Source organism: Aythya marila, assembly GCF_965140915.1.
Source record: "Aythya marila genome assembly, contig: HAP1_HAP1_SCAFFOLD_153, whole genome shotgun sequence".
NCBI lineage: Eukaryota > Metazoa > Chordata > Aves > Anseriformes > Anatidae > Aythya > Aythya marila.
In genome coordinates this window covers 2798475-2869401 of record NW_028137334.1, presented here as the reverse complement: position 1 = coordinate 2869401, position 70927 = coordinate 2798475, and the positions used below count along the sequence as shown (strand labels likewise).

Genomic DNA, 70927 nt, shown 5'->3' with positions numbered 1-70927 from the left:
TGATCACCCTGATCCCTGCCCTTAATACTAGCAGTAAAATGCTCTGCTTAACTCTACACAATTTCCTGACAGCCTTAAAAAAAAACCTAAACCAAAATACTTGCCCATACCTAAAAAAACAGACCTGCCACCACAAGCAGAAGACCAAACCCTCCCACTAAACCTTTGCTTAATCTTTAACCCAGAAAGCTGAGCTCTAGTCCCTAATCCCATACACGAACAACTAACACCCAAAGCCCCTATTCCTGTGCCCCTCTACATTCCTTCAACCCCTCTCCCAACCCTTAACTTGAGGTGCCTGGCCCCTTGGGTCAGGGCAGGAACTGTGAGGTTGCTGTGCAGTCACATGGCATTCAAAGATGAATGTGAGGGGCCATGGATCTGATCGGCTTGTGGGCCACAAAGAGGAGATGGGTGGGAATGCTCTGAAGAGCTCAGCTCTGCCTCAGGATATCTTGCCCCAGCAGGAGCAATGTGACTGTGGCAGTGACTGTGAGGTAACTTCTGTCCCTGCAGATGATAGGGCAGCAGCAGGAACATACCACGGAAAGGGACTGTGAGGTCACTTCTGTCTGAAGTAGCTGACAGTTCACCCTTGACTTTTCCCTGGGATCTGTACTTTTGGGCTGATATCTGGCAGTGGCCCTGCTAGGCCAGCAGAAGGCACCTGGCTGGCATGCTGACTGGGGGATCCCCTCTGCCTACATACCCAGGAGGACCCAGACAGAAAGAAGGCCCAGATATGTGTTCTCTTGTCCCTTCTGGTGCATCCTGGAAGGTTGGAAGTGGCCACAAGGAGGAAGAAATGTCCCCCACCATGATTTCATGTCCAAACTGATACTGGGGCATAAAGAAGTTATTGTTACAGCTAATTCATCCTCTGCTAGGAGAAACAACACTGCTGGTGAGAAGTGTAGGTGCCCAGGGGAGGGAGGGAAGCCCAGGGATCCCTTCAGGCTGTTTCCGAGCAGGTTTCCCTGCAGTCCCAGGGCCATGTGCAGGGAGCCTGGTGGGGGGCAGAGCAAGGGAGGCCTTGGGCTGGGCCTCTGCTGCTGAGCTGGGCCGGGCTCCTGGGCCCAAGGGGAGCTCCTGGCAAGCAGGCAGCGCTGCAGAGAGACAGCTCTGCCCAGGAGCAGCTCCTGTGCACAGCGCAGCAGGGCTGGGGGCACTGCCTGCAGAGACACAGTGCTTAAAGGCAGGCAGAAGTGGCAGGATGCACGGAGCTCCCTGGGGGAGAAGACTTCCCAGCCCCAAACCCAGTAAGTCTCTGGCTGGAGGGCAATGCAGCCACAGTTCCTGGAGGCAGGAGAAGCTGGGGGTGCAGGCAGGGGTGGCCAGGGCTGTGGTGCAGAGCAGGGTCCCTGCTGTGCCCCAGGGGCTGTGTGCTGGGCCAGGGCCTCTGCCGCCTGCCAGGCTCAGCACTCAGCCTGCTCAGGGAGCTGCCCAGGGCACTGCGGGGAGAAGCTGTGGGTGGAAGGAGCCCCCCCAGCAGGGCAGGGTCCTGCTGCTGGCGGTGGGCTGCTGCCTGGGCAGCCTGCTCACAGCTCCACAGCACAACCAGGGTGTATCCAAGGGGGCTTTGCAAGAACACAGAGAAGGTGGGGAATTCCTGCTTCAGGCTTAGGTTTCCAGACTCTCTGCTTTCAATTTTCTCTTCTTTGGCTCACTGGGAATAGAAATAGAGGTTATTATTTCAGAGTAGATATTGTGACACCTAAGCCTTCACAAGAGGCTTAAAAGGACCAGTCCCTTTCCTGCCCATCAGCCCCTAGAAAGCTCCACCACCACCCGTGCAGTGTCAGCAGGGTCTGTGTGACCTGGTCGCTAGGATGTGACCTCAGCAAGCTGCCCCTGGGCAGAGCCCTGCTGCCAGGAGGTGTCTGCAGGGCAGAGCTGAGCACCAAGTGTTTGGGATGGGACTGTGAGCTGCAGGCAGGAGGTGTGGGGACAGAGAGCCAGCTGCAGGCAGCAGAGCCATGAGCAGAGAGAAGGAAACCCAAGAAGCTCTAAGAAACTCTATGGCAGGGGGGATTTGTGTACTTCCCTCCCATCCCTGCACTTTAGATGCCTTCTCCGCAGTAACCCCTTGCTCTCTGTTCCCCCTACAGAATTGATCTCCATCCATAATTTCAGGGGAACTTGGTCATGAGCTCTGGATTCCCTTGTGCTGGGGGAGAATTCTGATATCTTTGTACTAGATTTGTCAAGGCAACATTCAAGGTAGGGGCTACTTTCAGGATAAGAACTGTCCTGAGTATCAGTTACCTTTTTCAGGCCCTGCTGGGGAGCCATTTCATTACTAACCAAGTAATGAAATTATAGTGTTTGTCAGAGATTGAGGCTCCAAGAACATTCCTCTGTAAAAGATGTACAGCTCAGTGACGCACTTTACAAAGACCTTTTAGATACCTCAGCCTACAGCCAGCAACAACATCAATTTTGTTGTTTCTTGAGGGATTATTTGACCTACACCTCCAGATCTGCAATGAGAAGGATGTCCCTGGACAGTGGGCATCTGATGTTGCACCCAGTTCATTTATGCCTTCTGGAAGCAGAGCAGGACTGATTCCCCCCAGTGACCAAGGGCTCTGCTCACAGACTCCTGCTGACAGACTGAGCCTTAGCCAACAGAGCTCAGTCAGAGTTCTGGCCAAGGAGCACTACAAATTTCTTCCAGAATCAAGCAGGAGGTAGTATGTCTTTGATGTGGTGTGGAGGGCACTTCCTACAAGATATGCAATAGGTGTTGTACATGTTTGACTTTTCACTTGTAATTCCTTCCATGAACAGGACCCATGTCCAGAGGCATCAGATGTCCAACAGCACCTCCATCACCAAGTTCCTCCTGCTGGCATTTGCAGACACGCGGGAGCTGCAGATCCTGCACTTTGGGCTCTTCCTGGGCATCTACCTGGCTGCCCTCCTGGGCAACGGCCTCATCCTCACCACCATAGCCTTCAACCACCGCCTCCACACCCCCATGTACTTCTTCCTCCTCAACCTCGCCCTCCTCGACCTGGGCTGCATCTCCACCACTGTCCCCAAAGCCATGGCCAATTCCCTCTGGGATACCAGGGCCATTTCCTATGATGGGTGTGTTGCACAGGTCTTTCTCTTTCTATTTTTCATCTCAGCAGAATATTCTCTTCTCACTGTCATGTCCTATGACCGCTACATTGCCATCTGCAAGCCCCTGCACTATGGGACCCTCCTGAGCAGCAGAGCTTGTGCCCAGATGGCAGCAGCTGCTTGGGGCAGTGGGGTTCTCAATGCTCTGCTGCACACTGCCAATACTTTTTCTCTGACATTCTGCAGAGGCAATGCTGTGGACCAATTCTTCTGTGAAATCCCCCAGATCTTCAAACTGTCCTGCTCAGATTTCTATCTCCGGGAAGTCGGGGTGTTTGCCAGCAGTTTTGTCCTTGCTCTGGGATGTTTTGTTTTCATTATCCTGTCTTACATTAAAATCTTCACTATTGTGTTGCAGATGCCCTCTGAGCAGGGACAGCACAAAGCCTTTTCCACGTGCCTCCCTCACTTGGCCGTGGTCTTTATGGTTATCAGCACCAGTATGTTTTCCTACCTGAAGCCCTCCTCCATCTCCTCTACACCTCTAGATCTGCTGGTGGCAGTTCTGTACTCAGTGATTCCTCCAGCAGTGAACCCCCTCATCTATAGCATGAGGAACCAGGAACTCAAATATGCCCTCAGGAAACTGATTCAATGGGTTCACAGTCAGGAGCAGGAAGATGCCCATGTTTCCTGACAGGTTTTTCCTTCTTTTACCCCAGGAAAGGTCTGTGCATTTTTTCTTTTAAAGTCTGATGATCATGTTAATACATAAATGTATTTATCCACCCCTCATCTCCAAAGGCATAATCCTGCTGTGCCTGCTAACCCAAAGGCCTTCTGTACAGTTGTCATCAAGGTGTTATTTCTGTCTTCCTGAAAAGCATCTCTAATAAAAGGGTGCCTCCTTATTGCAGGAACAGAAGGCTGGTCTCTTTTTCCTTATGAAAGCAGGAATTAGCTTCAGGAATTGCTGTCTCCATTGCGTTGGCTGTGCTTCATTTTCCATAGGTTCAGGGGTGGGGGTCACAGGGAGGAGTGTTGCAGAATGAGGACTGGACTCTTGTGCACTTGTGGGTGTTTCCTACTTTGACCATCTTAGCCGGTACAAAGTAACTCCAGCACCTTGGGCATCACAGTCCCCTCTCTCTGCGGAGCAGCACTCAGGGTCCTGTGAGGAGCGCTTGGAGGAGGCCAGGAGCACCAGGCCTGATCAGAGGAGGAATGGGGAGAGATCAGACAGGAGCTGACCTGGGCTGGAAATTTTCTGATAGACAAAAATGTGGATACTCTATTAGCTTGGGAAACTGTTGACCATCACTGTGCACATGGGACCCTCAGCCCAAGATCCCAATTGGCTTGTTGTTGCATGAACAGATAGGAGAAGCTGTCACAGGAGCCTTAGTCCAAGATCACACAATTTCACAGAATGCTTGAGGTATCGGTCATTTTATCATAGTTCGTTTTCAAGTTGTTCAAGCATGACTTCCCTTTGGTGAATCCAGCTTACTACTGCCAATGACTTTCATGTTCTTTCTTTGCCTGTATATGGTTGACAGGATGAGCTGCTCTGTTTTCTTCATAGGGAAGAAGGTGAGGCTGACCAGCCTATAAGTCTCATTGGTCCTTCTTCTTGCCCTTGAAAAAATGGAAAGAACAGCACTATTTAAGCTGCTGTAAGAATGTTAACTCAATCCCAGCCACACCTAATACAATTAGGCTTGAAGAAGGCAGAAAGAAATTTATAATGGTTTTAAGGAGAAAATAAATCACCACGATTGTGAATTAACACTTGGTCAGGAGAAAGTACTGACCAATCCGATCTCTTAGTTAAGTTATCCCTGCTCAGAGCAGACCATGGTGCGAGAGAGCTCCAGAGGTCTTTTGTGACCCTAAGTCTTGTCAGGGGAAGGGGCTGGACAGTGGAGGCAGGGGTAATGGGCACTTCTGTGTGTTATGACGTTGCTGGCTTTTGTAATCCCTGTCTGGCTCTGTCCTCAGCACTACCCAGTGACCATGTTCATCCTCAAAATGCAGCTCTGATCCATGGGCTGCAGGACTCATCGAGGATGAGGGTACAACAGAAAATTTCTCAGAAACACTGTTGGGCATTACAGCATCACAAAATAATGAGGGTTGGAAGAGGCCTATGGAGACTGTCTAGTTCAAGCGCTTCCTACTCAAGCATGGCCAGCTGGAGCAGGTTGGCCAGGACAGGGTCCAGCAGTGTTTAGAACAACCCCAAGGATGGAGGCTGCAGTATCTCTCTGGGCAATGTTCATCAGTCACCTACAGTAAAGAGAAGTTTTCTTAGGGTCAGTTAGTGGCCATAGCCTCTTGTCCTGCTGCTCAGCTGCCCTGAGAACATCCTGGTTCCCTTATCCTGTCCTTTTGTCAGACATGTATATACATTGACAAGAACACCCTTGGAATGGTCTCTTCTCCAAGCTGAATAGTACCAGCTCTCTCAGCCCATGTCCTTCTTGTACTTTGAAGCCCAGCAACAGACATAGGACTGCAAAAATGGCATTACCAGTGCTGAGCAGAGTGGAAGGACCGCCTCCTTTGACCTGCTGGCAATGCTCTGTCTAATGCAGTCCAGGAGGCTGTTGGCCACCCTTGACACAGAGGCAGCCTGCTGGCTCACAGTCAGCTTGCTGTCTACCAGTACCCCAAGGTCCTTGTCTCTTCATCAGTCCCTCCCTAGCCTGTACTGGTGCAGGACTTGTTTCTCACTATGGGAAGGACTTCCTTTTCCCTTTGTTAAAATTCCTGAGGTTCCAGTTCCCCAGCATGCTGAGGTCTATCTGGATGGAAGAACACCCTTCTTCTCTATCAACCACTTCTCCCAGTTTTGTGTCCTCAGCAATCTGCTGAGGGTGCCCTATGCCCCATTGACCATGCTCTCTATAGAATTATGGAATCATTTACGTTCATGAGGTCATACACACTCAGTGCTACACACACTGTGCTCTCTCCCTGCATCTCATGTGTTTCACTGTCCCCCTGCAATAAAGGGACATCACTCCAGGAGGTTCATGCATCCTCCAGGATTGTGGATGTTTCATGTGTCCATCCAAGTGTGGAGAGTGACAGAGGGGAAGAGAGCAAGGTCAACTCACAGGGTACAGCTGAGCACAGACGCCCCAGCACTGGGCATTCCCCACCTCCTAGGGCAAGGCACAAATGCCAGAAGGAAACTTCATCATCTCTGATTTTGTAAGGGCCTTCAGCACTGCCATGTTTACATAACATATGTCTTTCTCCTTCACTCACAAACATGAATTCTTTCCAATTCGTGATTTCAAAAATTTTCTACTCTATAGAAGATATCTTGAGCTTGCTGGATCTTCCTGGTGCTTGTTACAGTCTTCTGGGTTCCCTCCAGAGCTCACAGTGAAGCTTCGTGTCTGCAGCAGGGCCTTTATGAAAAGCTTTGATGAAATGTTTGTCTTTTTGTCATTCTGCTGTGCAGAAAGAGGAATCACAGAAAAGCACTTCTTCCTGGCAAAAATTCTCTCTTGAGAAGGGGACCCAGCCTTTTCCACATTAGAGAGGGAAACCAGCACTGTCCATGCCACTTGGGCACATAAGGGCGCGACTTCTGCAAGATCACTTCTCATTGGCTGCTTTTTGCTTTTGCTTTTGCTCTACTCCTGATCATTTGATTTTGCTGTGGTTGGACCAGATGGTCCTGGAGGTCTTTTGCAACTTTAATGATTCTATGATTCTGTAATGTGCTGAGGGGAACCTGAGTGAGCACTAATGTCTTCAGTCTGTGTCCATTCCTCATGCCATAGGGTATCTCAAACGAGTACCCAGAAGGGCAATGCATCACAGGGCTGAGATGCCTCCCAGACTCTAGGAGAGGCAGAAGGAGCCAGAGAGACACCACAACCATTGCAATGCCCTGCTTTTGGGTGTGCAAGGGAAGGACTTGTGTCTCTGAATACTGTTCTGTGTACGAGAAGTGCAGAAGGCCAGCTCAAATGTGGACGCCTCACAAAGCCCTGATGCTTCCATGTATGATGCCATGAACAATCCCCACCATCCCCATGAGATCCATCTCACCTGCCCTGCACAGGTTCATTGCAAATGCCCCTGTCTGTTGTATCACCCTCCTCTGCCTTTTTGGACTGTGTCAGGAAATGTGCCAGAGGGACCAGAGAGCTTTCTGGAGACTTGGAATGACATCAAACCTTTCTTCTGGAAGAGGACAGAGGAGGGTGGGGAGAATTCAGGCTGGTCAGCCTCACCTCAGTCCCTCAGAAGGTGATGGACCAAGCTACAGCCACCTCCAGGCACTTGGACAAAAACGGGATTGCTGAACCCATAGGTGAGGGGAAAGAAAGGGATGCTGTCTACGTGCACTTTAGGAAGGCTTTTGACATTGTCTTCCAGAGACTTCTTCTTGCCTGGTTGGTGCTATGTGGACTTAACAAATGGATGAGGCTGTGGGTGGGAAGCATGCTGGACAATCAGGTCCAGGTGTCATCTGTGGTGCAAAGTTCTCCTGTCAGACAGTTCCTAGTAGTATCCCTCAGTGATCAGCACTTGGGCCAATACTGTTGAATGTCTTTATTAAATCTTGGAATTAGGAGAGAGCAGAGGTAGAGATACATGTACATCATGTGTTACTATGAACACAGTAGATCCTCTGAAGAGTGTATATTTGAAGCAGCTTGTGATACATGGCGTAGTAATTCGTGTCAATTAGATGATTGGTATAGAACAATGGAAAACACTGAGTAAACTGTTAAAGATTGTTGTTTAATGTTATATGATAATCGTATTATTAGTGTAGTTTTAAGAGTTAACGAGACGCAGGAAAAGACGATCTTGCATAAGTTAGTATCAATCATATTTTGTTATTTTCAGGAGCCTTCTGGTTTGAAGATAAGGAGGACAGAACCTATGCAGAAGAAAAGGAGCTGGTTGAAGCCACTCCTGTGGTTTGAACGAGATCAAGGAAACCACGGAGCCTGCACAGGAACAAAAGGTTACTAGTGGTGATGAAAAAAAATCATTAGCCTTCATCCCCACAACCCTCAATGACCACCACCAAGAGACGCTGCGCAGGCACAAAAAGGAGGAGTTTATGGAAATGCTAATTATAATACAAAGCAGGGATAGGTCATACATATGTATAGATGTACTTGGGTTTCTTATGAATACATAAATGCAACATTCTTTATATAGAAAATCCCACAGTTGTGTGTGCATGTTGGTGGAGCGCAGACTTTCCACACACCCAGAGCTGTTTACTTGCCTTTTATAAATACTACTAAATTCAGATTGAGTTGTAACCTCATTTATAACAAGTTGTAGAAAATTTACTTGATAAGTTTAACTTTAAAAGTTTCCTATTTATTAGGTCAGGTTGTGTCCCACAAAGAGGGTGCTGGGTGGGTATGTTAGTATAAGGACTGTTGTGCCTCAGAAACTTCAAATGCAGTAGGAAGCCTCTGGTCACCTCAGCCTCTGGAGCTGACAGGCCAGCAGCAGTAACATGGCTGGGGACAGGGCCTATGAGGTGACTGCTTCCTGAAGCAGCTGATGTGTCAGCCCTTCCCTCCTGGCTGACATCTGTGCTTTTCAGCTCACACCTGCCAGCATCCCTGATAAGGCAGCAGAAGGCACCTGCTTGGCACACTGATTCTGAGATGCCCTCTGTCTGAGAGCCAGTGTAAAAGCATAGTGATCTTATGAGTATGATTGTGTTGTTTGGTCTGTAGGGGAAAAGCTTGTCACAGAATCACAGAATCACAGAATTTTCTAGGTTGGAAGAGACCTCAAGGTCATCGAGTCCAACCTCCAACCTAACGCTAACAGCCCTCCACTAAACCATATCCCTAAGCTCTACATCTAAACGTCTTTTGAAGACTTCCAGGGATGGTGACTCCACCACTTCCCTGGGCAGCCTGTTCCAGTGCCTCACAACCCTTTCAGTGAAGAAGTTCTTCCTAACATCTAACCTAAAACTCCCCTGGCTCAACTTAAACCCATTCCCCCTCGTCCTGTCACCAGGCACGTGGGAGAACAGGCCAACCCCCACCTCGCTACAGCCTCCCTTGAGGTACCTAAAAAGAGCGATAAGGTCGCCCCTGAGCCTCCTCTTCTCCAGGCTGAACAAGCCCAGCTCCCTCAGCCGCTCCTCGTAGGACTTGTTCTCCAGGCCCCTCACCAGCTTCGTCGCCCTTCTCTGCACCCGCTCAAGCACCTCCATGTCCTTCTTGTAGCGAGGGGCCCAAAACTGAACACAGTACTCGAGGTGCGGCCTCACCAGAGCTGAGTACAGGGGGACGATCACCTCCCTAGCCCTGCTGGTCACGCTGTTCCTAATACAAGCCAGGATGCCGTTGGCCTTCTTGGCCACCTGAGCACACTGCTGGCTCATATTCAGCCGACTGTCCACCATCACTCCCAGGTCCTTCTCTGCCTGGCAGCTTTCCAACCATTCCTCTCCCAGCCTGTAGCTCTGCTTGGGGTTATTGCGCCCCAGCTGGAGGACCCGGCACTTGGCCTTGTTAAACTTCATGCAGTTGACCTCAGCCCATCGGTGCAGCCTATCCAGATCATCCTGCAGAGCTTTCCTACCCTCAAGCAGATTGACACACGCACCTAACTTGGTGTCATCTGCGAACTTACTGAGGGTGCACTCGATGCCCTCGTCCAGATCATCGATGAAGATATTAAAGAGGACCGGCCCCAGCACCGAGCCCTGGGGGACGCCACTAGTGACTGGCCTCCAACTGGACTTGGCTCCATTCACCACGACTCTTTGGGCCCGGCTATCCAGCCAGTTTCTAACCCAACGAAGCGTGCGCCAGTCCAAGCCAAGAGCAGCCAGTTTCTTGAGGAGAATGCTGTGGGAGACGGTGTCAAAAGCCTTGCTGAAGTCAAGGTAGACCACATCCACAGCCTTTCCCTCATCCACCCAGCGCGTCACTCTGTCATAGAAGGAGATCAGGTTCGTCAGGCATGACCTGCCTTTCATAAAGCCATGCTGACTGGGCCTGATCGCCTGCTTCCCCTTCAAGTGCTGCATGATGACTCTCAGGAGGATCTGCTCCATGAGCTTTCCTGGCACTGAGGTCAAACTGACAGGCCTGTAGTTTCCTGGGTCTGCCCTCTGGCCCTTCTTGTAGATGGGCGTCACGTTCGCTAGCCGCCAGTCGATTGGGACCTCCCCCGATAGCCAGGACTGTTGATAAATGATGGACAGTGGCTTGGCCAGCTCCTCTGCCAGTTCCCTCAGTACCCTTGGGTGGATCCCATCCGGCCCCATCGACTTGTGCACATCTAAGTGCCGTAGCAGGTCACCAACCAGTTCTTCATGGATAATGAGGGCCACATCCTGCTCCCCATCCCCTTCCACCAGCTCAGGGTACTGGGTATCCAGAGAACATCCGGTATTGCCGCTAAAGACTGAGGCAAAGAAGGCATTGAGCACCTCCGCCTTTTCCTCATCTCTTGTAACTAAGTTTCCCCCCGCATCCAGTAAAGGATGGAGATTCTCCTTAGTCCTCCTTTTTGTGTTGATGTATTTATAGAAACGTTTTTTGTTATCTTTAACGGCAGTAGCCAGATTGAGCTCCAGATGAGCTTTGGCCTTCCTAATTTTGTCCCTGCACAGCCTCGCTACTTCTTTAAAGTCCTCCTTAGTGGCCTGCCCACTTTTCCAAAGCTTATAAACCCTCTTTTTCCTCCTAAGATCAAGCCACAATTCTCTGTTGAGCCAGGCCGGTCTTCTTCCCCGCCAGCTCGTCTTTGGGCACGTGGGAACAGACCGTTCCTGCGCCATTAAGACTTCCCTCTTGAAGAGCGCCCAGCCTTCCTGGACCCCTCTGCCCTTCAGAACCGCCTCCCAAGGGACTCCACCAACCAGTGTCCTGAGCAGTTCAAAGTCAGCCCTCCGAAAGTCCAATACAGTGGTTTTACTGGTCCCCTTCCTGGCCTCTCCAAGAATAGTGAACTCCACCATTGCGTGGTCACTCTGCCCGAGACAGCTCCCGACGATCACGTCCTCCACCAGTCCTTCTCTGTTTGTGAAGAGAAGGTCTAGCGGGGCACCTCCCCTGGTAGGTTCACTAACCAGCTGCATCAGGAAGCTATCTTCCACGCTCTCCAGAAACCTCCTAGACTGCTTTCTCAGGGCTGTGTTGTGCTTCCAGGATATGTCAGGGAAGTTGAAGTCCCCCACGAGTACAAGAGCTGATGATTTTGCAACCTCTGTCAGCTGCCTGTAGAATTCCTCATCCGTCTCCTCATCCTGGTTCGGCGGTCTATAGCAGATCCCGACCAGGACACTAGCCTTGTTGTCCCTGCCGATCCTAACCCAAAGGGACTCGACCTTGTCATTCCCAGCCTCGAGTTCTACAACCTCGAAAGACTCTCTAATATAGAGAGCCACACCACCACCCCTTCTATGCTGCCTGTCCCTTCTACAGAGCTTATAGCCAGGCATTGCAGCACTCCAGTCATGAGACTGGTCCCACCACGTCTCCGTGATGGCAACCAAGTCGTAGCCTGCCTGCCGCACGATGGCTTCCAGCTCCTCCTGTTTGTTACCCATGCTGCGTGCATTGGTGTAGATGCACTTCAGCTGGGCCATTGCTTTATCCTCCGGCCTTGCCATTGTTCCCCCTGGCACAGCCCCAACAAACCTAGCCTCAGCCCCATCCCCCTTCCTACCTAGTTTAAAGCCCTCTCAATGAGCCCTGCCAGTTCCTGGCCCAGGATCCTTTTTCCCCTAAAAGATAGGGACCCGTCTGCGGCCATCAGGCCAGGTGCTGAGTAAAGTGCCCCATGATCAAAAAACCCAAGATTTCTGCGTTGGCACCAGCCCCGGAGCCACGTGTTTAACAGGTGGGCTTTCCGTGTCCTCTCTGAACTCCTCCCTGCCACCATAGGGATGGACGAAAACACCACCTGCACTCCCGCTCCATCCACTAACCGACCCATTCCCCTAAAGTCCCTTTTGATAGCCTTGAGGCTTCTCTCTTCGATGTTATCACTGCCCGCCTGGACTATCAAAAGGGGGTAATAGTCAGAGGGGCGTACCAGGTTAGGAAGCTTCCTGGCAACGTCCCTGACCCTGGCCCCAGGGAGACAGCAGACTTCCCTACGGGTAGGGTCCGGCCGACAAATAGGGCCCTCTGTTCCCCTAAGAATCGAGTCACCAACAACAATAACCCTCCTGTCTTTTTTGGTGGAGGCAGTCCTGAGGCGCGGAGTCGACCTCCTCGCCCCAGGCATCCTCCTGGGAACATTTGCTACCTCTTCCTCACACACCGGCCTCTCAATCTCTAGGGCCTCAAACCTGTTGTGTAAGGGCACCTGGGAAGGTGGGGCCGGAAGGGGAGAGCATCGCCCGCGATGTCGAGCAGGGACCTGTTTCCATTCCTCCTCAGCTCCCAGATCCCCTCCCTCTGCCCGACGGGGACAGGGCAGGGGGTCTGCCCCCATTTGGGAAGTCTCACCTCGGCACCTCCCCTTGAGGCCCTGCAGGGAGTTACTCCAGAAGTCTATCTCCCGCTCACACTCCCTGATGGCCCTCAACCTCTCCACCTCCTCCTTGAGCTCCGCCACCATGCGGACCAGGTCATCCACCTGCTCGCACCTCACGCACGCAGTTTCTCTGCCTCCCGCCGATGGCAGCAACAGGCTCAGACACTCCATGCACCCGGTGACCTGAACTGCGGCATTTTTTAACGGGTAGTCAGTCTGCGTGTGTACCGACTTTCTGGAGAGCGCACCGTGCCTGGTGGCAACCATTATCGCCTAGTTACGGCTGTTGTTAACGAGGTGTTGTTTGTGTGTAGGGGGAGCGCTCTGCCCTTCCTGCGCGCCCTGCCTGCGCGAACTGCCGCGCTAACTGCCGCGCCACTCCCTCTGACGCGCCACGCCCTGTTTGCCCGCCCTGTTCGCCGCGCTCCTGGTCGCTCGCGCTCCCTAGGGGCTGCTTTTGAATGGCTGGGGAGGGGGCGCTGCTGGCTCCGCCTTCGCCTCGTCAGCCTCCCTCACGAGGGCTGCCGGGTCCTGGCGGCTCCCTCAAGTAGGCTCGATGCCGGACAAAATTAGCCCTGCCTGGCCCGATCCCCCGCTCCGCTGCAGAACGCGTCTGCCCCGGAGCCGATCGCCTCGGCAAATGGCAGTGAAATGGCGGTGGGTCCCGATTTAAATAGCCCGCCGCTGACGCTGCTGGCTCCGCCTTCGCCTCGTCAGCCTCCCTCACGAGGGCTGCCGGGTCCTGGCGGCTCCCTCAAGTAGGCTCGATGCCGGACAAAATTAGCCCTGCCTGGCCCGATCCCCCGCTCCGCTGCAGAACGCGTCTGCCCCGGAGCCGATCGCCTCGGCAAATGGCTTGCAGGGAGGCGTGTAAGTTGCTGAGTATGTGTGCAGGGGGAAAGAGAAAGAAAAATGCAGAACTAACCAAGATTTGAGACAATGATGGTGAGACTGTGGCAAGGCTAGAGAAAGTTTATGGCTTAGCTTGTACTCATGACACTTGCAGCTGGAAAAGCTGGCCAGAGGGCAGCAGGGGAAGATAATGATGGATGAAGTAACAACTTTCACGGAGCCAGTTCAATCCCAACTCAAATGGTGCACATGTGCATTTGTAGTCATGTTTATACAACACCAAGGAGGAGCATGATGGCTGTTGTGACATGTGTTGGCCCCACATATCAGAACAGCTACCGGATAGGAGGGGATAAAATGAGTACTCCACCAGAGGAGAGAGATGTGATGCATTATCAAGGACAACGTTGCCTCAATGGGGACAACCATTCAAGCAGTATGCCTACTGACTCCTTCCTCTAGTACATCATTGACTGGGAAAACCACCATGCTCATCAGTACCAGTGTCATCACCCTGGGGTCTGTATGTATGCAAATAGTTCATAATAAAGCTTGCTTAATTTATACAATATATATATATAAATGTAATTACATATATACATATAGTCTGCTCTTTGCTAAACTGAACCACTCTGCTTCAGCCTCTGGAATCTAACTACAACAGAGCCTGATAGTTCCCATACAGGAAGAGGCCTTGGGTGTGGGTTTTCAGGTCCCTTCTTGCCGATTATACAGTGGGACAGCAACAGGCACACCACTTGGTCACATCTCCCTGAGAAGCTGGAAGGCCAGCAGCAGGTATGTGGATTGGAAGATGCCGGTAAGGTTTCATCTGTCTGATCAGCTCACAGTGTACCAGAAGGCTGATGGGTTAGGACACCTGCTTGAAGGGTGATCTGGGGGCAGGGATAGGACAGTGCAGGACAGCCTGTGGTGGAGAAGACTGACTGCACTGGCAAGGCTGCAAGGCCCCAGCACAACCAAGGGCTTTGTCCCCTTGGCTATGGCAGTTGTCTCTGCTACTGAGGCTCATGAGGAGACATGCTGTGCTCATGACAATGGGGCCTTGTTGCCTCCTTGCAACCCAGTGGGGAGGCCAGCAGGTGTCATAGTGTTGTCCTTCACATAGCATCACACACCCCACATCCCACTGCCCCAGAAAGAGCCCTGAGTCATGGGTGAGGGACAGGACCTCCCTGCCCAGGGGCTGGGGGCCAGGGCTTGGCCTTTCTGCCTCACCAAACAAACCAAGGCCTTTACTCAGTATCAGAGTCTCCTGCCCAGTGCCTTTGTCTACCTGCAATCATGGCCTCCAATTGTGTGCTCTAACAAGTCCATGAGGAGGCTTTTTCAGTAATGACCCTCACTGGGGCCCATTAATGCTCCTAGACACTTCAAAGTCTCCTTCTGACTTTTACTTCTCCTGCAGTTACATCATTCTCCTCTCACTACCTGAGGTTCATGGACGCAGCACCAAATGCGCCATGGGGCTCATTACCATTCAGCCATTTTCATCCAGTCTCCCAGACTTGTACAGTTAATTAGTGAGGTTTCAAGAATGCAGTTTAAAGAGAAAGTTTTCAATGACCAGATTTCTAAGTGCATTTTCCTTATTTAAGATTATTTTCCATTAGTTTAGAGTTTTCAGAAGAACCGATAGCATCATTCTTTAGTTGTAATGGATCCAATCTGCTTCCTAAGGACGTCTGGAGAGGTGGAAAACAGTTCCTTGATGTTCTAGACTGTGTGGTCAGCCTTGTTGCTCACCTCCCCATCCCCACCACTTCTCTCATCAGCCACCTGAGAATTGCATCACTTTTCCTTACACCAGACTTCTACTCTGTATTCTGCAGGTTGTTGTTACAGCTCCTTTGCACCCATTCCCACCTCTGTTCCTCAGACAACTGGCTGCACACTGGCACAGTTTTTGTTGTTGGTTTTGTTGTTAACATCTAACACCAACCAAGCTAACAAACAAACCCTACAGTCCTCAACAGTGAGCCAAATCCAAGTTGCCTACAATGAGGTGTACCTTCCAAGGGTTGGCTATTGTAGTGGGTTTACGTGGCAAGGTTTTGGTAGCAGGGAGCCATAGGGGTGGTTTCTGTGAGAAAGATCTAGAAGCTGCCCCATGTTTGGGAAGGGCCCCATTGTTTTCCAGATCCGAGCCAATAAGCGATGTTGTTTTGCGCCTCTGTGAGAGCATATTTAAGACAGGGAAAAAACGCTGCGCCACACAGCAGCCGGGAGAGTCAAGGGAGTGAGAGAACAGCCTTGCACCAAGGGCAGTGTAGAAGGAGGGGGAGAGGTGCTCCAGGCGCCGGAGCAGAAGTCCCCTGCGACCTGTGGTGAGGACCATGGTGAAGCAGGATGTCCCCCTGCAGCCCATGGAGTACCACGGTGGAGCAGGGTTCCACGCTGCAGCCCGTGGAGGAGACCACGGTGGAGCAGGTGGCCCTGCACCGACGGAGGCTGCCGCCTGTAGAAGACCCCTGCCGGAGCAGATTCCGGGCCGGACCTGTAGCCCGTGGAGAGGAGCCCACGCAGGAGCAGGTGACCCGGCAGGAGCTGCTGCCCGTAGGGGAGCCAGGTTGGAGCAGTTTTCTCCTGAGGGATGGACCCCGTGGTACGGACCCATATCTGGAGCAGTTCTGGAAGAGCTGCTGCCTGTGGGAAGCCCACGCCGGATCAGTTCATCAAGGACTGCATCCCGTGGGTGGGACCCCACAGCACAGGGGACGAGAGTGATCGAGAAGGAGCGGCAGAGAAGAAGTGCTGTAGACTGACCGTAACCCTCATTCCCCCATTCCCCTGCGCCGCTCGGGGGGAGGAGATGGAAGAGGGTGGATGGGGGGAAGGTGCTTTTGTTTTTTTTTTTCCCTCTGTTTTCTCACTTCTCTCGCTTGTTAGTTGTAGGCAATAAATCTTACTATCTCCTTATGCCGAGTCTGTTTTTCCCGTTACAATAATTATTGCGTGATTTTCTCGTCCTTATCTCAATCCTTGAGCCCTTTTCACATATTTTCTCCCCATTCCTCTTTGAGGAGGGGGAGTGAGAGAGCGGCTGTGGTGGAGCTCGGCTGCCCACTCGAGCGGAACCACGACAGCTATACAAGAAAAGATTGACTTAGGTTAGAAATGATGAATAGAAGTGCAATTACACAGTTGGGCCTCACAAGGACAGAGTAGAGGTAGACAATCACCTCCCTCCACCTGCTGGCTGCTCATCTCTTGATACAGCCCAGGACACAGTTGGACTTCTGGCCCACAAGCACACACTGCCAACTCACATCAAGCTTTTCATCTAACAGAACCCCCAACTCCTTCTCTGCAGGGCTGCTCTCAATGAGTTCTTCTCCCAGCCTGTACTCATGCCCAGGATTGCCTCGGCCCAGGTGCAGCACCTTGCACTTAGATGTGTTGAACCTCATTAGGTTCACATGGGCCCACTTCTCAAGTGTGTCCAAGTCCCTTTGGATGTCATCCCTTCCTTCTGTCATATCAACAGCACCACTCAGTTTGATGTCATCTGCAAATTTGCTGAGGGTGCACTCGATCCCACTGTCTATGTCATTAATAAAGATACTGAACAGTACTGGTCCCAGGACAGACCCCTGAGGGACACCACTCATCACCAGCCTCCACTCAGACATAGAGCCATTGACCACCACTCTCTGGGTGCGAGTTTAAGCCAATTCCTTATCCACTGAACGGTGCACCCATCAAATCCATACCTCTCCTATTTGGAGAGCAGGATGTCATGTGCGATCACGTCAAAGGCCTTGCAGAAGTCCGGGAAGATGACATCGATCGATCTTCCTTTGTCAACTGATGCAATCACTCCATAGTAGAAAGCCACCAGATTGGTCAGGCACGATTTACCCTTGATGAAAATGTGCTGGCTCTCTTGGATCACCTCTTTGTCTTGCATGTACCTTGACATTGCTTCAAGGAGGATCTTTTCCATGGCCTGTCACTCTCTCCTGCATGTTACAGGAAACCAGAGTGAAAATGTTCCATGGAATGCTTCAGATGGCTAAAGTTGTTCCAATCATAACTGTATTATTTGCCTTTCTTGGTGGGAATATTCACATCTTTCTGTATGCATAGAAATATATATTTGTATAGCTACATCTGTAACTACAGATATATGTGCAAGTAAATGGAAATGTATATACAGAGTTACTGCGTACATATAGATAACTGGGAGACTCACAGGCAAGTGGCTGGGATTCTAGGATTTTACATTACCTGAACTATCAGGAAACCAACCCAGCAGTGCTGGGAGCTGGGGAGAGGAGACACGTGGAGAAAGGTCCCAGTGACACGGCTGGGAGGTGGGTTGTGATGCAATTCCTACTGCAGTGACCTGACTGCCAGGTGGCAGGCAGGCAGACACAGCGATGTCATCGAGTGCATCACAAACCCCATGGGACACAGGGGGCAGCTCTGACAGGGGACAACTCTGTCCACCATGGCTGGGCTGCTGCTGCTGAGGTCACCTTCTCACAACACTGCGATGGGCCAGGAGAAGGCAGGCCTCAGGAGGCCATCAAGAGCAGCAGCTGTGGAAGTTGCAGGCAGATGCCTGGGCCCTGGGGAGGGCTGCCCTGCAGTGGCACCAGCTGGACATGGGGTGGGAGCCTGTGGGAAAAGGCACAAGAAAGTGCTGGGTGTGACAAAGCACAGCACGAGAAAGGAGCAGAATACAGGCAGGGCTGTGAGGGACAGCAGCATCTCATGTGCCCTTGGTGGGCAGAGATGTGAGCGATGGGCAAACGGCACAGAGAGATGGAGGGGAGAAGTGGGGACCAGAGGTCTGGTCCTTGCTCTAGAGACTCCAGATGCCTTGTACCTGATCGCATCTCTCTGTCCTGCCTTCTTCCAGTTGCAGTTGGTCTGGGAGCACTCTGCCGTACCTGCCTGCGTGTGCACATCCATGTGTGTTTACAAGATTGTGTCTTTGTGTACACATGGCTGAATATTCTTGCAGACACCAACTCTAGGTGAGCTTTGCCTTTCCTAAAAGCGTATGTCCATCAAAAGTTAAGATATCTACGTTTCTTTTTTGGAGCCTGTCCTTGCTGTCACACCCTGGCAGATCCTTCATGGCCCCTCTCAGTGTCCTGTCCCTGCATCGTCCCAGCCCCACTGCCCCACTCCTGGACCCACAGCCGTGCTGCTAAGACACTGCACATGGCAGTGCACATTCAGGGTTGGGTCAAGCTCCTGCTATTATAATCCCAATGGCACACTTGGGGTCCCCCCCTGCCATGGCCCTCCTGCCTTTGCAGCCTCCTTAGCCCCCAGCCCCCGGTTTGTACCCTGACCCAGCCCCAGTCCCATGGGGGCTTCTGCAGACAGCCCTGCTCCAGTTCTTCAGGGCTCTGGGCCAGGACAGAGGCCAGCAGGGCTGGCTGTTCCCCTGACACAGGCCCTGAGCCTGGCACAAGGATGGAGATGGCCTGGCAGCCAAATGCACCCCTAAACCTGGGGGGAGCGGCCAGTGCTGGACATGGCTGATGAGAGAGTCTGTATGTGATGAAAGCCCTGGGCCACCTTCCTGCTCTGTCTGTGCCAGCAGGGCACCGCCTGGCCTCCTCCCTCCTGCACTGGCCTGTCTTCCATCCTTGCCACACAACCTGAAGCCAGCAGTGCGTATCCTTCCCTTGCATGGCCACACATCTCAGCTCAACACAGATGTTTCTCTCTGTTGGGCAGCTTTCAGCCTGGCCCAGGTAGTCCCCAGCTCTCCCACCTCCCTGTCCTCTGCCCAGACCAGCCCAGCAGCCTAGGCTGGGCTGGCCCCAAGACAATGCCCACCACAGGCTGCTGCAGGGCTCTGGGCACTGCCACCACAGCCCCAGTTCCCATTCACTCCTGATCTGCTGAGATTGGGTCTCAGACCAAGATTTATCTGGTTTAAATACACAGAGAGCCTGGCTCCTTGTTTCTGTTAACCCTCAGGCTCAAACTATATTTTGGTATTCAAGTACAAAGGGTTGAATAAGGGCATTTCCTTGTGGAAAACATAATCACAAGGGAAAATGAAACTAAGCAAAACTAATGAAACCAAATCTCTTCCCCTCTAGAATTAAAGGCAGCTTTGGCCTGTGATGTCATAAACTAAAATTAATCTGCAGAAAAAGCAGTTTAGAGCTGGTGAAAGGTCCAGTCAACTTCCTCTGAACATCTGGAAACATCTCCATGAAATCACTTTCTTGATGGACTTCTTGAGCTCCTGATTCCTCATGCTGTAGATGAGGGGGTTCAATACTGGAGGCAGCACCGAGTACAGAACTGCCATCACCAGGTTTAGGGATGGGGAGGAGAAGAACGAAGGGTTCAGGTAGGTCAACATGCTAATGCTGACAAACAGAGAGACCACTGCCAGGTGAGGGAGACACATGGAGAAGGCTCTGTGCTGTCCCTGCTCAGAGGGCATCCTCAGCACAGTTCTGAAGATCTGCACATACGAAAAAAGAATGAACACAAAACATACAATTCCCAAAAAGCAGCTAAATATGACAAGTCCAACTGCCCTAAGGTAGGAATTGGAGCAGGAGAGCTTAGAAATCTGAGGTATTTCACAGAAGAATTGGTCCACAGCGTTGTCTCTGCAGAATGTCAGAGAAAAAGTATTGGCAGTGTGCAGCAGAGCATGGAGAATCCCACTGCCCCAGGCAGCTGCTGCCATCTGGGCACAAACTCTGCTGTCCAGGAGGCTCCCATAGTGCAGGGGCTTGCAGATGGCAATGTAGCGGTCATAGGACATGACAGTGAGAAGATAATACTCTGCTGATACCAAAAAAACAAACAGAAAGACTTGTACAACACACCCTGCATAGGAAATGGCCCTGGTGTCCCAGAGGGAATTGGCCATGGCTTTGGGGACAGTGGTGGAGATGCAGCCTAGGTCAAGGAGGGCGAGGTTGAAGAGGAAGAAGTACATGGGGGTGTGGAGGCGGTGGTCGCAGGCTACAGCGGTGAGGATGAGGCCGTTGCCCAGGAGGGCAGCCAGGTAGATGCCCAGGAAGAGCCCAAAGTGCAGGATCTGCAGCTCCCACGTGTCTGCAAATGGCAGGAGAAGGAACTCGGTGATGGAGCTGGTGTTGGACATCTGATCCTCCTGGACAAACGGGTATACTCAAGAAAGAGAAGACAGTGATAATTAGGAGAGACATGTCTGAGAAAAACTGCTCCACTTCTCGTTGAAACGCCCCCCAGTGACTTTTCCCTTTCTGAGACCTTTCTGCTGCTCTCTTGCTTGAGTTCTGGTTAGTGCTAGCTGAGGGTGCCACTGGGACCAAGGGTTTCTGCTGTGGGCTCTTCAAGAACCTGCCCTGTAGCTCAAGGTAAATAAGAACCAGGAATGATCTCTGATTAAATCTACCTCTGATGTATGTGAACTTAACAGCATTACTACTCTCAACATTCCTGAGTGCAAAAAAGAATTTGTGGTTTACATTGTTCCCGCTGCCTGTGTAACACTCAGGAGCATTTTTAGATGGTAGAAACCCCTGGCATTTGTAATGTATTCCAGGTGAGACCTTGTGAACCCTGAGAGGCAAAGTGACTGTCCTTAGTGAAGTGAGGACAGCCAGCCTCTCCATCTGTCCTGGTCTCAGTCAGTATCATCTACCTCTCAATACAGTTCCCAAATTGAGCTGCCCAATTATTGTGGCCTCAGGAACTCTGTTGACAGAGATTCATCATGACTCATGCCCTGAATCCTGTGGGCTTAGGGGAAAGCAGGGAGGTGGCAGACTATGCTGTTAGCACTGTCCTGCTGTTCCCTGCCCATGGCTCTGCTGCCTGAAGCTGTCCCCGCCTGCAGCTGGATCTCTGTCCCCACGCCTCCTGCCTGCAGCTCACGGCCCTCATCCCAGCCGCTGGGTGCTCAGCTCTGCCCTGCAGACACCTCCTGGCAGCAGGGCTCTGCCCAGGGGCAGCTCGCTGGGGACATATCCTAGAAACCAGGTCACACAGACGCTGCTGACACTGCACGAGTGGTGGTGGAGCTTTCTAGGGGCTGAGGGGCAGGAAGGGGACTTGATGGGGGTCTTTCTAACCCTCAGTGGTACGGCTTAGAAGCGTCAGCCTCATCTTGGAAATAATGCTATCTCTTTTTATTCCCACCGAGCCAAAGAACACAGAACTGAAAGCTCAGGAGGCTCAGAAAAGCTGAGACTGAAGCTGAAATCCCTTGCCTTGACCCAGCTTTTGCAAAGTCCCTTGGATACATCCTGGTTGTGCTGTAGATCCGTGAGCAGGCTGCCCCAGGCAGCAGCCTCCCACCAGCAGCAGGACCCTGCCCTGCCAGGGGGGCTCCTTCCACCCGCAGCTTCTCCCCGCAGCACCCTGGGCAGCTACCCGGGCAGGCTGAGTGCTGAGCCTGGCAGGCGACAGAGGCCCTGGCCCGGCACACAGCCCCTGGAGCACAGCAGGGACCCTGCTCTGCACCACAGCCCTGGACACCCCTGCCTTCGCCCCCGGCTTCTCCTATGTCCAGGAACTGTGGCTGCATTGCCCTCCAGCCAGAGACTTACTGTGGTCAGGGCTGGGAAGTCTTCTCCAGCAAGGAGCTCTGGGCATCCTGCCACTTCTGCCTGCCTTTAAGCACTGTGTCCCTGCAGGCAGTGTCCCCAGGCCTGCTGCGCTGTGCAGAGGAGCTGCTCCTGGGCAGAGCTGTCTCTCTGCAGCACTGTCCACTTGCCATGAGCTCCCCTTGGGCCCAGGAGCCCGGCCCAGCTCAGCAGCAGAGGCCCAGCCCAAGGCCTCCCTTGCTCTGCCCCCCACCAGGCTCCCTGCACATGGCCCTGGGGCTGCAGGGGAACCTGCTGGGAAATAGTCTGAAGCTTCCCTGGGGCTCCAGCCCTCACCTGGCACACACACTTCTTCACACCAGGGTCATTTCTCCTTACAGAAAACCAATTAAATGTAACAATCACATCTTCTTGCCCCAGTATCAGTTTGGACATGATTTCGTGGTCAGGGACTGATCTCCTTCATCCCCACTTAAGGAAGGAATTCAGCAGAGTTAGTCAAAGCATCTCATGCTTGTTTTTATTCCTGGGGCTGGAAAGGGATCTCAGCTCCCTCCCATGCCTGCCAGAAACCCATTGAACCTGGGATTCCTCAGGCCTCAGTTCAGGTGTGCACAACATAGGCACTGTAATGTGAATTACTGAGCCACAGTAGCTCCTTAGTGGAGATGGAGGACAGGCAGGAGCTGTTCAGATGGAAATACCTGGTGAAATTTGAGGTTGATCCTCTGGTCTGATGGGGCATTCCTCAGGCCAACTGAAATGGCAGCAGATGCCACATGGAGGACAACTGAACCTGTCCCTACTCCTTACATGTAGGTCAGCCTGCAGAGGCTGTCAGCAGAGCAAAAGGAGTCATGTGTCACAGGGAGAGCTAAACCTATTCTGTTCTCTTTTAAATGTTCTCTTTTTTCCTTTCTGTTCTACACGACCCCTGGCTGTAATGGCTGTTGTGTCTCGGACATCTCCACAGGGCCTCAGCTCTCACCAGCAAGGTCTCCCTGCCCTTTGTGCCTTGAGGCAGGACTCTGCAGGGGTACAACAGGTGGTGGGTGGGGATAAAATCAGTGGTTACTTTGCAAACTACAACCTTAACAGTCCATGGGACCTAAGGGCATGCCTTCAAGCGTACAGGGAGAGTGTTCTGGACTGAAGGTACTGGCTCCTTATGATTCTGGGAAGGGATCAGACAACAGCATTCAGGTGCTGTAAGAGATCATTTAACTACTGTTATAAATGGCTCAGTCTTCAAAATAGGATTAAATAAAAAATATGATTTATTAAAAGAATAGAGGTAAGCAAACAGCGCTGTGTGCATCGGGAGTCTCCACTCCACCAGGACGCACCCAGCCACATCAAGTAGCTGATTTTTATACTCCTAGACTAATACATATTCATTACTACTTCTAAAAAAATAGGTTATTATAATTAGCTTCCGGGATCCAGTCCCTCCTACTGGAGCATGCGCATCAGTCTCCGGTGGTCCCTCTGGGGGTCTCCAGGGGTCTTTCATGCTGAAGGCTCGTAGTCTTCCTCTCCAAGTTTTTTTCTTGTCCTTCCCCTTTGTACTCCTTGGCAGTGTGTCAAGTTTACACAGCATCCCCTGCAGGTCTTGTCTCCTAGCCATCCTTCAGCTCCTTTTTTTTTCTTCTTAATTTCTTGGCCACCTGGCTAGATATCAGAGGCTTGCATAGTATCCCATAACAGTCACTAGTTGTTATCAGTTGTTCTGAAACCCCCAGACATCAAAGACTTCGTACAAACACAAATAGCTTTCTTATTGACACTTCACGAGTAATTAAAACATTCCTCACCAGCCATTCACAGGGACAGTCACACCTATAGCAGTGTTAAGTTAATCTCAAAGAAGACCAAAAAAAAAGGCTGTAACTGTTAGAAATAGGAGTTCGGAATAACAAAAGCAAACAGGTTCATAGATTTGAGGAGTACTTTCTGAAGACTTGATAAATTGACTAGAATGAGGGGGAGACTGGGACACACTGCATCTGTGGTTCAAGAATTAAACTGCCAGTGCAGGACCCAGAGGCAGACAGGACTGTTCTTTACGGACATGAATTGTTAAAACATTCCTAACTTTAGTTTACCGTGTAACACTGCCTTATGTTGTGATAAAATTACTGGCCATGAGACAAATCTGGTAGTTGTACTCAGCATTGCTGTCACTTCCATACTTGAGGACCCTTCTCTTGGAAACTTTTCATAGTGGCAGGGAGTGTGGGAGAATATGGGCAGGTTCCTAGAACAGTGAGCACCTGAACAGTGAGGTCCCTGCTCAACATCTCAGGTGATACCCACCCCCTACCGGCCCCGCCTTCCCAGGTACCCTTACACAACAGGTTTGATGCCCTGGAGCTTGAGAGACCAGTAGCTGAGGAAGAGGTAGAAAGTCTACCCAGGAGGATGCTTAGGGCGAGGAAGTCAACACAATGCCTCAGGACTGCCTCCACCAAGACAGAAAGAAGGGTGATTGTGGTGGGAGACTCCCTTCTCAGGGGAGCAGAGGGCCCTATTTGTCAGCCTGACCCTACCCGCAGGGAAGTCTGCTCCCTCCCTGGGGCCAGGGTCAGGGACATTGCCAGAAAGCTTCTCAACCTGGTTTTCCCCTCTGACTATTATCCTCTTTTGATAGTCCAGGCTGGCAGTGATGACATTAAAGAGAGAAGCCTGAAGACTATCAAACGGGACTTTAGGGGACTGGGATGGTTAGTGGATGGAGCGGGAGTACAGGTGGTGTTTTCGTCTATCCCTACGGTGGCAGGGAGGGGTACAGACAGGACATGGAAAGCCCACCTGGTAAACACGTGGCTCAGAGGCTGGTGCCAACACAGAAATTTTGTGTTTTTGACAATGGGGCACTTTACTCAGCACCCGGCCTGATGGCTGCAGATGGGTCCCTATCTCTAAGGGGAAAATGGATCCTAGGCCAGGAGCTGGCGGGGCTCATTGAGAGGGCTTTAGACTAGGTAAGAAAGGGGACAGGGCTGAAACAAGGCTTGTTAGAGCTGTGCCAGGGGTAGCAATGGCAAGGCTGGGAGAGAAGGCAATGGCCCAGCTGAAGTGCATCTACACTAATGCACTTAGCATGGCTAACAAACAGGAGCTGGAAGCCATCATGTGGTAGGCAGGCTATGACTTGGTTGCCATCACGGAAATGTGGTAGGACCACTCTCATGACTAGAGTGCTGCAATGTCTGGCTACAGGCTCTTCAGACGGGACAGGCAGCACAGAAGGGGTGGTGGTGTGGCTCAGGGGGTGTTTTGATGTTGTAGAACCAGGATGAGGAGACTGATGAGGAATTCTATAGGCAGCTGACAGAAGTTGCAAAATTGTCAGTGCTTTTTTTTGTGGGGGACTTCAACTTCCCAGATATATCCTGGAAAAACAACACAGCCCAGAGAAAGCAGTCTAGGAGGTTCCTGGAGAGCGTGGAAGATGGCTTCTTGATGCAGCTGGTTAGTGAGCATACCAGGGAAGGTGCCCCACTAGACCTTCTGTTCACAAACAGAGAAGGACTGGTGGGAGATGTGGTGGTTGTAAACTGTCTTGGGCAGAGTGACCATGAAATGGTAGAGTTCTCCATTCTTGGAGAAGCCAGGAAGGGGACCAGTAAAACTGCTGTATTGGACTTCTGTAGGGCTGACTTTGAGCTGTTCAGGACACTGGTTGGCAGAGTCCCTTGGGAGGTGGTTCCGAAAGGAAGAGGAGTCCAGGAAGGCTGGACACTCTTCAAGAAGGAAATCTTAATGGCCCAGGTGCGCTCTGTCCCCTCGTGCCCAAAGACGAGCTGGAGGGGAAGAAGACCGGCCTGGCTGAACAGAGAGTTGCAGTTTGAGCTTTGGAGAAAAAAAGAGGGTTTTTAATCTTTGGAAAAGAGGGCAGGCCACTTGGGAGGAATATAAGGATGGCAGAAGAGCTGGCCAAGCTGCTTTCTATCATTTATCAACAGTCCTGGCTATCAGGGGAGGTCCCAGTAGACTGGAGGCTAGCAAACGTGACGCCCATTTACACGAAGGGCTGGAGGGTAGACACGGGGAACTACAGGCCTGTCAGTTTGACCTCAGTGCCAGGGAAGCTTATGGAGCAGATTATCTTGAGAGTCATCACACAGCACTTGCAGGGCAAGCAAGTGATCAGGCCCAGTCAGCATGGGTTTATGAAAGGCAGGTCCTGCTTGACGAACCTGATCTCCTTCTATGACAAAGAGAAGCACTTGGTGGATGAGGGAAAGGCTGTGGGTGTGGTCTACCTTGACTTCAGCAAGGCTTTTGACACCATTTTCCACAGCATTCTCCTCAGGAAACTGACTACTCAGGGCTTGTACTGATGTACGCTTTGTTGGGTTAAAAACTGGCTGGATAGCCGGGCCCAAAGAGTCGTGGTGAATGGAGTCAAATCCAGTTGGAGGCTGGTCACTAGTGGCATTCTCGAGAGCTCGGTACTGGGGCCAGTCCTCTTTAATATCTTTATTTATGATCTGGAGTGCACCCTCAGTAAGGTCGCAGATGATGCCAAGTTAGGTACGTGTGTCAATCTGCTCAAGGGTAGGAAGGCTCTGCAGGAGGATCTGGATAGGCTGGACCAATGGGCTGAGGTCAACTGTATGAAGTTCAACAAGGCCAAGTGCCGGGTCCTGCACCTGGGGCACAACAACCCCAAGCAGAGCAACAGGCTGGGAGATGAGTGGTTGGAAAGCTGCCTGGCGGACAAGAACCTGGGAGTGATTGTTGACAGTTGGCTGAATATGAGCCAGCAGTGTGCTCAGGTGGCCAAGAAGGCCAACAGCATCCTGGCTTGTATAAGAAGCCGTGTGACCAGCAGGGCTAGGGAAGCGATTGTCCCCCTGTACTCGGCTCTGATGAGGCCGCACCTCAAGTACTGTGTTCAGTTTTGGGCCCCTTGCTACAAGAAGGACATCGAGGTGCTCAAGCAAGTCCAGAGAAGGGCGACAAAGCTGGTGAGGGGCCTGAAGAACAAGTCCTACGAGGAGAGGCTGAGGGAGCTGGGCTTGTTCAGCCTGGAGAAAAGGAGGCTCAGGGGTGACCTTATTGCTCTTTACAGATACCTTAAAGGAGGCTGTAGTGAGGTGGGGGTTGGTCTGTTCTCCCACGTGCCTGGTGACAGGACGAGGGGGAATGGGCTACAGTTGCACCAGGGGAGTTTTCGGTTGGATGTTAGGAAGAACTTCTTTACCGAAAGGGTTGTTAGGCATTGGAATGGGCTGCCCAGGGAAGTGGTGGAGTCACCATCCCTGGAGGTCTTTAAAAGACGTTTAGATGTAGGGCTTAGGGATTTGATTTAGTGGAGGACTTGTTAATGTTAGGTCTCAGGTTGGACTTAATGATCTTGAGGTCTCTTCCAACCTAGAAATTCTGTGATTCTGTGATTCTGTGATTCAGACAGAAGTATGCAGCTGGATGTTACAGCTCCTTTGCACCAGCTCCTATCTGCTTTCGTTAGAAACCTGTCTGCACTCAGGTGCAGAAGGGTTTTTCCTATTTCCATCCAAAGAACATGAAATCATGCATCAATTTTCCAAAAAACAGAGCAAGCTCCTCATTGTGTATGCCTCCTGTGAAGTTTACCTTCCCAAAAGGATGACTGCACAAGACCTATTTTATACTGATAGATAGGAAATCATAAATAGTAGTGTTAGTATTAACCCATATCATATAAATTCGATGATAAATAACAGGTTTCTTGCTAAGGAAACTATTAGACAGACTGCTGATAGATGGGCAAGCTGGGCTGCTTCTACCTGAAGCTCAAAGCAGCAACTGGGTTGGTGAAAGCGGTCTGAATGATTAAAGAGTAAGGGGAGGGCAAACCAGGAGAACTATAGGAAGTGCATAGGTCCAGACAGGCAGCTGGAATGGGGACTTTCAGCAGGGTCTCTTTAATCAAGATGTGGATATACCTGGAAGATGAGGGAGCACATCATGATAGACAAAGTGATGACAAGGCAAGTACAGGTGAACTTCGGAATTTGTTCTCCTGCGATGAACATACATCCTGAAAATTCAAATTTCTTCATGATAGAAATTACACTTTGCATGTGTAGTGGGTTTATGTGGCAAGGTTTTGGTAGAAGGGGGCCACAGGGGTGTCTTCTGTGAGAAGAATCTAGAAGCTGTCTCATGTTTGGTAGGGCCCCACTGCTAACCAGAGCTGAGCCAATAAGTGATGTTGTTTTGCACCTCTGTGAGAACATATATAAGTCAGGGGAAAAAAAACTGCTGCGCCACACAGCAGCTGGGAGAGAGAGAGGAGTGAGGAACAGCCTTGCAGGTGCCAAGGTTGGTGAAGAAGGAGGGGGAGAGGTGCTCCAGGAGCTGGAGCAGAAGTCCCCTGTGACCTGTGGTGAGGACCATGGTGAAGCAGGCTGTCCCCCTGCAGCACATGGAGTATCATGCTGGAGCAGGGTTCCACACTGCAGCCCATGGAGGAGACCACAGTGGATCAGGTTGACCTGCACTGACAGAGGCTGTGGCCTGTGGAAGACCCCTGCCGGAGAAGATTCCGGACCGGACGTGTAGCCCGTGGAGAGGAGACCATGCAAGAGTAGGTGACCTGGCAGGAGCTGCTGCCCGTGGGGGAGCCAGGTTGGAGCAGTTTTCTCCTGAGGGATGGTCCCCCGTGCCTATATCTGGAGCAGTTCTTGAAGAACTGCTGCCTGCGGGCAGCCCACAGCAGCAGATCAGTTCAGCAACGACTGCATCCCATGGGAGGGTCCCTGCAGCACAGGGATGAGAGTGACTGAGAAGGAGCGGTGGAGAAGAAGAGCTATAGACTGACCATAACCTCCGTTCCCCCATTCCCCTGCACCGCTCGGGGGGAGGAAGTGGAAGTGGGTGGATGGGGGGAAGGTGCTTCTGGTTTCTTTCTTTTGTCTCTCGCTTCTCTAGCTTGTTAGTAATAAACAATAAATCTTACTATGCTGAGTCTGTTTTGCCCGTCATGATAATTACTGTGCTATGTCCCTGTCCATATCTCAACCCTTGAGCCCTTTTCATCGTATTTTCTCCCTGTTCCTCTTTGAGGAGGGGGAGTGAGAGAGTGGTTGTGGTGGAGCTCGGCCACCCACCTGAGTAAAACCACCACAGCGTGTAACATTTTATAGAAAGTATTGAAACATTTGAAGTAATGAGTAGTTGCTCTTTTATTTAAGTACTAAATAAATTACTGGGTATTCAGACAGAGCTATGCTGTCAGACAATAAGCAAGCAGAACATGCAAGAGACCAGAGCCCTTTGGAGGATTCATATGGAGCCAGGTGGAGATACCAGAGCACCTCCACTGCCAGCAGTGGTATTTATCCCAATAACTCTAGCCCAGCCCTACACATGAAACCCCTTCAAAGAGAACACCCTAGTTCAGTGGGTTCTTCGGATTCACCTAAAGTTGAAATGGCCACTGGAAAACCCAAGATACTCTCCCTTATTCCTAGTTGACAGTTGTACATCCATTTACAATCATGGGTCATCTGTGGCAAACTCAGGCTGAAAGACTCAAGAGCACGACACTTCAAATGGCTGAGGCAGAACCTATCTGCGTATCCCAGTTTGGGAATCATCCCCTTCCATAAGGGACATGAAAATAAAAAATGTGAAATGACCCATCAGGTCAATGCACACAGTAAGGTAAACTCACTGGTATTATGCTGGAGTGGCAGAAGGCAAAAAGCATTGCATTGTGCCTCAGACTAATCAAGGAGACCTAATCCAGTTCATCTGTGAGATAAAGCAAACACTCTAAGAATTGTGAAGGATGTTCAGTTGCAGCCTAACATGAAGAGGGATGTAAATCATTGGTGAAGGAACTATCTTTTTGTGCCATAACCAATCTAGATTACACAAGCACCACAACACCTAAAGGTCATATGTCCCATGGCTTTCTCATCCCATGGGGCAGGGGAATGGAGCTGACATCCAAGGGACACATTTGGGTGTGAACAGTGGGGCCCAGCAGAGACAAGGAGTCAAGGCACTGCGGTGAGGGAGGCCAGGAGAAGCAGCCCAAGGGGTGGTGCTGCTTGTGAGGACACATTTGTGCCAGCAGCCTGAGTGGGCAGCAGCTGTGCGCAGGCAAGGGGAGGCCAGGAAGTGCATGCCAAGAGCGCTCCTGCCAGCAGAAACAAGGCCAGGGCCGAGGGCAAGGGGAGAGGCAGGCCTAGGGCAGGGGGCTGCAAGGGCCATGCTGAGCTCCCTGCCCCTGCAGCAGCCTTCTCTCCTGTTCTCCCAGGGCACACGACTGCCTTATTCCCAGCTCACTGCCCACCACGAATGTCCAACATGGGTGCTTCCCAAGCTGGGCCTTGCCCAGGGTTAGTCCCCCACAGGGGCAGAAAATGGCTCTTGTCCTGGTGGCTTTTCATGGCCTTCATCTCAGTACATGCTCGTCTCATCCTTTATCTCTTTTACTGAATGCAGAGGCCTAGGAGAACTTCTTGGTACAGACTACTGCAGAAAAACACATCAAGTTCCTCAACCACATCTCTGCTTTTCCTCCACATTGCAGCTGGCCTCTTCATCCCACAACCTCTGCTCTACCTGAAGAGAAATTCTGAGAAACAAGAGTCACGGAAAATGGTTACTTGGTTAATTTATTTGGTTAATTACAAAGAGCTTACCAGCACGTGTACATGAGGTCTTGGGGTTAAAAAAAAATAAACAAACCAAATAAAAGTGAGATTAAGAAAAAATATTTTTATTGGAGTAATATTGCAAATAATGAAAAGCAACTTTAAAATATGTGAACAAAGGCATTTCTGCCTTCCCGGGTATATGTGAGGAAGATGTACAGGTACCTCATTAATGGGGAAATACTGTATATTAGAACAACGCCCTCAGTACCTCCTTTAGCTCCTTGTTCCTCATGCTGTAGATAAGGGTTTTACTGCTGGAGGCAACACTGAGTACAGAACTGAAACTACCAGGCCCAGGGATGGGGAGGTGGTGGAGGAAGGCTTCAGGTAGGCAACCATGGTAGTGATACTATGCAGGGAGACCACGGCCAGGTGAGGGAGGCATGTGGAAAATATTTTGTGCTGGCTCTGCTCTTCAGCACTGCCCTGAAAATCTGCAGATAGGACAGCACAATGAAAACAAAACAGCCAAATGTTAAACAGACACTAAACACAAGCACCCCAATTTCCCTGAGGTAGGGATCTGAGAAGGAGAGTTTGAGTTGAGCTTTGAGGAGAGCCTGAGGAGAGCTTTGACTTGAAGCACAGCACTTTGACACAAAACACAGCACAATTTACACTTGCTGAGAGTGTACTCTATTCCATCTGCCAGGTCATTGACAAATAAGTTGAACAGGATTGGACCCAGTGTAGATCCCTGGGGGACACTGCTGGCTACAGGCCTCCAGCTAGACTCTGTTCCACTAAGCACAACCCTCTGAACTCTGCCATCCAGCTAGTTCACAGTCCACCTCACTGACCACTCATCCAACCCACACTTCCTGAGCTTGTCTGTGAGGGTGTTATGGGAGACAGTGTTGAAAACCTTGCTGAAGTCAAAGTAGACAACATCCACTGCTTTCCCCTCCCCCACTCAGCTAGTCATTCCATCATAGAAGGCTATCAAGTTGGTAAAGCATGGTTTCCCTTGGTGAACCTATGCTGACTACTCCTGATGACATTCTTCTCCTCCATGTACTTAGAGATTGTGAGGAATGTTTTAACAATTCGTGTCCATAAAGAACAATTCTGTTTGAAATGTCTGAATCCTGTCTGCCTCTGGGCCCTGCACTGGCAATTCAATGCTTGAACCACAGCTGCAGTGTGTCCCAGTCTCCCCCTCATTCCTCATTCTAGCCAATTTATCACTTCTTAAATTTATGAACCTGTTTGCTTTTGTTATTCCGGACTTCTATTTCTAACACTGCTATAGATGTGTCTGTGAATGGCTGGGGAAGAATGTTTTAATTACCCGTGTGTCTGGGAGTTTCAGAACAACTGATAACAACTAGTGACTGTTATGGGATACTATGTGGATCTTTGGTATCTGGTTGGGGGGGGGGGGCGAGAAAGAAGCTGAAAGGCGGCTGGGAGACAAGATTTGAAGAAGGTGTTTTGAAGAAGGTGTTCCGTAAACTTGGGATGGTGCCCAGTAAGTACAAAGGGGAAGAGGAAGACTGCGAGCCTTCAGCATGGAAGACCCCTAGAGACCCCCAGAAGAGACCCCAGAGGAGACTGCGCATGCTCCAGTAGGAGGGACTGCACCCCGGAAGCTAATTTTAATAATCTATTTTTTTTAGAAGTAGTAATGAATATGTATTAGTCTAGGAGCATAAAAATCAGTTGCTTGATGTAATTGGTGTGCATCCTGGTGGAGCGGAGACTCCCGGTGCACCCAGCGCTGTTTGCTTACCTCTATTCCTTTATATCCTTTAATAAATCCTATTTTTCATTTAATTCTAATTTGAATCCTGAGCCATTTATAACAGAGATGATCACCAGGATGAGCTGTTCCATTGCCTTTCCAGGGATGGAGGTGATGCTGACTGGCCTGTGTGGAAAAGGAATTCGCAGGTGGCTTTGTACTGTTTCACATGTCCCTGAATCAGAGATAATGAGGAAACAAGCAGTAGAAACAAAAACTTGAGCAAGGTCGAGATAAAGTAAATTGGCTACAGTGTTAAAGATGAGCTTTGGGCAGTGGGTAATTGCTGGCTGGCTTGAGGTGTGTGTCTGAAGGTCTCTAACCAATTGTATGACAGATTTGGGTGCGTGGGCTAAGGAGAGTGTATATATTCATTATATATATATATAATATATAATATATAATATATTATATATTATATATTATATATATTATATATATCATATATGATATAATATATTATATATATAATAATATATAATATATATTATATAATATATAATATATAATATATATCATATATATCATATATATCATATATATCATATATATTATATATATTATATATATTCAGTGCTTGGGGCTACGGGAAAAGTATATATTGTAGTGAAAAAGGACAATAAATGTCTCCTGTTAAAGAGCCATCAGGAGTCTGTGTCTTTCATCCCTTCAGCCTTGTAGTTGCCTGGGTCTTCCTTCTTGCCCTTGTTGAAGACCGGCATGACATGAGGTTTCTTCCAGGCACCTCTTCTGTTCTCTGTGACCTTACAAACATGATGGAGAGTGGGCTAGCAGTAACATCCACCAGCTCCCTCAGTGCTTATGGACGTACGCATCAGGGTCCATGGATTTGTGGGTATCACGTTTGCATAAGAGATCTCTGACCTGATCATCTTCAACCAAGGGAAAGTCCTCATTTCTCCAGATTTCCTCCCTTGTCCTGAAGGTCAGAGATTCCAGAGGGCTGGTCTTAGCAGTGAAGACTGAAGCAAAGAAGGCATTCAGTAATTCTGCCTTCTCTGTATCCTTTGTCACCAGGGCACCCACCTCATTAAGCAGTGGGACCACATTTTCCTTCATCTTCCTTCTGTTCTTGATATATTTGAAAAAGGCCTTTTTGTTGTCCTTGACACCCCTTGCAAGATTTAACTCCAAATGGGCCTTGGATTTCCCTGTCACTTCCCTACATCCTTGGACAATGTCCCTATATTCTTCCCAAGTGGCTTGTCCCCTTTTCCACATTATGTACAGGTCCTTCTTCCATTTCAGTCATTCCAGGATCTCCTTGATCATCCAAGCAGGTCTCCTGGTCCCTTTGTCTGACTTTTTGCTCACAGGAATACATAGCTCTTGAGCCTGGAGGACTTGGAGGTCAGTGTGCTATTGCTGCCGGTGCACCGTTGTGGCAGCCGTTGACACCTGCTCTTCTTTGGCTCTCAGCAACCCCACAACAGAAGGGTCCTGTGCGAGACCAGGCAAGGTAGACAACTATTTGACGTTCTCTGTATTCAAGGCCATTATGCCAACAGCCCACTCGTACCCATTTGTTCAATTGTTTGCCCTTGGAAAAACCCAGAAACACAGTCTCGAGGCATGTCATTAGGGTTACCCCATGATGTTCAAATTACTCAAGAGCTATCATGACTGGCCCGGAATGGGGCCAGAAAGAAAGAGAGGGAGAAGTGCCATGCCTTGTTCCCTCCACCAGGTGGATTCATGAGTGTTGTACCAATAGCACCTCAAATAATGTTAATTGTGCAGATTTAGGGAAAGCATCAAAAGCCCATATTTGCTTTCCTAGTGGCAATTTTTTATTTTTTTTTTTTTCAATATGTAGTTGCTTTACAGGTAGGAATTTGTAGCAATTTGTAATGAAGACATTTATTAAAACAAAGCAATGAGGTACCCATGTCCTTGTGTACTATGGAATCCTACCAACCTACTGCTGCGATCCATGCATGGGCGGATCCCCATAGGTCCTCACCATTGATACTGTGATGCCGCTTGGAGTGGCCCTCAGAGCTGCAGGAGCAACCACAGACCTGGGGCTTGGTGATGGCCCTTTGCTGCAGAGAACAGACCCAACCACAGGGGCTGAACCATTCAGATGCCCGAGTGACATGAAACTGGTTTTTTTTTTTTTTTCTGCTCAGTTCTGCTGCTCCCTCGCACACAGCTAGGCCTGTGGCTCATCTCCCCGTAGAGGAGTAGGAGGCAAATCTCTGCTGGTGCCCAAGTAAGGGAGAAATACTCCACCTGTGGAAGGGCAAGGCTGTTGGGGAGGTGGCACAGGACAGGCACTGGCCTCTTTCTCCTATTCCCCACCCAAAGAGTATTCAGACCACAGGTTAGTGTCTGTACTGCCCACAGGTGCCTGCAGTCCTGTATCCTGAGATCCATCTTTTCTCCTTCTGTACGTAACACTTCTACTTTACTTCTCACAGTTTGGGGCCAGCATTGGTTGACCTGGTACCTGGCACTGAAAGGTTGTGTCTCACAACGCGTTTTTTTGGTGAGCTTTTTGCATTGCAGCAGCAGAGTAGCAGCTAATTGCTTCTGGAAGACAACCAAAAGAGCTTCTTCAGTGCATGCTTGAGCTCCTGGTTCCTCATGCTGTAGATGAGGGGGTTCACTGCTGGAGGCAACACCGAGTACAGAACTGCCATCATCAGGTCCAGGGATGGCGAGGAAAGGGAGAGGGGCTTCAGGTAGGCAAACAGAACAGTGCTAACAAACAAGGAGACCACGGCCAGGTGAGGGAGGCACATGGAAAAGGCTTTGTGTTGCCCCTGCTCAGAGGGCATCCTCAGCACAGCCCTGAAGATCCGCATGTAGGAGAAAACAATGAAAACAAAACAACCAATACCTAAACAGAAGCTGATTGCAGTAAGCCCAACTTCCCTGAGGTAGGCATCTGAGCAGGAGAGCTTGAGGATCTGGGGGATTTCACAGAAGAACTGGTCCACAGCATTGCCTTGGCAGAGGGGCAGGGAAAATGTACTGGCAGTGTGCAGGACAGCATTGAGAAAACCACTGCCCCAGGCAGCTGATGCCATCTGGGCACAAGCTCTGCTGTCCAGGAGGCTCCCATAGTGCAGGGGCTTGCAGATGGCAACGTAGCGGTCATAGGCCATGATGGTGAGAACATAAAATTCTGATGCAATCAAGAAGACAAATAGAAAGACCTGAGCAGCACACCCTTGATAGGAGATGGCCCTGGTGTCCCAGAGGGAATTGGCCATGGCTTTGGGGACAGTGGTGGAGATGCAGCCCAGGTCGAGGAGGGCGAGGTTGAAGAGGAAGAAGTACATGGGGGTGTGGAGGCGGTGGTCGCAGGCTACAGTGGTGAGGATGAGGCCGTTGCCCAGGAGGGCAGCCAGGTAGATGCCCAGGAAGAGCGCGAAGTGCAGGAGCTGCAGCTCACACTTGTCTGCGAATGGCAGGAGGAGGAACTCAGTGATGGAGCTGATGTTGGACATCTGCTTTTTTGGGGGATGTGGTCCTGCACATAGAAGAGAAAGAACAGTAATAATTTACAACAGACTTATCAGAGAAAAAATCATCCCATTTCTCATTTAAAATCACCAAATAGTTGTCTACTCCCAGGAAGACATTTGACAGGTCCCTTTCATAAATGCTTCCTGATGCTGCCTGTGGGTATCCCTGTGGGCAATGAAAGAGTTATGCCCTATAGCCAGAGGTAAAGAGGAACATTGGGTAATCTCAGACTCACTTCACTCCTGATATCAAAGAACTTTGCCTCAGTGTTGCTCCCAGGTGACCCAACTTCAGGGCAGATATACATATGCGTATTTTTCTTTTATGGAGTCACATTTTTTGTTGTTGCTAGCCTACCACACTTGATGAGTTTTTCTAAAACAGAAATCCTGGGCATTTCTTCTGCAGCTGAAGGGAAACTTTGTGGATCATTAGAGAAAAAGGGACTGTCCCTACTGTGCAGTGTCCTTTAGTGAAGACAAATAATCTGTCCATCAGTGCTGATCTCAGCTGCCCTGTGAAAGCTGCAAGAAAGTTATACTCAGTTGCTCATCTGAAAAGAACCTGAACACTGATGAGAGCAGAGGAATCCAGGCTCAAAGTGCACATCTCCAGACCCCTCACCCTGTCCCTGTACTCCCCTTCACCCAAGCACACCGAGGGCTCATTCCATGGACATGTGAAACCCCCATCCCCAGCCATCCTGGAAACAAGAACAGCAGCAGCACGGCCAGGTGGAGAAGCCAGGAGGAATGGCATCATGCTGCTGCCAGGGGAGGCAAGGCCAGGGAGGGACAGACGGATACTCAGCAGAGCCTCCTCTGCTGCAATCCTGCCTCATTTCAAATACTGTATGCTCTGCTCTGGCCTGCAGACACCTCCCAAAGACAGGGCACAGAGTATTTGCAGCTTCTAAAGATCTGCTTGGATAAAACCTGATGGGACCACAAATCTGATGTTGGTGCAGTCCATGGGCTGAGTTGTGGGAAGGTACTTCACAAACTTAATCACTGACATATTGATCTCTCAGTACAATGTTCTAGGAGGCTCAGTCTCCTGTACAACTCTGACAATCAGTTACCACGAAAACTGCCTCCTCTCCACAGCAGGAATCTGAAAGCACAGACTGCAGAAAAAGCCCTTCGGGTAAACCAAGCCTTGGTCTTCCTTTGAGAACTCCAATCGCAAATGCCATTCTCTAAAGCATCTTCTATATTTTGCTGGAGAAAGAGAGACCCATCCTGACAGATTCTGTAAGACATTGGATGTGCCAGCTGTAGAAGACCCCTCTGGCAACTCCACCTGCATTACCCTGCTGCCAGAGACTCACGGTGTCAAGAGTCTGCAGATGTGTCCTGTCACACACTGCCCTCTATTGTTGCGTTCCTCGCTGCCTCCAAGCCCTCTCTCCTTCTCTCCTCTCCCTGTGCCACCTGCGGTCAGAGCCCCCAGACCTGCTGTGCTGTGCAGAGGAGCTGCTTTTGGGCAGAGCTGTCTCTCTGCAGCGCTGCCTGCTTGCCAGGAGCTCCCCTTGGGCCCAGGAGCCCGGCCAGCTCAGCAGCACAGCACCCGACCACGGCATCACTTGCTCTGTGCCCTTGGGCTCCCTCGAGGTATCCCCAAGGCTTCAGGGCTGACAGCTCCTGAAGGGAGCAGGGTCTCTCCTGGGGTGTGGTGTTTGAAGCAGACTGAAGTCATCGCTGACTGCCCCTCTCTGAACACGGGAGAGACTGATTTTAGAAGTGTGATTTGTGTTGTTAGATTGTGGTTGCCAAACATGATGTTGTGGTTTAACCCAGCAGGCAGCTCAGCACCACACAGCTGTTAGCTCACTGCCCTTGCAACCCCACACCTGTAAAGGTCATGGGTTGAGAAAAAGACAGTTTACAATAGAAAACATAGAGATAGTAATAACAACAACAACAGCAATAAAGAAGCTATGCACAATGCAATTGCTCACCACCCAATGACCGATACACAGCCCATCCCCACGCAGCGGTTCCCCCTACCCTGGCCAGCCTGCATCAGGCTCCAACGTTTTGGACCCTTGAGAATTGTTATACAGTAAAACCAGCTTTCAGAATGATTTGGATTATTTCCTTCCCTTTCTCAAATACTTCTGCTCTGTTGCCCCACATGATGATATCATCAAGAAATTGCAGGTGTTCAGGAGCTTCTCCCATTCTAGGGCAGTCTGGGTCAGTCCATGGTAAATGGTAGGGCCGAGTTCCCACCCTGGGTCAGTAAATTCCAGGTGGACTGGATGCTCCTGCAGCTATGGTGTGCACGCTGCTGCCGAAGTGATGGAGGTAAATGCATTAGTGATATCAGTTGTGGCAGAGCACTTGGCTGCCTTTGACTCCACTTCGTATGGAAGTTCTAGAATGCCCAGCACAGCTGCCCTCAGATGTGGCGTGACTTCATTTAGGCCACCATAGGTCACCGTTAGCCTCTACTTTCACATTAGACTTTTACACTGGCTATTTGGGTCTCTAAAAGATTGAGCGATTCTTGCTGATCACTTCTTGGCAATGAACCAGCTCATGGATGGGAATCGGGGAGTCTCTGTTAGAGTGATACTGTGCGGCACCAGCTTTACTTCAGCCTTCATCAGTTCTGCAACAGAAGGGTCCTGTGAGAGACCAGACAAGGTAGGCAACCGTATAATGTCCTCTGCCTCCAAGGCAGCTATGCCAAAAGCCCACTGATACCCTTTTGGGTCCTTGAAGTACCCTCTCCTGAGGTAGTCTATGCCAAGGATTAACAGAGACTCCAGGCCAGTCCCAGTGAGGTGCTTTTGCCAATCCTTCCCAGTTAGACTCACTGCAGCCTCCAATGCAGTTAACTGTCGGGATCCCCATCATTCCAGAAATACAAATGGGTTCTGCCTCTTTATAGCTTCATGGCATTAGGGTATGCTGTGCACTGGTATCCACTAGAGCTTATATCTTCTGTGGATCTGATGTGCCAGGCCATGGAATCCTCAAAGAATATCAATCCTGATTGTCCCTTTTCTCCCTCTGGCTAGAGGCCGGGTGCCTCTAGTCCTGCTCATAGTATTTATTACTGTTGCCCGCTGGAAACTGGAGCAGCAATTTTTCTCAGAAGAACCCGTTTTTGTGATTATATTTCCTTGTAATTCATGTATCCGTGCCTCTAGGATTGGGGTAGATTTTCCAACCCATTTTCTCATGGCCTCTCCATGGTAAAACAACAGGTCTGCACATGGTGTGTATCCACTATATTTCAGTTCTTGAGCAGAAGGACACTCAGACCTGGTAGCTTAGGTATTGGGTTTAACAGGTAGGGAGGAAGATGCATTCTCTTGAAGTTCTTGGACCTCTTGAGAAAGTTTCTCCACAGTTTAGATACAGGCCCATAAAGAAGAAGAGATACTTTCTTCACACTGACGGAGTTTTTTTTGCAGAATTCATCACTGACTGCCCTTCTCTGAACACAGGAGAGATGACTTTTACAAGTGTGATTTGTGCTGTTAGTGTGGTTGTCAAACATGTCCTTTAACCTGGCAAGTAGCTCAGCACCACACAGCAGATAGCCCACACCAACCCCCCCCCCAAAAAAAAAAAAAAAGCTTATGCGTTGAGATAATGGCAGTTTAAAGGACTGAAAGGGAAGAGAAATAATAATAATAATAACAATTATTATTATTGTTATTGTTATGTACAAAGCAAGTTATGCACGGAGCAATTGATCAGCACTGACTGATGTCAGCCTGTCCCCAAGCTGGTAGAACATTGTGGTAACCATCTGCACCTGCTCTTCTTTGACCTTCAACCACTCCACAAATGGAAGGGTTCACCCAGAGACTGGGCAAGGTATACAACTCTTTAATATCCTCCAAGGCAGCTCTCCCAAAACCCCAGCTGTACCCTTTTGGATCTTTGAGTACCCTCTCGTGGGGAAGTCTATGTCAAGGTTTCATAGATCAACATTCTTCTCCTTCCTTTCTTTTCTGGGTAGTAATTCTTTTCCATTTTTTCCTGATTTTCACATCCATTGCTTTCTCCTACAGATAGAGGCAACATATACTGGCACAGGTTGGTGCTCTGGCCTAGCAAGACCAGACCGGGGTTTTGGGTCTAGTCCCCAGACTGGACCTGGGGATAGAGTGGCTGCAGGACATGTCAGAGGTGTTGGAGTGGCTGCAGGGCCTGTCACGAGGGTTGGAGTGGCACTGATTGAGGCTCAGTAACCACAGACCAAGTCCCAGCATATTCCAGTGATTTGTGTCCCTTTGGAATTGCCAAGGTGATAACACCTCCATTTCAAGCATTTCACCATTTTTTAAGGATTCTGCACTTGTTCGGGGGTGAAGTTCAAAAGCCCTGGAGGTGCCCACTGCTCTAGGTGCCTGCCCATGTCCTCCCATGTTCCCTGCCACTCCTAACTTTCCTGCCTTGGGGCAGGTCTCTGGAGGGCATTCTTAAATAGTTGTTTATCCTTAAACAAAAGTTGAAACACATTCAGGAGACATAACAATAGGACCATCCCAAGGATATTCAAAGCTTTGTAGAGCTAGTGTAATTAGCCTGGAGGAGAAGGGGGAGGCGAAGGAGAAAGGGAGAGTGAATAAGTTTTCTCCCCTTGGATTGGCTCCCTAAAGCAAAAAGGTCAAGAGTGTAAATCTTAAGTTTCTGAGTGATGGTTCCTGAGGTATGGAGGTGATGGCAACGCTCAGTACAAATAACAGATTTGTAACATGACCAGTAATTTTATATAATCATAAGCCAGTGCTACCCAACATAGCAAAATAACTTTAAACCAGCCACAGAAATGATAAACAGCACAACAAGAACACATGCAGTAAGTAATGTGCTATACAACGCATTTCTGAAAACAAGCACAACAGACCTGAGATCCAAAAAGTCAACATTGTGATCAGCAACTACTAAACTGGTCTAATGCTTATAACAATTTAATTTTAGCACTCTGTGGTAAGATCTGTCATTATCTCAACCCTTTGTACCCCAGACTGTGTGCCAAAAAGACTGCTGTATTTTAACGCGGCAGTTCAAGTACATGGAATTATTGGAACGAGTCCAGAGGAGGGCCACAAAGATGATCAAGGGGCTGGAGCATGTCTGCTATGAAGGCATGCTGGGCGAGCTGGTACTGTTAAGCCTGGAGAAGACAAGGCACCAGGGAAACCTCAGAGCAACCTTACTGTTTTTAAAGAGGACCTATAGGAAAGCTGGGGAGTCCTTTGCAGGGAGTGTAGTGATTGGACAAGGAGTAATTACTTTAAACTAAAAGAATGAAGGTTTAAATTCGATATATGGTAGAAATTCTGTACTCTGAGGATGGTGAGGCACTGGAACAGGTTGTCTGGAAAAGCTGTGAGTATCTGGAAGTGTTCAAGGACAGGTTGGAACGAGCTTTGAGCAATCAGGTCTAGTAGGAAGTGTCCCTGCCCATGGCTGGGTGCTTTGAATAAGATGATCTTTAAGGTCTCTTCTAACCCAAGCCTTTCTATGATTCTATGACCCCATGTTTCTATGATTATCTATGACACTGCCACCATTGACCATGTGAAGCCCATAAAGGCTCTCCTCAGAGATGTTAACCAAGCGCTTTCCCAAACCTTCATCATCCTCCTGGTCGATCCTCAGGTTGCTTAGAGGTGATTTTGGAAGGGTGAGAGAGGTGCTGGTGGCGCCGCAGACATCGTCATAAGACCTATCTCAAAGACCTTGGAAAGGACAAATTGACCAAAACGTTCCTCAGGACTTGGAAAAGGTAGATGTCAAACCCATCTTCTACTAGAAGGGTGAGCAGAAGGATGATTAAGCCTCACAAGGGCAGAGCACAGGGGGACAATCACAACACTTGCTCTGCTGGCCACTCTTCTTTTAATGCAGCCCAGGGTACAATTGGTCTTGTGGGCTACAAGGACGCACTGCTGGCTCATGCTGAGCTTTTCACCCAGCAGAATCTCCAAGTCCATCTCTGCAGGGCTGCTCTCAATGAATTCTTCTCCCAGCCTATCCTCATATCTAGTTTCATCAGGTATTCCCAAAACTGCTCTTAATCACAGCGGGTGGGACTTTGCCCCCCCCAGCCTCCATCTATGGGTTCAGGGAAATGAAAGACTTGAGAAGCCTTACTGGCAGTGAAGACTGAGGCAAAGACGTTATTGAGTACCTCAGCCTTTCCCATGTCTGTCATTACTAGTTCACCCTTCTCATCCGTCAGAGGGAGTACACTCTCCTTGGCCTTTCTTTTCTGAGCAATGTATCTATAGAATCTCTTCCTGTTATTCTTTGTATCCCTTGCCAAACTCAGTTCCATCCATGCCTTGGCTTTCCTTATCCCATCCCCACACATCCAAAACTGAAACGTGTGAGGGCCTGGGAAAAGGAACCCTGGATCCATAGAAGCCATTTGAGAAACAAAACCTATAGGTAGGAAGCACAATTTTGTGGAGATGCAGAGCTGATGGGCATATTGGGTAGGATCCTTCTAAAGACCTCTGTGCCCTTTTCCCTCCTGACTACAACACCACTTCCTTCTTAGGAATGGAGTAGCTAACAGAGGTGAGAAAGATACTCTGTGATCATGAATGTCATCAGAAAGCTGATCACAATTAGATATGGGGACATCAGGAGCAGCCTGAAAAAGAGAGATGGGAGCTTTTGGGGTGGGAAGAGGAGGATGGCCAGCAGAAATTAATGATTTCATAGAGGTAAGAGGGTTCGTGTAATGTCAATGCTGTGCTAACACTGACTTAAAACTGTCATGTATGGCCCTTACCTTATTGAACCAGTAATTTTAATCCTAAGTGCTACTCCAACACTCTGACGGGAGTCCACTACTCTAATGCTTGAATGCAAAGTATCCCTTGAAGCAAAACTCAGGCCATAGCCTCTTTCCCTTACCTTTACTCTCTTGCTCACCCTAATCCCTTCCCTTAATGCTAGCTTTAAAATGGTATATTGAACCTTAGACAAGTTCTTGGCAGACCTAAAAAGAACTTAAACCACAGAGCTTGACCATACCCTAATCACAGAAAGAGACTAAAGCTTCTCATTAAACCTCTGTTTACTGTCTAACCCAGAAAGGTGAGCCCTAGTCCCTAAAAGACTAGAGAGGTCAGCTCAGCCTCAGGATCTCTTGCCCCAGCAGGAGAAATGTGACTGTGGCAGTGACTGTGAAGTCACTTCTGTCCCTGCACTTGATAGGGCAGCAGCAGGAACATGTCACACATAGGCACCGTGACGTCACTTCTGTCTGTAGCTGACAGGTCACCCTTGACTTAGACCTAGGATCTGTACTTTCTGGCTGACATCTGGCAGTGGCCCTGCTAGGCCAGCTGAAGGCACCTGGTTGGCATGCTGACTGTGAGATCCCCTCTGCCTACATACCCAGGAGGACCCATATAAGAAAGAAGGCCCGAATATGGGTTGTCATGTCCCTTCTGCTTGACTACTTGACTGGACAGCAAGAGGCATGTGGCTTGGTTGTGTCTAGCCACGAAGCTGCAAGGCCAGCAACTGCCTCATGGCTTGGAAGATGCTGGTGAGGTGACTTCTGTCTGGTTGGCTGACATGCCGCAAGAAGGCTGATGGGTTGGCATGTCTACTTTGGAAATGGGTTCCACCCTGATGGAGCTTTCTTTGGTAGTAGAAAAGAGAAGGAGAGAAAAAAATGCCACAAAGTGTACATTGCAAGGCTGGCAGTGGCCATGAGGAGGAAGAAATGTCCAGGGGAAGAACTGGTCTTGCTGCTACAGACTGAGGCAAAGAAGGTGTTAAGTACCTCAGCCTTTACCTCATCTCTTGTCACCAGGTTTCCTCCCACATCCAGTAAAGGATGATGATTCTCCTTAATCCCCCTTTATTAAAGTATTTATATAAACTGTTTTTATTGTCTTTGACAATAGACGGATAGAGCTCCAGCTGGGCTTTGGCCCTTCTAATTTTGACCTGCACAGCCCAATAACATGTAGAATACAGCTCCAAACAAACTGACAGCATGCATGAGAAGGAAGCACAGAAGAGGTGAAACCTGGCATCCTTCCATCCCCTATCCTTCTGTGAATCTGTGCTGCAATTCCACTCAACTGATTACTCCTGTATTATCCATACTTTTCTGCAACTCCTGATGCTGCTATCTTGTCAGATTACATGAAGGTTGAGCCTTCTGCCCGCAGATATGAACAGTTGACAGAATGGAGCATCAGTGTGGGGCAACCTTCAGAAACTGCAGGATTTTGCCTATGGGAGCTTCTTGACATTTACAAGGAGAAGATTGTAATCCTGCACCAGAGTAACCCCACACATCAGGGCAGACGGGGACCCTGATGAGTGAGCAGTGCCAAGGAGGAGGAGGGCCTGGGAATTACAAGGGATGCCATACAAGCAGTGTTGCCTGCTCACCAGGAACCAGGCCAGCTTCCTAAAGAGCTGCCTTACAAGGAACACGGCCACCAAAAAAATCTGAGTTATCAGACTCAGCTCAGATCCAGTGTGACACCAAATGCACAAGGGTCTGCAGCCAGCAGGGAAAGAGGTGCAGGTCTGGGAGTCCTTAGGACAGCCTAGTGTGGAGAGGAGTAAGAGATGTGGCAAGACTGAAAGTCCCAACAGGATTGAGGTCTTTGTCTCCATTGCTATAGCTGTGTTCTCTGCCAATGAGGCCTATGAGGAGACAGCTTATCCTTAAAGCACCAGAGGCCTTATTTCCTGCTTGCCCCCACCCATGAACCAGGCAGAGGTCGTACCATTCTCCTTCACTTGGCCATTCACATCCCCATCTCCTACTGCCCCAGGAAGAGCCCTGAGCAAGGTGTGAAGGGAAAGGATCTCCCTTGTCCAGGGGCCAGGGGTCAAGGCTCAGCCCTTGTGCTTGGTGAAACACATCCACTTTGTCTATATGTCAGTGTCACCTTCACGTTGCCTTTGTCTCCTTGTCCACAGTGCCTCCAGTGTTCTGCTCTAACAAGCTCTGAGGGAGGCTGTGTCAGTGCTGGCCCTCAGGGGGACACTCCAGGAAAGTTGCATCTGACTTCGACTTCCTGAAAGATTTCTTCAATTTGCTCTCCATGACTGAGGTTCATGAGCTCATCACAAAAGCCACCAGAGGGGTGATTCCAATGCCTTGGGCTGGGCCTCTGCTGCTGAGCTGGGCCAGGCTCCTGGGACAGAGAGAGCTCCTGGCAAGAGGGCCCTGGTGCAGAGAGACAGCTCTGCCCAGGAGCAGCTCCTCTGCACAGCGCAGCAGGGCAGGGGGCTCTGACTGCAGCACCCAGGCAGAAAGGGATTCCAGGCAGCCTGGATGGTGTGGGCAGAGGAGAGCTCAGTGCAGGAGAAACCTTCACAGCTCTGCCCACGGTAAGTCTGACTGCAGGACAGTGCAGGGGAGGTTCCTAAAAGGGGCTGCTCAATCTGGGATGTCTCTGCCTGGCCAGGAGCTGCCAGGATGTCTCTCGTGGCTTGTGCGGTGTGGAGGAGAAGGTGCTGCAGGACAGCTGCAGGGGTGTCCAGGGCTGTGGTGCAGAGCAGGGTCCCTGCTGTGCCCCAGGGGCTGTGTGCCGGAGCAGGGCCTCTGCCGCCTGCCAGGCTCAGCACTCAGCCTGCCCGGGGAGCTGACCAGGGCACTGCAGGGAGAAGCTGCGGGTGGAAGGAGCCCCCCCGGCAACGCAGGGTCCTGCTGCTGGCGGGAGGCTGCTGCCTGGGCAGCCTGCTCACAGCTCCACAGCACACCAAAGGCATTGCACAGGGGACTAGGTCCAAGGAAGGGCAGGGCAGGGGCTGCCTTCAAAGAGAAGGCACTTTCTGCAGTCTCTGCCTGAACTTTTATAGTCTGATCATGGGGTAGGCTCTGTGTTAACAGAATGGTTGGATTTGCACAGGTGACTGAGCTTCCAATTGCATTTAATTGAGACATAAAAAGGTTAGTGATGAACCTCAGAATATCCCTTTCTTTCTCTCTGCTTGTAGACTGCACCAGGGCTTTTCTGAGCTGTTCTTTTAGGACCTGAAGACAGGGAGTTTTTCCCAGAGCTGTCTCCATCCCCAGGAGGTGTCTGCAGGGCAGAGCTGGGCACCCGGTGGGTGGGATGGGGTCTGTGAGCATGAATGGGAGGAGACATGGGGACAGAGAAAGAGGGGCTGGCAGGGACAGCTGCAGGCAGCAGGGACATGGGCAGGCAGTGAGAGGGAGCTGCTGCAGAGCATACATTAGAGTCTTTGTTATACCCGAGATCCCTTGATCTGCCCTTGTGAATCAGCACCCTTGCCACGTACTTGTCATTGAATTCTGCACAAGCATGCTAAAAAGGAGGCATTTCCATCTGCACTTGGAGCTGGTGCCCTCTTCTCCCAGTACAGCCCAGGTGATTTTTCAGCACAACATTTAAGTGCAACCATCCCCCAGCTGAGAGTGCTGCAAGCACCCAGCCTCTGGGCACCAGGGGATGGACAGAGCAGCCCTCCTGGATCTGACATCTGGCTGAGGTTTATATGCAAAACAGCTACTACTGCAGTGCAGCCAATCAGGGTCTGACGGGCAGAGGCAGCTGCTATGTAGGTGACACTGAACCAGCACAAAGCAGGGCCCCAGCCAGGAATATAGACAAAGGTCACCTGGCAAGAAAGGCAATGTGAAGGCTTAAATGAAGAATTAAATTAGTATTGCTCAGGGAAAATTTCCCTAAGAGCCTGTATTTTTTCTTCTTTGCAGTCTCCCCGATGAAGGGCAGCAAATGCCCAACAGCAGCTCTGTGAGCGAGTTCCTCCTCCTGCTGGCATTCGCAGACACGCGGGAGCTGCAGATCCTGCACTTCGCGCTCTTCCTGGGCATCTACCTGGCTGCCTTCCTGGGCAACGGCCTCATCCTCACCACCGTAGCCTGTGACCACAGCCTGCACACCCCCATGTATTTCTTCCTCCTCAACCTCGCCCTCCTCGACCTGGGCTGCATCTCCACCACTGTCCCCAAAGCCATGGCCAATTCCCTCTGGGACACCAGGGCCATTTCCTATGCAGGGTGTGTTGCTCAGGTCTTCTTTTTTGTTTTCTTGATTGGAGCAGAGTATTTCCTTCTCACTGTCATGGCCTACGACCGCTACGTTGCCATCTGCAAGCCCCTGCACTACGGGAGCCTCCTGGGCAACAGAGCTTGTGCCCAGATGGCAGCAGCTGCCTGGGGCAGTGGGGTTCTCTATGCTGTCCTGCACACAGCTAATACATTTTCACTGCCCCTTTGCCAAGGCAATGCTGTGGACCAGTTCTTCTGTGAAATCCCCCAGATCCTCAAGCTCTCCTGCTCAGAGGCATGTCTCAGGGAGGTTGTCCTTCTTGCAGCTAGTCTCTGTTTAGCATCTGCATGTTTTGTTTTCATTTCATTTTCTTATTTGCAGATCATCTTGGCTGTGTTGAGGATGCCCTCTGAGCAGGGCCGGCACAAAGCCTTTTCCACATGCCTCCCTCACCTGGTTGTGGTCTCTCTGACTCTCAGCACTGCCATGGTTGCCTACCTGAAGCCCTCCAACTTCTCCTCATCCTTGGACCTGGCAGTGTCATTTCTGTACTCGGTTGTGCCTCCAGCAGTGAACCCCCTCATCTACAGCATGAGGAACCAGGAGCTCAAGGATGCTTTGTGGAAACTATTTGGATACATGCTTCTTCAGCATCGATAATGAGCCTGTAATACTAATGGGACACACAGGTTACCTGGAAAAATCTCTTAATACAATAACTTGATATTCTTTTCTTCTTATTATTTCCTAGAACTTGTGATTTTGATTTAATTCTATTTGTGGCATCCTGTCTATTCATTGTTTTGTTTACTTTCACCCATTTATCTTATATTCTTACAGAACTAGTCTTCCTGTGTGGATAAAAGAATAAAGAAGCCATGAGAACTTCACTGGTCTCAGCTGCCATCTCTTGCCATCTTCTCTGGAGCTGGGGGAGCAGTGCCAGCATGCAGGAGGGGCTCACGGCCAAGAGCCCAGCTGCCACATGGAGGAGTGGCCAGGTAGCAGCAGCACAGAGCCCACTCTTTGCCCAGAGGGAATCACACAGTGTGAGCTCCCTTGACTGACAGGGAAAACAGCCTGAATAATACAATCTCCTCTGAAACAGCCACGTTTTCACTAACAGCAATGTGTCTGAGTTACAGAACCTTCTTCAAGTGGTCTCACATACAACCCCATTGCGTTTTCGTTCCCTCCAATGTGAATTGCATATGACTTCATATTCCGGTTTCAGCTAGGATAGACTTAAGCACTCCTCCAAGCACTCCTGCTCAGACACCTACTTCAGGGAAGCTAGGGTTCTTCTGGTTAGCGTTTGTTTAGGTGTTGGATGCTTTGTTTTCATTGTGGTGGCCTATGTGCAGATCTTCAGGGCCGTGCTGAGGATGCCTTCTGAGCAAGGGCGGCACAAATCCTCTTCCATGTGCCTCCCTCACCTGGCCATTGTTTTCCTGTGTCTTAGTACCATCATGTTTGCCTATCTGAAGCCCCCCTCCATCTCCTCCGCACACCTGAACCTGGTGGTGTCATTTCTGTACTTGGTGGTGCCTCTAGCAGGGAATCCCTTCGCCTATAGCATGACTAAGAAGGAGATCAAGAATGCAGTGAGGAAACTATTTCAGTGCCTACTTCTTCATCATTAATAATGGATGCACAATCCTAACAGGACACAGAGGTGGTTGTTTTTTTTTTTTTTCTTTGTTTGTTTGTTTTTAATTTAGGACAATCATTTTTTATTATTGTTCTTTATGCTATTTTCTGAAACTTTTAAAAAATTATTTTTATTTTTGTGGTGGTTTTACCTTGCCAGGTACCTGAACTCCACCAGAACTGCTCTCTCACCCCTTCCCCCTCATCAGAAGAGGAGGGGAAGAAGAAAATAAAAAATAATTAATGAGCTGAGATAAGGATAATTTATTTAAAGGAAAAATAGTGTTAAGGTACAGTTATTTTTAAGGGAAAATTAATAATTTAACTACAGGAAAAAAAAAAAAAAAAAAAAAAAAAAACACCAATCAAAAGCCATGTGGAAGTACAGAGAGAAAGGAAAGAAATTACTTTCTGCTTGCCACCAACAAGCGATGCTTGAATACATCCCTGAAGCAAGGCTTCAATATGTGTAGCAATTGTTCAGGAGGACAGACGTTTTCGTAACGAGCCCACCCCTCCCATCTCCTTCCCTTTTTCCACCTTTTATTGCTGAGTATGACATCATATGGCATGGACTGTCCCTTTGGTTGGTTTAGGTCAGCTGCCCTGGTGATGTCTCCTCCCCACCTCTTACCCACCCCCAGCCTGCTGGTTCTTAGGGGTTGGAGGGAGTCCTGATGCAGTGCCAGCACTGCTCAGCAGTAGACATAACAGTGGTGTGATACCACTGCTGTTCTACCTACAAGTGCAGAGCACAGCACTGTGTGGGCTGCTGTAGGGAAAGGTAACTCCAACTCAGCCAGACCCAGAACAACCTCTACCCCTTATTCCATAACACTAGTGTCACACTTAGGTCCCACATACTTTAGTATATAAGTATTCTCATCACCATTGTTCCTTGTCCTTTAACAGATTGATAGGTAGGTACATCTTTTCATTCTATAGGTCTTTCTCAAAAAGTGTTCATGAGAACTGGTGATGATTTAGTCTTCATCATCCAAAGTGGTCACTCAGGGCAGGCAGAGTCGGATAGCTGGACGCCAGCACCAGCTTAGCTTGAGTCATTGCTGCACTGACTGGTTCCTTGCAAAGTTTACCTGCCGTTGATCCTGCAGCGTCATCCTACAACATGTAACTTAGATTACAGATTAGTTTTCTCCCAAGGTTATATCTCCTTGAGGTACGCACCTGATATCCCCATCCTTTTGCATCATTCACCAGGCATACCCCGATCCTTGGGCAAAGACAATCCCACGAGTAGGTTTGCTTTTCCTGAGGCAGATGCAACCCACACCACCTTCCCTATCCACTTCCCTACATTCACTATGGGGACTTTAGCTCCTCTCGCCATGTGGAGGTTTTGTTTCAGCAGGACCAGATAGTTGTTGGACCCTTTGTTGTTAACTAGCCAAGTGGCCTCTGATAAATTTATGTCCCATTGTTTCCATGTCGCAGCACCCAATGTGTTTCCATGACGCAGCACCCAACTTTAACAGTCCATTGTACCTCTCAACCTTCTCAGAGTCTTGTGAGTGATAAGGGATGTGATATACCCACTCAGTGCCATGCGTCTTGGCCTAGGAGGTGACAAGATTGTTTTGGAAATGACCCCCACTCTCAGACTCAATTCTCTCTGGTGTACCATGAAACTACAGCACTTGCCTTTCCAGGCCCAAGATGGTGTTTCAGGCCATGACATAGTTTATGGGGTATGTTTCCAGCCACCCAGTAGTGAGTATGGTAGTGAGTATGTACCGTTTGCCTTGGTGGGTTTGTGGGAGTGGTCCAATGTAGTCAATTTACCAGGCCTTACCATATCAAAACCATAGCCACCTCCCCCTATTCCAGGAAGATATTACCCTCATGACTCTCTTGATCGCAGCACACATTTCACACTCATGGTTAACCTGTATGATGGCCTCAGTGCACTCTTCCACCCCTCAATCATGAGCCCATCTGTATGTGGCATCCCTCCCCAGATGTCCTGATATTTCATGGGCCCATTGAGCCACAAACAGATCACTCTTACTTCCCCAGTCCAGGTCCACCTGAGCCACCAATTTTTGAAGCTCAATCCACCTCTTTGTTGTTCTGATGTTCTTCAGTAACACGACTCTTGGGCATGTGGGCATCTACATGATGTACCTTTACAGCCAGGTTTTCTACCCAGGCTGAAATATCTTGCCACAGGGTAGCAGCCCAGGTAAGTTTACCTCTGCACTGCCAGATGCTCTGTTTCCACTGCTGCAACCACTCCCACAGGGCATTTGCCACCATCCATTAGTCAATGTAGATAGACAGTACTGGCCATTTTTCTCTTTCAGCAATTCCTAATGCCAGTTGTATGACTTTCACTTCTGCATACCTACTCAACTTGCCTTCCCCTTCCATGCTCTCCACAACTTGTCGTGTGGGACTCCACACAGCAGCTTTCCGTTTCTAATGGCTCCCTATCACATGGCAGGATCCATCAGTGAAGTATACTGCTTTCTGTTCTGTATACTGTTTTCTGTCTTCTGGCCACTCATTGTATGGTGGTGCCTCTTCAGCACAACTTAACTCTTCTGTTGGTACTCTGAAATTCCTGCCCCCTGATCTCTTCCAGGTTCCTGGGTGGTTAGGTTTCCCCATTTGATCCCACTGTGTAGTTAACACAGTGATAAATTAGTAGGAGGTTTGTTCATTGTCCTTGGGAATTTAAAGAATCTACTGAGGAGGTAAGGTTTCATGACTCACAGCATGGGGACAAATGGGGAAAGGGGGTTGGGTAAACATCCTTGTTAAAACAAAGATTCTGTAAGATACCACCCATCCACCGCAAGACATCTTGTTTTGCCCCCACCTGAACACAAGCACAACGTGTGATCACCGGGGGAAGAATAACGACCCCCAACAACAGACTGCGCAGCCTCAGAACAAGTCTCGACAAGTCAACAAGTCGACAGGTCTCGACAAGTCAACAAGTCTCGCCAAGCCGGAACTTCAATGCTATAAAACAGCAACACTGGAAAGGGGAAGTTGCGTGCCGTGGCGGAGCGGAGACTCCCCAGCCGCCCAGCGCTGTTTTGCTTGTGTCTGCTTACTTGATTAATAAAATAATTTCAATAGACCAGAAAATTGTGTGGTCTAATTTATAACAACACTACCCACCTAATCCATGTAGAGTCAGATGCATGGTGTGTAGTGGGAATTTTCCCATTGAACATGCAATGCAACACAGGTAGCCGTGGTGCCAAGAGGAGCTGTGCTTCTGCAGCCACAACTTCTGAAGCAGCTTGAACTCCCTCATATGCTGTTAGTAGTCCCCTTTTCAGATGGGGTGTAATTGGCTTCTGATCCTCGATAGCCCCGGCTCCACAAACCCAGAGATCGGCCTTGAGTTTCTCCTGGGGTTTTCTTCCAGAGGCTCCAGGTGAGCCCATGCTCCCCAGCTGCAATGTAACGTATGTTTTGCACAGCTGGTCCAGTACAGACAGGCCGAAGGGCTACTGAATGGGCTATTTCTTGTTTGATTTGTTCAAAGGCCTGTTGTTGCTTGGGGCCCCACCCATCTGAGGCCCACGTGAGTGACCCCACTTTTTTGAGTCACTCCATATAGAGGACTCACAAGCTGACTGTAGCCTGGAACATGCATCCTCCAGAATCCCACGAGGCCTAGGAAAGCTTGCATTTCTATTTTGGTAGTTGGCAGAGACATAGCCGTTATTTTGTTGATAACATCCGTCAGAATAAGGCAACATCCATCCTGCCATTTTACCCCCAAGAACTGGATTTCCTGTGCAGGTCCCTTGACCTTACTCTGTTTAATGGCAAAACCAGCCTTCAGGAGAACTTAGATTATTCTCTTCCCTTTCTCAACAAATTCTTCTGCTGTGTTGCCCCACACGAGGATATCATCAATGTACTGCAGGTGTTCGGGAGCTCCCCCATGTTCCAGTGCAGACTGGATCAGTCCTTGGCCAAAGGTAGGGCTGCGTTTCCACCCCAGGGCTGTCAATTCCAGGTGTATTGGACACTCCTCCAAGTGAAAGCAAAGTGCAGTCAGCATGCTGCTGCCAAAGAGATGGAGAAAAATGCATTAGCGATATCAATTGTGGCATACCACTTGTCTGCCTTTGATTCTAGTTTGTACTGAAGTTCTAGCATGTTTGGCACTGCAGCACTCAGTGGTGGCGTGACTTTGTTCAGGCTGCGATAGTCCACCGTTAGCCTCCACTCTCCATTAGACTTTCGCACTGGCCATATGGGACTATTAAAGGGTGAGCAAGTCTTGCTCATCACCATTGTGGTAATGACTGCTACCTAGTGTTCTTCAACCTTCAACAATCCTACAACAGAAGGGTCTTCTGAAAGGCCAGGCAGGGTAGACAACTGTCTAATCTTCTCTTTGCTCAAAGCAGCTATGCCAAAAGCTCACTGGTACCCTTTTGGATCCTTGAAGTACTCTCTCTTGAGGTAGTCTATGCCAAGGATGCATGGAGCCTCTGGGCCAGTCACAATGGGATGCTTTAGCCACTCATTCCCAGTTAAACTCACTTCAGCTTCCAATACAGTTAGTTGTTGGGATCCCCTTGTCACTCCAGAGATAAAGATGAGTTCTGTCCCTTGGTAGCCTGATGACATTAAGGTACACTGTGGTTCCAATGTGCCAGGCCATTGGATCCACACAGTCCAATAAATCTGGCTATCCCTCTCCTCTACCTGGCCAGAGGCAGGGCCTCTCCAGTCCTGGCTGGAGTGTCTGCCACTAAATTCTTGCAAATGAGAAGCAGAGGTCTCTTCATCAGGGTCAAGAATAACATCAGCCCTTCTACTGCCTCTGGGGAACTACCCAACAGAAACCAAAGCAGTATTTTTCCTAGGAGACCCTCTCCTTGCTGCTGTATTTCCTTGCAGCTCACGTACTTGAGCAGCTAGGGTTGAAGTAGGTTTACCATCCCACTTCCTCCTATCTTCCCCATAGTTATGCAGATAAAACAACAAGGTGCCACATGGTATGCGTCTTGGGTACTCTCTCCCTCGAGCAGGAAAACACTGATTCTTAGTGGCTGAAATATCACTCTATCTGGATGACAAGGGATATGCTTGTCTTGCAAGGTCGTGAAGCCTTTGGGACAGTTTCTCCACAGCCAAGACACAGGCCCATAGTGGAACAGAGAGATTGTCTTCATATTTTTGAAGCTGGCAGGACAGAGTATACATTCTTGGTCCCATCCCCTCATCCCAATTAATTACTGCCAGTGTATTGGCATGTGATGATGGTGCACTCCGCACAAATTTACGCTGTGCACTGGACTTCATCAGGATCTCTAGGTGTCTGGGCATTGTCCAAATCACTATAACCATCTCCAGCACAGCTAATTCCCACAGGTGCTGGAGACCTTTATCCATAGTGGTCCAGGGGTGATCTGGGCTGGAAATTGCCTTGGAGAGGCAAGCATGGATGGCATCCCTTCCTTCTGGTGTATCGCTGCACCACTCAGCTTAGTGTCATCTGCAAACTTGCTGAGGGTGCACTCGATCCCACTGTCTGTGTCATTGATATTAATACTAAACAGCACCAGTCTCAAGACAGACCCTTGAGGAACACCACTCGCCACTGGCCTCCACCTAGGCATGGAGCCATTGACCAACACTTCTGAGCACAGCCTTCAAGCCAATTCATTACCCACTGAATGCTCCACCCTTCAAACCCACCACTCGCCAACTTGCAGATCAGGATGTCATGAAGGACTCTGTCAAAGGCCTCACAGAAGTCCAGCTAGGTGCCATCTTCCCTTGTCAGCTGATGCAATCACTCCATTATAGAAGGCCACCAGATTGGTCAGACATGATTTGTTCTGCTTCTTGTAGCAGGAAAAAAGGAGAAACTGCCCAGGAAAATTACCACCAGGCCCAGCCCCTCATGCCAGTAGTTCCCAGCACAAGCCTTCCACCACGGTTTGGGGATGGCTGATCACTGAAACGTGAGCACCTCCATCCTCCTGCTGGGCTCAGGGCCTGTACTGGGGGAACAGCCAGCCCAGCCTGGTCCAGACCCAGCAAGCCCCAAGGCAGGGCTGTCTGTCAACCCCTGTGAGGGACATGCTGGGGCTGGAGCAGGGCTGGATGAAGAGGGGAGGCTGCTAAAGCAGAAGGGCAGTGGGGGCCGGGGCAGTGAGGGCTGGCAGGGGGCTGTGCTGGGGGAACATTTCCTTACCTGCAGAGAGGTCCCAGAGAGGTGACTGCAGAGAGGTCCCACAGAGCCACAGGAGGGGCAGTGGGGTTTGGTTGTCCTGCAGAGGGGAATGCACATAAAGCAATAACAGTACAGGAAGCTTCCACTGTGCCAGGACTCCAAAATTACTCCCAAACTCAATGCCCAGCTTTGGTGTGTTCTCTCACATTGCTTCTCTCACATTTTTTCACTCCTCTGCCAGCTGCAGATGCACAAACATTTTTTATGCTTTCTAAAAAATGTTATCAAAGATGCACAACTAGTGTCCCTCATTGGCTCAGCTTTGACCAGCAGCCATCAGGTCCCTTTTCGAGATGGAGGAACTGGCTCTGATCTGAACTAGGACAGAGAGCTGGGGCTGTTTAGCCTGTAGAAGAGAAGGCTCCAGGTAGACCTTATCATGGCATTTCAGTACTTAAAGGGGTCTTACAAAAAAGATGGAGAAGGACTCTTTACTCGGGCAGATAATGATAGGACAAGATGGAATGGTCTTAAACTAAAAGAGGATAAATTTAGACTAGACATTAGAAAGAAATTCTTCACTCAGAGGGTAGTGAGGCACTGGAACAGGTTGCCAAGAGAAGATGTGAATTCCCCATCCCTGGAGGTGTTCAAGGCCAGGTTGGATGGGGCCTTGGCCAACCTGATCCAGTGGGTGGCATCCCTGCCTATGGTAGGGTATTTGGAGCTGTCTGATCTTTAAGGTCCCTTCCAACCTGAGCCATTCTATGATGCTATGATATGATTCCATGATGATCTTAGAGCCCAGAGATTAACTCTGGTTTATAAATCTGGTTACAAATCAAACAGATGTAGTTGGAAGTCACAAAAACATAAGTCCTAGAAACATTAGTAAAAGTTCTAAAAAAGGAGATAAAGGAAACCAGAACAGCAGCTCAGTTTCTAGCAGAGCAATGAAAAGTCACTAACACAACTCTAATTAATCTCAAAGAGCCACTGCAGTCTGGGAACTCAAGACTACAGCTTGGACAAGTCCATAGGTTCTGCGAGGGAGGCCGGGATTCCTGTAGGCTGGCACCATGCATCCTTGCACACTTGCCCATGGATCCTTGAAGATGACCCACACTTGAAATGACCATTGGGACCCTGAGAAACTCATGCAGGGTCATTGTGAAAAATTCAGGCTGGAAGACTCCAGAGAGGGTGACTTTGAGTGGCTGTGGCAGAGCCCAGCAGTCTGGGAATATGTCCCCTTCCATCTAGGGAAATTAAAAAGGATTAATATGAACAGACCCATCAGGTCAGTCAGCACAGTAAGGGGAAGTAATAGTTATTGTGCTGTAGGTGCAGCAGGCAATAGGCATTGGTTTGGGCCTCAGAAGACTCAAGCAGATGAAATCTGGTTCATCCATGAGCTAAGACAAACATCGTGAGCAGAGCAAAGGACACGGGGTGGTGCCCTACCATGAAGGAGGATGCAAAGTGAACCTGTAAGAGGTTTCTGTTGTGCCACAATTATTGCAGGTTCAGCTGAAGGGCACAGCGACTCCTTGGGATACAAAGGGCTCAGCCCCAGAGATGGGACAGCCAGGGCACCATCAAACAGAGGTCAGTGTCCCCTGCTGTGTCCCCAGCTCTCCTCTGCAGCACATCCTCAGAGGGCTGCAGCCCCTCCATGCCATCCCTGGGGGTCCTCAGGCAGCTTCTGACAAACCCAGGGCCAGGGCAGCCTGCCCAGACTTGCTGCAGCCAGACAAGTTTTCCCGTTATTTCCTGATCTACTGAGAGTGGAGTCCAGACAAAGAAGTTATTGTAGCTTGATTTCTGTTTTTTAAATACAGAGAGGCTGGCTCCTCGTTTATGCAGAGCCTCAGTGTCACACAAGAAATGTTGCTACTTGAGCACAAGGGGATGAAGAACAGTATTTCTCTGTGGAAAACATCACAAGGAAAACAAAACAAAACAAAACAAAACAAACAAACAAACAAACAAACAAAAAACAGCAATATTACTGTAGAAGTAAATCAAGCCTTGCCCTGTCATGAGAAAAACTACACTTTACTTGCACAAGAAATGAAGGAGTCTATAGCTGCTGAAAGATCCCATCAATTTCCTCAGAACATCCTGAAAAATATCCACGACATCACTTTTCTAATAGAATTCTTGAGCTCCTGATTCCTCATGCTGTAGATGAAGGGGTTCAATACTGGAGGCAGCACCGAGTACAGAACTGCCACTGACAGGTTCAGGGATGGTGAGGAGATTGAGGGGGGCTTCAGGTAGGCAAATATGCCAGTACTGAGAAACAAGCAGACCACAGCCAGGTGAGGGACGCATGTGGAAAAGGTTTTGTGCCGTCCCTGCACAGAGGGGATCCTCAGCACAGACCTGAAAATCTGCACATAGGAGAGCACAATGAACACAAAACACCCCAAAAACACAAAAACACTAAATGTGAGAAGCCCAGTTTCACTGTGGTATAAGGACGAACAGGAGAGCTTGAGGATCTGGGGGATTTCACAAAAGAATTGATCCACAGCATTGCCTCTGCAGAATGGCAGTGAAAATGTACTGGCTGTATGCAGCAGAGCATAGAGAACCCCACTGCCCCAGGCAGCTGATGCCATCTGGGCACAAGCTCTGCTACTCAGGAGGGTTCCATAGTGCAGGGGCTTGCAGATGGCAACATAGCGGTCATAGGCCATGATGGTGAGAATAGAAAAATCTGCTAAAAAGAAAAAGAAAAACACCTGTGCAGCACATCCAGAATAGGAAATGGTCCTGGTGTCCCAGAGAGAATTGGCCATGGCTTTGGGGACAGTGGTGGAGGTGCAGCCCAGGTCGAGGAGGGCGAGGTTGAAGAGGAAGAAGTACATGGGGGTGTGGAAGTGGTGATCACAGGCTATGGCGGTGAGGATGAGGCCGTTGCCCAGGAGGGCAGCCAGGTAGATGCCCAGGAAGAGCGTGAAGTGCAGGAGCTGCAGCTCCCTTGTGTCTGCGAATGGCAGAAGGAGGAACTCGGTGATGGAGCTGCTGTTGGTCATCTGATCCTCCTGGACAAATGGGACTACCCAAGGAAGAAAAGACAGTGATAATTAGGAGAGACATCCCTGAAACAAAATAAAACAAATCAAAAGAAAAAAAAAATATCTTCCCATCCAAACTCCCCTACAGTGACTTTCCCCTTTGAGAGACCTTTGTGCTGCTCCCTTGTTTGAGGTCTGGTTGGTTCTGGAGGAATGTGCCCCGGGAGCAGCAGTCTCTGCTGTGGGTGGTGGAGGATTTAGACCTGTCCTACAGCTCTACATAAAAAGAAACCAGGAATGATCTCCGATTAAATCTACCTGTGATGTATTGGACTTCACAGCATTACCACTGTCAACACTCTTTACTGATGAACAGTACTTGTGATTTACTTTGTTCCAGTTGTGTTTCACTCAGAAGCATTTTTAGAGGGTAGAAAACACTGGCATTTGTAAGGTGTACCAGGTGAGCTCTTGACAAGCAAAGTGACTGTCCTTAGTACAGTGAGGATAGCCAGTCTGCCCATCTACCCTGGTCTCATTCAGACTCCTCTAGGGCTCAGTCACGTTACCCACATTGAGCTGCTCAATGCTTGTGGCCTCAGAAAGTCCCTGGAAGGAGATACAGCTTTGTCCCTGCCCCACAGACTGCAATGCCGAGAGCCCCACAGGTTAGAAGGGGAACTCTGGGCACCTTCCTCCTATGGACACATCTGCGTGGTGGGACACAGAGAGTCAGTGCTTGAGCTGCAGCTGAAAGCCCCATCTCAGCATCTGCAGGGAGCCATAAAGCAAGAACAGCAGCTGCAGGTCTAAGAAGAGAGAGGAATAGCACAGGGCTTATGCCAGGGGAGGCAAGGCCAGGGACCAACAGGAACTCAGAAGGGCCTGCTGTGAGAGAGGTCCTGCTACGGAGGTTATGAGTCATATCCTGAATCCTGTGGGCTATAGGGCAGACAGAGAGGTGCCAGACTATTCTATTAGCTGTGTCCTGCCATTCCCTGCCCATGGCTCTGCTGCCTGCAGCTGTCCCTGCCTGCAACTGGGTCTCTGTCCCCACGCCACCTGCCTGCAGCTCACAGCCCCCATCCCACCCCATCAGAGCTGGGTGCTCAGCTCTGCCCTCCAGACACCTCCTGGCAGCAGGGCTCTGCCCAGGGGCAGCTCGCTGGGCATGTCCTTGAGCCCAGGGCACACAGACCCTACTGACACTGTGCAAGGGGTGGTGGTGGAGCTTTCTAGGGACTGAGGGGCAGGAAAGGGACTGAATGGGGATCCTTGTAAACTTCCTTCTTATGACATATAAGTCTCAGTCACTTCTTGGAAATAACAGCTTCTATTTCTATTCCCAGTGAGCCAAAAGAAGAGAAAACTGAAAGCAGAGGCTAAGGAAATATGAGAGTGAAGTTCCCTTTGAAATTCCCTTGGTTTGATGTGGAGCTGTGAGCAAGCTGCCCCAGGCAGCAGCCCCCCTCCAGCAGCAGGACCCTGCGTTGCCGGGGGGGCTCCTTCCACCCGCAGCTTCTCCCTGCAGTGCCCTGGTCAGCTCCCCGGGCAGGCTGAGTGCTGAGCCTGGCAGGCGGCAGAGGCCCTGCTCCGGCACACAGCCCCTGGGACACAGCAGGGACCCTGCTCTGCACCACAGCCCTGGACACCCCTGCCTGCACCCCCACCTTCACAGCGTGCAGCTGGCCCATGACAGGGGAGACCTTGGGGCCTGGACAATGACCGGCAGGGAACCGCTGCGCTGGAGCATGTCCTTCTGTACAAGAAATAGACATGCTCTGCCTACAGCCTCATCTGCTCTGGAACAATCCAGGTCTAGGGCACATCCAGGATACTCCAGTGCATTGCAATGCACTCAGACTTACCGTGTTAAGAGTTGCAAGCATTGCTTTTCCATATACTCTCAGATTTCTAACACTCCACACAGTCTTTAACAACTCTCCCTTCTCTGTCCTCCCAGTGCCAGCTGCAGGCAGTGCCCCCAGCCTTGCTGTGCTGTGCAGAGCATCTGCTCCTGGGCAGAGCTGCAGCTCTGCCTGCTTGCCATGAGCTCCCCTTGGGCCCAGGAGCCCAGCCCAGCTCAGCATCAGAGGCCCAGCCCAAGGCCTCCCTTGCTCTGCCCCCCAACAGGCTCCCTGCATGTGGTCCTGGGGCTGCAGGGGAACCTGCTGGCAAACAGTCTGAAGGAATCCCTGGGGTTCCTTCTCTCACTTGGTACACACACTTCTTGACAGCAGAATCACTTCTCCTAAAATAAAAATAAAGTTAATAAAATCTGTATAAGATTAACCTTCCTTTGTCCTGTCCATGGAATTGGCAGCAGGCTGGGGGAGCCCTTGTGGATGAAGGTCAGAGGAGAGACAGTCAGGGGGACAGCATGATCGTGCTGAATGGTTGCGGATTCTTCAGAAGAGACAATTGGGGATGATCAATGAGAGGTTGCCCTCCATGTGAAGAATCTGTCTGGATGCATGGATCTCTTCTATGGATTGGGCAGCAGACTGGGGGAGCCCTTATGGTTTAGGGACTAAAGCCAGTCAGGGTGACAGCATGGCAGGAGGTGAATGTCTGCAGCCAGGCTGAGGAAGTGGGCAAAGTCTTGTGGAAGCCATTGGAGTAAGTTGAGTTCAATGACTCCATGTCACCATGGGGGACTTTAATCACAGAGAGTCACAGGACAGTGACAGTGCTTGGTGCAAACATTACCCATGTTTTCTGTGGGTTCTTGGAGACAGCTTCTGTGCACAGCTGCCAGATGGGCCAGCCTAGGTGACGTTCACTAGAATCTTGCACTTGCAAACAGGAAAACCTGTTTCTTGACACCCCTCTTGCACAAGGCATGTTGTAATCCAGCTGCTTTTCAGCACATGGAAAGAGATGAGGTTTCAGGTACATGCCTATACCCAGCGCTGCACAGGCTCAGCCTTCTGTTTCCCTGCAGCCCACTTGACATGGTCCAGCTGACACGGGACCAGGTACATCTGTGTGCAGTACAGTCAGGGGTTGTAGTCCTGCCTTCAGCATGCCACAGGTCTCCTGAAATGAGAGCTTAGATCCTAAATCAGGATGGGTTCCTTTGCCACTGTGGACACTGAGACACAAGTGGTCTCCTACAGGCAGATCTGGCAGTCCAGCTGCAAGGGGCAGGCTGCCCACCCACCTCAGCCTCTTCTGTGGTCTCCACCTCCTCTGAAGGCCCAAAGCCGTGGGCCATGGGGAGGCTGTGGCAGCCTACAGGAGAGCATGGCATCCATCCTAGACCATTCTCCCCACTCCCCTTTTTGTCTGCAGCGCTGCCCTACTCCTCTCTCTCATCATGACATGGTGAGCGTACATGAATGTCTGCCCTTCCCTCGTGTACTACCTCTGCCTCCTGCATGGCAGACTGGGGGATGGTGCTGAGGCCTTGGCATGTACTCCAATTCACTCTGTAAAACCCATCCTTCTTTCAGAAGTGAGTTACATGCAGTGAAGAGTTCAGGCACACCGAGGGGCTGTTCCATCCCAGGTGCCTTCGCTCCCATCTTTTGAAAAATCCAAGCCCCAGGGCAAGCCTCAAACCCAACCATCATAGAATCATAGAATCATAGAATATCCTGAGTTGGAAGGGACCCTTAAGGATCATCAAGTCCAACTCTTGACACCGCACAGGTCTACCCAAAAGTTCAGACCATGTGCCTAAGTGCACAGTCCAATCTCTTCTTAAATTCAAACAGGCTCGGTGCAGTGACCACTTCCCTGGGGAGCCTGTTCCAGTGTGCAATCACCCTCTCTGTGAAGAACCCCCTCCTGACGTCCAGCCTAAATTTCCCCTGCCTCAGCTTAACCCCCTTCCCGCGGGTCCTGTCACTGGTGTTAATGGAGAAAAGGTCTCCTGCCTCTCGACACCCCCTTACGAGGAAGTTGTAGACTGTGATGAGGTCTCCCCTCAGCCTCCTCTTCTCCAGGCTGAACAGGCCCAGTGACCTCAGCCGTTCTTCGTACGTCTTCCCCTCCAGGCCTTTCACCATCTTCGTAGCCCTCCTCTGGACACTCTCCAACAGTTTCATGTCCTTTTTATACTGTGGTGCCCAGAACTGCACACAGTACTCGAGGTGAGGCCGCACCAGCGCAGAGTAGAGCGGGACAATCACCTCCCTTGACCTACTAGCGATGCCGTGCTTGATGCACCCCAGGACACGGTTGGCCCTCCTGGCTGCCAGGGCACACTGCTGGCTCATATTCAACTTGCTGTCTACCACGACCCCCAGATCCCTCTCTTCTAGGCTGCTCTCCAGCGTCTCATCGCCCAGTCTGTACATGCAGCCAGGGTTTCCCCGTCCCAGGTGCAGGACCCGGCACTTGCTCTTATTGAACTTCATGCGGTTGGTGATCGCCCAGCTCTCCAACCTATCCAGATCCCTCTGCAAGGCCTTTACGCCCTCATTTGAGTCCACAACTCCTCCAAGTTTGGTGTCATCAGCAAACTTGCTCAAAATACCCTCTATTCCTACATCCAGATCGTTTATAAAAATATTGAAAAGTACCGGTCCTAAAATGGAGCCTTGAGGGACCCCACTGGTGACCGCCCGCCAGCCTGACACAGCCCCATTTACCATAACCCTTTGGGCCCTGCCCGTTAGCCAATTGCTCACCCATCGTATGATGTTTTTATTTAGCTGTATGGTGGACATTTTGTCCAGGAGGATCCTATGGGAAACCATGTCAAAAGCCTTGCTGAAGTCCAAAAAAATCACATCAGCTGGTTTCCCTTGGTCCACCATACGGGTGATCTTATCATAAAAGGAAATCAGGTTAGTTAGGCAGGACCTACCCTTCACAAACCCATGCTGGCTGGGACCAATGACTGCTTTGTCCCCCAGGTGTGCCTCAATAAGTTCAAGAACCAACTTCTCCATGATTTTACCAGGCACTGACGTGAGACTGACAGGCCTGTAATTGCTAGGGTCTTCTTTCTGACCCTTCTTGAAAATCGGCACAACATTTGCCAGCTTCCAGTCTACCGGGACCTCTCCAAATTCCCAGGATCGTTGAAAAATAATTGAGAGAGGTTCCGCGATGACGTCTGCCAGCTCTTTCAGCACCCGGGGATGAATCCCATCTGGACCCATGGACTTGTAGGGATCCAGGTGGAGTAGCAAATCCCGCACACGTTCAGGGTCAGTTGGGAGTTTGACATCCCCACCATCCCAGTCCTCCAGCTCAGGGCACCCTGGGTCCTGAAGCCCATCATCGGCATTGAAGACAGAGGCAAAGAAGGCGTTAAGTGCCATCATGGGAGGGCTCCCAACAGCAGAAGCATGTTGGTATAAGGGGGCAGTAGTGATTTCTCCAGGGCTCCACTTCCTTTACTCCATGGTCTTTGCCACCGTTTGGAGATGTCCCTGATCTGTTCCTGATCCTGAAAAGAACTGGGCAGAAGGGAGGTGACTGTTTCTCAGGACAAGAAGGGAAATCTCTCATGCCTCTCCTGAGCTGTTCCATCTCCATGCTGCTGACCTCACAGGCCTTTAAATGACACGGGCTGATGTCACAGGGGGTGCACTGCATCACTGGGATATAAGCACTGGAGCAGCGGCAGTGCCGGCACTTCCCTGCAAGGCCTGGTCCCTGCTGGGCACTGCTTGGGTGCTCCCCAGCACTGTCCTTCTGTGGCCAGGAGTGGGGTCAGCAGGCAGCAAGCTTGGATTGGGTTACCCTCGCTGACGGGCGGAGGAGCAGGGGCACCTTGCAGAGGAGCTGTGGTTGAGGAGCCAGGGTGGGCATCCCTTGTCCTGAGCTGAGGGCCAGCAGTAAATGAGATGGAGGGCTGCTGGAGGGTGACCATCACCTCTGGCCTGACTTCCGTGTTTCCAGTGCTCCTGCAGCTCTCCTCCAAAGGTAAGCGTGTCAGGAGCCCCTTCGCAAGGGGTGGCCCACGGGTTGTCAGCTGTTCAAAGCTGCAAGTCCTGGGCTTTGGGGGGAGGCTGGAGAAGGCTGTTGGCTGCTGTTTTGAGACTCCTGCCTGAGTGTCTGTCTGAGACCAGGGGACAATGTGGCAGCCAGGACTCCTGGGTCCTGACGCTATGGATGCCTTTATCCCTAGGCCTTCTCTAGGCATGCCTCCTTGCTATGGGGGACAATCCAGGGCCAGGTTTCCCTTGGAGCTGGTGCCTCTTTGGGATGTGAATCTGGGAGAAAAAACATTATAGAATAATGGAATGTCCTGGGTTGAAAAGGACCTTAAAGATCATCTACTTTCAACCGCCCTGCTCTGGGCAGGGTTGTCAACCATCAGAGCAGGATGCCCAGAGCTGCATCCAGCAAGGCCTTGAATGCCTCCAGGGATGGGTCATCCACAACCTCTCTGGGCAACATGTTCCAGTGCCTCATCACCCTCTGAGTGAAAAAAGATCTCCTAATTTCTAGTCTAAACCTCCCTTGTCTTACTTTCAAACCATTCCCCCTTGTCCTATCACTACCAACACATATGAACAGGCATTTCCCCCTCCTGTTTATACACTCCCTTCAAGTACTGGAAGGCTACAATGAGGTCTTAGCAGAGCCTTCTCTTCTTCAAGCTAAACAAGACCAGTTCCTTCAACCTTTCTGCATAGGGGAGATGCTTTAGCCCTCTGATCATCTGAGTGGCCCTCCTCTGGATCCATTCCAAGAGCTCCACATCCTTCTTGTGCTGGGGGCCTCAGGCCTGTATGCAGTATTCCAGGTGGGGTCTCACAACAACAGAGTAGAGGGGGACAGTCACCTCCCTCTCCCTCCTGGCCACTCCTTTTTAATGCAGCCCAGGACAGAGTTGGCCTTCCAGGCAACAAGCGCATGCTGCTGGCTCATGTGCAGCTTCTCGTCCAGCAGGACCCCCAAGTCCTTCTCCACAGGGCTGCTCTCAAATTCTTCTTTGCCCAGTCTATATAAAGACCTGGGATTGCCCAAGTCCAAGTGTAACACCTTGCACTTGGCCTTGTTGAACCTCATTAGGTTCTCATGAGCCCAGTACTCCAGTCTGTCCAGGTCCCTCTGGATGGCATCCCTTCTCTCTATTGTATCGACTGCACCCCTCAGCTTGGTGTCATCTGCAAACTTGCGCTCGATTCCACCATCAATGTCATTGATAAAGATGTTGAAGAGTACCCATCCAAATACTGACCCCTGAGGGACACCACTTGTGACCAGCCTCCACCTAGACAGAGAACCATTGACCACAGCCCTTTGGCTTCAACCAGCCAACCAATTCTTGATCCACCTAACAGTCCATCCTTCAAATCCATTCCTCTCCAATTTAGAGAGGCGAATGTGGTGAGGGACCATATCAAAGGCTTTGCTCAAGTCCAGGTAGATTATATTCGTAGCCCTTCCTTTGTCCACTGATGCTGTCACTCCATCATAGAAGGCCACCAGATTGGTTAGGGAAGATTTGCCTTTGGTAAAGCCATGCTGTCTGTTTTGAATCACCTCTTTATCTCATGCATGCCTTAAGATGTGTTCCAGGAGGGACTGCTCCATGATCATCTCAGGCACAGAGGTGAGGATCACTAGCCTGTAATTCCCCAGCTCTTCTGTTCTCTGTTTCTTAAAAATGGGAGTCATGTTTCCCTTTTTCCACTCACTGGGGGCTTCACCCAACAGCCATGATTTTTCAAATATGATGGAGAGCGGCTCAGCAACCACATCAGCCACCTCTCTCAGCACCCTATGGCCCCATGGACTTGTACACATCCAGTTTCATTAGGCAGTCCTGGACTTGTTCCACTGTCACAGTGGGACAGAATCCGCTCCTCTCACCCTCTCCTCAAGGTTCAGGGTCCTGACAGACACAGGAAACTTGACCACGAGTGAAGACTGAGGCAAAGCACTTATTGAGTACCTCAGCTTTTTCCATGTCTGAGGAAGCCAGTTCTCCCATCTCGTTTATCAGAGGGGAAACACTCTCCTTGGGCTGTCTCCTCTTGCCTATGTATCTGTAGAACCCCTTCTTGTTATTCTTCATGTCCCTTGCCAAGTTCAGCTCCATCTGTGCCTTGGCTTTCCTGATCCCGTCTCCACACATCCGGATGACAACCCTGTATTCCTCCCAGGCTATACAACCCTGCTTCCACTTCTGTACATTTCCCTCTTTTCCCTCAGTTTAAGCAGCAGGTTCTTGCTCAGCCATGCTGGTCGCCCACCTCCTCTGCTCAAAGTGTCCTTCACTCTGCCCACAGTGTTTGTCTTAGTTCATGGGTGAACTGGATTAGATCTGCTTGAGTCTTCTGAGGCTCAGTCCAAGGCCTATTGCCTGCTGCACCTACAGCACAGTAACTATTACTTTCCCTTACTGTGCAGATTGACCTAATGAGTCTAGTCATAGTAATGCCTTTTAATTCCCCTAGGTAGAAGGGAACATATTCCCAGACTGGGGCAAGCTGCTGAGCTCTGCCACAGCCTCTCAAAGTCACCTGCTCTTGAGTCTTTCCACCTGAGTTTATGACACGTGACCCAACACGAATATCTTCCGGTTTCAATGGCCATTTCAAGTGTAGTGAACTCCAGCAATCCACTGGCAAGTCTTCCAGGATGTGTGGTGCCAGCACACAGGAATCCCTTGCAGAAACAATGGTCTTGTCCAGGCCACAGTCTCGAGTTCCAAGAATGCAGTGGCTGCCTTTCAATGATTGTGACTTTTGTTAGACTCATAGAAGCATAGAAGCATAGAGCCATATAGATTGGAAAAGACCTCTCAAATCATCAAGTCCGTTAACCTTACACTGCCACATCTACCACTAAACCACGTCCCTAGGCACCACATCTACATGTCTTGGGAATACCTCCAGGGATGACCATTCCACCACATCCCTGGGCAGCCTGTTCCAATGCATAACAACCGTTTCAGGGAAAACATTTTCCCCAATATCCAGCCAAAGCTCTGTTCAGCCACACTGATTTTCTCTGCTGACTCATCTTTCAGCACATGGGGATGACCTTTTCCTGTACCTTTACAATTTCGTACTTGAAGTGTGTCCAGCCTTCCTGGACTCCTTTGCCCTTCTGGACTGCCTCCCGAGGGTCTCTGCCAATCAGTCTCCTTAACAAGCCAAATTCAACCCTCCAGAAATACAGGGAGGCAATACTGCTAACCCTGCTCCTTACCTATCAAAACCTCTACTAATTCGTGATCACTATGCCCAAGATTTGCCTTCCAACATCCACATGCTCCCCAAGTCCTTCTCTGTTCACAAGCAAAAGGTCCAGCAGGGCACAGTCCCTGGTTGCCTCACTCACCAGCTGCATCAGGAAGTTATCTTCCACCCACTCCAGAGACCTCCTAGACTGTTTCCTCTTGCTGTGTTGTCTTTCCAGCAGGCATCTCAAAAGTTGAAGTCCCCCACCAGACTATTTTCACTAACCAAGTCAGTATAGGCCAGTGTGTGAGTGGCTCTAGGATATTCCAGGCTTTGATTCAATAACCTGCAATGTTCTAGGACCAAAGTCACTGAGCACAAGCTAATATGTCAAAGCCCTTTTGTGTTTGTATAAAGCATTCCCATACTCCAAATTCACCTCTAGAAGAGTCCGAAATAATGTAGGCAATCATGATTCAAATAAGCAATGGTAGAATTACTGACGCAAGTTTCAAGGAGTCCCAGAAGCACCTTTCCATGATGACCAGCTGTGGTGAAGACCTTGGGTTGCTTAATGTTGACTGAATGCCAGACGATATTGGAAAGCAAGAGAACCAAGACTTTGCACATCTCTGGGCCCCAACGGCAGATGCCACTCACAGAAGGGGCCCAGGCAACAGTGATATGCTTTGCTGAGAGGCAAAATCCCTCTGTCAAGAGAAGGGACAAGGAACAAAGCCTTCACCCTATTTGGCTGATCTCACAGGAATACCAAGGCACAAGGCTGCCAGGCTGTCACCATGACTGTGGCAGTGTGCCGCTCTGTCAAGCACCAAGTATCATTTCTGGAGAATCCATCCTTATTGCTTCTTCTGCAACTAAATGGCCACTATTCTGACCCTGTCGGGCTTCTCATGCATTTGACATCACAAAGAAAAGGTGGTGTCTCCTTCCTAGGGATATTGAGGAATAACCCCAAGCGCCTGTGTAGGCTGAGTAGAGGTGGAGGATCACCTCTCTTGGCCTCCCGGCAACACTTTTCCGAATGCACCCAGGATCCCATTGACCTTCTTGGCCACAAGGGCACACTGCTGGCTCATACTCAGCATACTGTTCCCCAGGACTCCCAGGTCTCTCTCTGCAGAGCTGCTCTCCTGCTGGTCCGTGCCCAGCCTCATCTTTCCACCCTGCCGAGGTCCCTCTGAATGGCAGCACAGCCCTCTGGGGTATCAGCCACTCCTCCCACCTCTGTGTCATCAGCAAAGTTGCTGAGGGAGCACATCATCCACTTCATTGATGAATAATTTGAACAGGAAAGAGGAACTTTGGCACATCCCATAGCCCTGCACGCAAGTAGGGCAATTCCTGCTGCAGGAATCAGTCAGCACAGTGTTTAGAGAGGGCCAGTCAGTGTTTGCTTTGTCTGCTTGCTAGTGTGTTCCCCAGGAGAGACCCAGCTGTCTCAAGGAGCCATGAGCCCTGGAGCCCCAGGGCCATGTGCAGGGAGCCTGGTGGGGGGCAGAGCAAGAGAGGCCTTGGGCTGGACCTCTGCTGCTGAGCTGGGCCGGGCTCCTGGGCCCAAGGGGAGCTCGTGGCAAGCGGGCAGCGCTGCAGAGAGACAGCTCTGCCCAGGAGCAGCTCCTGTGCACAGCACAGCAGGGCTGGGGGCACTGCCTGCAGAAACACAGTGTTTAAAGGCAGGCAGAAGTGGCAGCATGCCCAGAGCTCACTGCCAGAGAAGACTTTCCAGCCCTGCAGCCGGTAAGTCTCTGGCTGGAGGGCAATGCAGCCACAGTTCCTGGAGGCAGGAGAAGCCGGGGGTGCAGGCAGGGGTGTCCAGGGCTGTGGTGCAGAGCAGGGTCCCTGCTGTGCCCCAGGGGCTGTGTGCCAGGCCAGGGCCTCTGCTGCCTGCCAGGCTCAGCACTCAGCCTGCCTGGGGAGCTGGCCAAGGCGCTGCGGGGAGAAGCTGCGGGTGGAAGGAGCGCCCCCGGCAGGGCAGGGTCCTGCTGCTGGCAGGAGGCTGCTGCCTGGGGCAGCCTGCTCACAGGTACACAGCACAACTGGGTGTATAAAAGGGGACTTACGATTTAAAGATCAAAGCCGAATTTCCTTAAGTGGTATATGCTTTATTACAGTGCTGGATGCACGGAGGATCTTTCCACCTATCGTGCATGTTTGAAGTGACAAACTATCTCGTATTTATACAGCGAAACAATGAATATTCTATTAGTGCCTATACATATTCATTACCTAACCCCACCTACTCTCGCTTCATATGCTAATTAGCTTATCAGTCCTTGCGCTTGCGCAAAGCCTTCCAAGAATTTTGGGCCGGGGTCTTCGTGATGTGGGCAGTGGTCTTTGGGAGGAAGGCCTTAGGTCTTCCTCGTAATGCACTTTTCACCTTTGCTAATCAGTTGTTTTCCAAGCTGTAAAAATGCTGAGTTGGCTTTCGGTTTAACTGAGGGTCGGCAGATAACAGGAAGTCTCAGTTAACAAGACATAACAGACAGTTGACTCAAGTTATCTCAAGTCTCAGCCTGACTAACCATTAACAGATACCGGGATGTTTTCAAATAACAAGATGCTTAAACATTGTACCACTTGTGTCTTGCTAACTTTTAACCACAAGTTTTACTCTATCCTAAAGTGAGGTTATACAATATCACTTAGCAAGAGCTGTGTTAAGGGAAGGGATTTCAGCGTCAGCCTCAGCTTTCCTGAGACTCCTGACCTTTCAATTTTGTCTTATGTGGCTCAGTGGAAATAGAAATAAATACCATTATTTCCAAGATGAATCTGACACTCCTAATCCATCCCATGGAAGGTTACAAGCTGTCGTGGTTTAACCCTGCCGGCAGCTAAACACCACGCAGCCGTTCGCTCACCCTCCCCCCTCCCTCTCTGGGATGGGGGAGAGAAATGGAAAGTGAAGCCCGTGAGTTGAGATAAAGACAGCTTAATAAGACAGGAAAAATAACAATAACAATAACAATAACAATAATACAATGATGATAATAATACTACTACTAATAATAATATGTACAAACAAGTGATGCACAATGCAATTGCTCACCACCCTCTGACCGATGCCCAGCCTAACCCCAAGCAGTCCGGCCCCCCTCCCCCGGCTAGCCACCCCTATATATTGTTTAGCATGACGTCAGATGGTATGGAATACCCCTTTGGCTAGTTCGGGTCACCTGTCCTGGGTCTGTCCCCTCCCAGCTCTTAATGCACCCCCAGCCTGCCTGTTGGCAGGACAGAGCAAAAGGCTGAGATGTCCTTGGCTTGGTATAAGCACTGCTCTGCAACAATTAAAACATCGGGGTGTTATCAGCACTCTTCTCACCAGAAGCCAAAACACAGCATTCCACCAGCTACTAGGAAGAAAATTAATTCTGTTCTAACTGAAACCAGGACATCTATCCACCCCTTATTCCATATCATTTATGTCTGTAGTGGGTTTACGTGGCAAGGTTTTGGTAGCAGGGAGCCATAAGGGTGGTTTCTGTGAGAAAGATCTAGAAGCTGCCCCATGTTTGGGAAGGGCCCCATTGTTTTCCAGAGCTGAGCCAATAAGCGATGTTGTTTTGCGCCTCTGTGAGAGCATATTTAAGACAGGGAAAAAACGCTGCGCCACACAGCAGCCGGGAGTGAGAGAACAGCCTTGCAGGTGCCAAGGTCAGTGTAGAGGGAGGGGGAGAGGTGCTCCAGGCACCAGAGCAGAAGTCCCCTGCGGCCTGTGGTGAGGACCATGGTGAAGCAGGATGTCCCCCTGCAGCCCATGGAGTACCACGGTGGAGCAGGGTTCCACGCTGCAGCCTGTGGAGGAGACCACGGTGGAGCAGGTGGCCCTGCACCGATGGAGGCTGCCGCCTGTGGAAGACCCCTGCCGGAGCAGATTCCGGGCCGGACCTGTAGCCCGTGGAGAGGAGCCCACGCAGGAGCAGGTGACCTGGCAGGAGCTGCTGCCCGTAGGGGAGCCAGGTTGGAGCAGTTTTCTCCTGAGGGATGGACCCCGTGGTACGGACCCATATCTGGAGCAGTTCTGGAAGAGCTGCTGCCTGTGGGAAGCCCACGCCGGATCAGTT

General features: G+C 50.2%; 4 protein-coding genes across 4 annotated transcripts; 2 read left to right on the top strand and 2 right to left on the bottom strand.

The window, feature by feature from the left end:
• Positions 1–2812: 2812 nt before the first annotated feature.
• LOC309890905 (olfactory receptor 14A16-like) lies at positions 2813–3766 on the top strand (the record flags this gene model as incomplete). The annotated part of the gene is made up of 1 exon (XM_082785298.1): positions 2813–3766. The coding sequence occupies one exon, from the start codon at positions 2813–2815 to the stop codon at positions 3764–3766; it is 954 nt and encodes a 317-aa protein (XP_082641424.1).
• Positions 3767–19606: 15840 nt separating this feature from the next.
• LOC309890904 (olfactory receptor 14C36-like) lies at positions 19607–20551 on the bottom strand (the record flags this gene model as incomplete). The annotated part of the gene is made up of 1 exon (XM_082785297.1): positions 19607–20551. The coding sequence occupies one exon, from the start codon at positions 20549–20551 to the stop codon at positions 19607–19609; it is 945 nt and encodes a 314-aa protein (XP_082641423.1).
• A 4529-nt stretch (positions 20552–25080) lies between these two features.
• LOC309890903 (olfactory receptor 14C36-like) lies at positions 25081–47541 on the top strand (the record flags this gene model as incomplete). Its single annotated transcript, XM_082785296.1, has 2 exons — positions 25081–25115; positions 46584–47541. The coding sequence occupies 2 exons, from the start codon at positions 25081–25083 to the stop codon at positions 47539–47541; spliced, it is 993 nt and encodes a 330-aa protein (XP_082641422.1).
• Positions 47542–56558: 9017 nt separating this feature from the next.
• Positions 56559–57753, bottom strand: LOC309890896 (olfactory receptor 14C36-like; the record flags this gene model as incomplete). Its single annotated transcript, XM_082785291.1, has 1 exon — positions 56559–57753. The coding sequence occupies one exon, from the start codon at positions 57751–57753 to the stop codon at positions 56824–56826; it is 930 nt and encodes a 309-aa protein (XP_082641417.1). The 3' UTR covers positions 56559–56823.
• Positions 57754–70927: the final 13174 nt, after the last annotated feature.